This window comes from Ursus maritimus, unplaced genomic scaffold, assembly GCF_017311325.1.
Source record: "Ursus maritimus isolate PB19 unplaced genomic scaffold, ASM1731132v1 scaffold_22, whole genome shotgun sequence".
NCBI classification, from domain to species: Eukaryota; Metazoa; Chordata; class Mammalia; order Carnivora; family Ursidae; genus Ursus; species Ursus maritimus.
Window position 1 is genome coordinate 41,473,764 of NW_024424675.1, and position 72,089 is coordinate 41,545,852.

Here is a 72,089-nt window from a genome sequence, read left to right on the forward strand (position 1 = left end):
ACAAGCCTGCACGTCAGTGAATGCGTGCTGCGTGCTGAACGACGGTTTGTGGGTACTTAGTGCTCAAGGTGCTGTATTATCTGACATGCTCTATGAACGCCACATTCCATCTGATCCCCTCCACAACTCTCTAAAATGGATATAAAGTTAACAGACTGAGAAACTGATAGTCAGCGGTTCGATACATTTATCGAAGTCATGTTGCTCATACGTGGCTAGGCTGGAATTCAAAGCAAGTGTGTGACTCCAAATCCCATGTTCTCGGCCATTTCACCAGGGACTCATGACACAAGAACAGGAGGACGCACCACATTTTGCTTTAAGAAAAACTTTTTTTTCTGTTTTTAACCACATTGAACTCTTTCAGCCTATGGTGCTTTCCTTCCCCGGCACAGAACAAAACTGAAAGGGAAGCCAGATACCACGCCATGGTGTTTTCTTAAGACTGAATTCTACCTGCCCTCACAGAGAAGGGTATTTGCAGTTACTGATGTGAAACCCGGGTTGAGTGGGTCATCGAAGCCCTCCCTGACCAGCTACACGGAACGGTGACGCAGGAAGGGAAGACGCTGGGGCTGGGCGAGTGCGGCGGGTCCAGCCCCTGGGTGGCACTCGCCCTCAGGCTCAGCAGGGACAGGGGCAGCTCTGGGAGCCGCAGCCGCCTCCTGTGTGCGCCCCAGACACCTGGCCATGAGCTGAGGCTCCAACCAGTCCTCACAGAGGCGGGATCTTGATCTTTCCTGTGGATCAGAAAGGGGGTGGCACCAGGAGAGAGAGGCTGAAAGAGGATGCAGGGGAAACCAGCATGCCTCCTCCAAGGGTTGAGCAGCCACCAGGAAGCGCCTGAGAGGCTGCTGCACAGTGGCCACAGCGATGGGTGGTGGCCAGCCAGCCAGCCCACAAAAGGCACCTTCTCAGCAGCACGCCGTCAGAGGGTCCCCGCTGACCATCCAGGCCGCAGCCAGGACACACCTTGCTCCCACTGCCGGAAGTACTCTGAGCAGCTGGCCTTCCAGCACGGCACTTCCAGACGCACAGTGAGGGCCCACCACCCCCTGGGGTCCCACGGTGCCCCATCCCAGTGACACTCTCAGTTCAGCTGTAAGACCAAAGGAACTACTTGATGGCTAGATGGATGGGGGAGTCGTGTGCGGGGAGGAGGAGGCCAGGTTTACATGGTGCCCTTTGTAGCTGATGCTGGGACCATCAATAGGCATTGGTCCACCCAACCCTAGTCCCATAGGATGCTGAAGAGATGCAGTGGGGGCTACGGTTTAAATGTTTAGGAGATGCACAGGGCACTGGGGTGGCTCGGTCGGTGAAGCGTATACCTTCGGCTCAGATCATGATCCTGAGGTCCTGAGATCAAGCCCCATGTCCAGCTCCCTGCTCAGCAGGGAGCCTGCTTCTCCCTCTCCCTCTGCCCCTCCCCTGCTCATGCTCTCTCTTGCACTCTCTCTCTTAAATAAAATCTTTTTAAAAATTAAATTTAAGTTAAAAATAAACGTTTAGGAAACACAAAATTACATCAAACTAACGGTGTGTTCATTCCAGGTCATTTCATATGTGAGCAAATTTTATCAATCTGTAAGGGTCGGGGAAGAATGTATTATGTCCCTAATTGATGTGGCTACAGAACGCTAAAAAGTTTCTAGTCCAGACATCTCATAATGGCTGCCCCACAGACGTGTTCAATCTGTCCGCAGGAGTTTTGAAAATGTTTGAATCCAACTCCCCTATTTACAGATCAAGAGGTTTCATCAAAAAATAAACCCAGATGTCTAATATTTCTTGAAAAACATCAGAGGATCTGACAACAGAAATTCCACATTCCTACAAGATGGCGTCCCTTAGACGGCAGGAAGGCTGTTTGCCGGTCCACAGCAGTCCTAACGTCCCCGGCGCCAACCAAGGTCAAAGGTCCACTTCCGTTTGTCAGTCCGCTTGTTCTGCATTCTTCATTACAGTTATTTTTCTCTGTAGCTACGCTTCTAGCAGGAGGCAGAAAATGAAAGAGGCCAAGTAAGCCCTATTTTTATGCCCAGCCTTTTCCTTCCACGTACGTGTTACCCGCCTGGTCCCAAGACCCCAGGTCGGTCTTGGTCTGCTCTGCTGGGATCGGCACCCCAGGAGCCACACCTTGGAAGGGAAGCATTGCTCACTGCTGTAACATCGAGGCCACATAGTGTGACCCTCAACATTTTAACCTATCCCCACTGAGACCAGTCAAGGGGTCTCCACCCAGCATGCCATCTGTTATAGGCTGAATTATGTCCCCCCCCCGAAAATTCATATCCCCAGGATGCCTGTTTGCCTTTAAAGTGGTCACTGAGATCAAAGGAGGTCATAGGCAGGGCTGTAATCCAAAAAGACCGGTGTCCTTCTAAGAACAGGAAGAAGGGTAGGGAAGCCCAGAGAAAAGGCTGTTGTGAGGGCAGAGCCAGAAGGTGGCCCTGTGCAGGTAAGGGGAGAGGCCTCAGGAGGAAACAACCCTGAAATCACCCTCATCATAGACATCCAGCCCCCAGGCTGTGAGAAAACAAGAGTCTATCCCTTAAGCCACCGGATGTGTGATACTTTCTCACGGCAGCCCCAGCACACTAGCAAGCAGCCCTCCTCAGGAGCACATTTCACACGGAAGTCCGTGAGACCACCTCGGCCTTCTTGGGGGCAGCCCCTCTTCACACCCCCAGGGTATGACCCCGGCAGCCCTTCTTGCACCCAGAAGTCACACTGTTCAGGTGCTCCGCTCCTCCCCCTGTGCCCCGCAGACCCTGGAGTTGGGCTCCCGGGAGCCAAACACATTGCAAACCATTTGCAGGACCCCTGCTCCAAGGCAGCACTGGGGAAAACAGCTCCCTAAAACGAAATCTCTGAAGAACGACCTCCTTTTCCTGACTTACCTGCAGGCCCGATGTTTCACAAAGACCTGTCAGTCACTTCCCTGTGCTGTCTCTCTCCGGGGCAGGCTCAGGTCTCCTCCCACCCTTGCTCTTGCCCTCCCGTGCCCTGCTCCCTGGACCCCGAGTGGGTGGATCGGCGCTTACACACAAGCAGGGGCCAATCAGTGGATGAGATCATGCCCATCCTTCTCACTGTTGTGTTCCTGTGCCCAGCATGGACTTTGGTATCTAGTGCAACTTCATAAATGTATGTTCAATTAATAAATGTTGCTCATTCAACAGAAACAACTAAAAGCTACTTATAAGACAGTAGAGCGGCAGCTGAGAGTAGCTGGATCCCAAGCCCTACTACTTACTAGCTGGGTAAACCTGGACCAAGTCACTTACACTCTGTGAGCCTCAGTCTCCTCATTTGAGAAACGGGCATAGTAACAGTGGCCACCCCACAGGGCATGTGATGACTCAAGAGAGTACGCAGAAGTGCCCAGCACAGGTCTGATTTATAGCAAGCACATACATGGTATTTATGACATGATCATTACTTTCTTCCCCAGGCGCCAAGTTTGAGCTATTCTTTCCCCCTTCCTCCCTTCCCTCTGTGCCTGATCCTGGGCTCAGCCCAAAAGGAGAACACTGGATATGTGGGTGCACAGTCTGTATTCACTAAATGTGTATTCCATTATCAAATAAATAATTGAGGGAGTAAAAACATCAGTTTCACAAGTAGTGTGTTGTATTGCTCGTATGGACACAGGAAGTGACCTATGGAAAGCTTTCAGTCACTGAATAAATGAAAACAGCAAAGAGTAAGGAGAGGAAGAGATGATGACATTTCAGTCCCAGAGTTTATTTCAGCCTCTGAAATTGACAGCTATTGTTTTTGTCCCCCTTTTATGGGTAGTCCCTCCCCTTTTCCCTGGGGAGCCGCCCCTACTCCACTCAGCCCCTGGAGCCTGGCAAGGCTGACCCAATCGGCATAATCCCATCCCACTGGCCATAATGATTTGTTCAGGCTGTATTCCTGAGCTCAGCTGACCCAACTGAAGTGAATTCTAAAGCTGAAGGATGTTCCTTAAAAGAGAAACTCTCTTTCCCGGCTGGAGATGAGCCACAGATGGCGTGAAGCTAGAATATACACCCTGAAATTGGGGCCACCACAAGAGACAGCCTTACTAGGCTAAAACCAATAATATGCAACTGGAACCAAGAGGTGGAGAAAGAATCCAATTGCTATCGTTTAAGAGCCTGGATGCAGCCATACCTGAGGCCATCATTCCATAAGCTTTTGAGTTTCATGAGCCAGCTTTTTTTAATTAAACCAGTTTGATTTGGATTTCTATCACCAGCAATTGAAATTATCCTAATAGAGTAGTCTTAAATGACCTTTGGTCCAAGGCAGGACACAAAACAAAAGTCAAAACCATGGATGTAATCCTTAATTACACAAAACAGCAACCATTGCGAACACCTACTACGTGGCAGCCTCCAGGCCAGGCCCTTCACACACATTGGCATTAGCTCTTGAAATAGCTTCACAATACCCGTATCATAAAATCTTCTAGCTATCCGATAAACCCTATGACCCTTCTTTTTTTAAGTAAAATAAATAAAACACCCAAATCCCCAATACCCAACTCCTTCTCCTGGTCTTTTAAAATGAATCTTGCGTCTCGGTTACCGTGCTTTGTGTCAGGGGGAAGAAAAACACACATACAAGAGAACCTCCACATAAATCAATCTTTATTCCATTTCAAAGCCTGCAAGATTTTCCAGATATTCCAAAGGTCTCCTTCCCTGAGTGAAATATTACATTTATTTAATAAAGCAGGTAGAATTTACTATCTGGGCTCGGGTAAGCACTTTTTACTTTTCACAAGATAGATGACAGCTGCTGGCAGGCTTTTTTCTCCCTCCTTTTCGCTTTTTTTTTTTCTTCCCTCCTCCTTGCTTTTGCTATGGCTGCACTACTTTACCTATCACAACTGAATTACCAAACCGAGCCCAAGAAAGATCGTCCCTATGGGGGTGCTGTGTAGGCTGCGGCCTTTGTTTTCCTTTAAAGACGACTTTGAAGAATTAGAAATAAATGTTAGCAAGTGTGGTTTTCAATGACTCTGACTTATTGCTTCGGGGGAGGCTGAACACCCCCCCAACACACACACACACACACACACACACACACACACACACACACACCATCACCACCACCAGCCCCCCTGTAACCTGAATCTGCCAGGGACAGGAGGTGGGACATGGGATGGGGACAGGGGAAGAAGACAGTGAATACCAAAAGCATTGCCAGCCTAAATTCGCCAGAGAAAGACAAAGACTAAGCCAGTAGATTCCTATCCCTTGGCTTAAAACTGGGAAAGAGTCAGCACTTTAAATAGAGTCTTGCCTGTGGAGGAGAGAAAGCAGCTGGGAAAGAGAGGAAAGTGCTTTGTTTCCATTTGCTGCCAGCAGGACAGAAGGTGAGGGTTTCTCTCTCGACATCTTCACCCATCAGTTGGGCAGCAAGCCAGTTTGCTCTTTGGCTGAAAAACTCCAATTAAAAATGCATGACTTTGGTCTTCTGGAAAGGAGGGGCAAAAAGTCAATGCTGGGTTGTACAAACACTCGAGGCAGCAGAAGTGAACTGAGGAATCTCATTACCTTACTAACCACGGTTTGGGAAAGAACACCCACGAATTCTGGCAGAGAAAGGGGCAGATCCGGAGTCGGCTTCCACAGGCCTTACGACTCAGACGATTTCATCTTGGGCCCCCAAGCGACAATTTCAGAAAAGGCCATTTTGGGTGCTTGATGAGACATTTTCCGGCCCAAATAACTCTTGCGGGTACTTATTTGCACACACACATACACACATGTGCAAATGTGCACGCAAGCGCACACACATACACAGCATCTTGCCCCTGGTCACGACTTGGAATATCTGCGGAGGCATTTGCTTCAACTCAAATCTATTCACACTGTTACCAATTCTGGGTAGCAACTGCATTGGTCTTTGTTCATCTCTGTAGCCCCAGCACCCAGTGGTCTGGCCAATAATTTTCTATTTGTTGAATTACAGGATAGATGAATAAAGAGGAGGCAAACACTCAATTTCCTCTACTTTTCATCTTCTGAATATCTGACATTCCTCAGAGGCAACCCCTTGTCCTCCTCTTTATGTCCCCATAAGATTCCTTCCACAAAGCCATAGCGATCACTGGAGACTTCCTGATGATTTTATAAAAGGAAGTGGATATTTGAAATGAATCTCCTCCCCGATCCCCCTCCGCACAGCACAGCCCTCTCGAGCTAGCTGTCCCTCCCAGCAAGCAACTATGCTGACTTCCCTCTGTGTTCTTATCCTGAACAGTTCCACTCCACACCCAAACTTGCATTTCTGTTTTCATCCAAACAAAATCACCTGGACCCAGAGGTAATTTATGAACCACTGACAACCCTGAGTCCAATTTCTTACGCCAATGGCTTTTCAAAGTATTTCTCCCCAATATCTAGAGTTCTGTCCCTGAGTGATGATCTCATAAATGAAATTTTATCAGTTGGTAACTTTTAAGTTGTACTGTTCAAACTCAACACCCCCCGAGTGTAAGGATGCTTTCCATTACCTTTGTTGCCGTGGGGTCTCAGATCCAGTTAAACCCGAGAACCAGCTTTATTATGCCAGTTACCCTATCCTTGAATCCATCAGAATTCCCTTTTGATGGTGTACCTTGGATGTAGACAGTTTCCTAAAATCTCTGCTTATCTTTCTTAGTTCAATTTCTTTATGAATCAATTCTTCTTCCTTATTAATATCTCCCAAAATCCCCTGGTATTCTCTCATATAATCCCATCTCTTGAGGGAGGGCTGGATCGATCGCTTGCTTTTATTCTATTCACTTTGAATAGAACATGGCAAAATGATGGGGTGTCATTTCTGAGATCAGACTGCAAAACATGTGCCCCTCCCTGATCGTACACTTTGACGAAGCTGCCACGTCGGCAAGGTCCACGTGGCAGAGAAAGGAAGGCAGCCTTCAGCCACCCACCAGTAAGGAACGGGGGCTTTTAATCCACCAGCCCTCCAGGAAAGGAATCCTTCCAACAGCCGTGTGAATGAGTTCAGACGTGGTTTCCTCCACAGCGAAGCCTTCAGATGTGACCGTGGGCCCCGGAGGCAGCTGTGTGCAGCCTTCTGAGATTCTCCGAGCCACAGGCGCTTAGGGAAGCTGTGCTCAGACTCCCAACCCGCAGAAACTGTCGCATAAAATACGTGTTGTTTCAAACCACTGTTGGTGATTCGGAACCACAGACACTTGGAGGTGGGGTCCCATAAAATCAATCACTGGTAACTACTCACCAGGCTACACTACCTTCTCAAAATTCTAAGGACCCGAAACAACCAAGATGAATAATCTCTGGATTATCGTTCTCTGAACGCCTTATGGACATCCTTATTCTTCTGGATTTTATTTAAGCTGCTAGCCGTCCGTAGCTATGGCCCTGCAGCCATGACAATGGCCACTGCTCCCCCTACCAGACTGACCCCCATAGGGGAGCTCTCACCTCCAAGCGGCCCACCTGCCTGGATCGGTCCTCTACTTCCTACAAATAAGTGGAGGCCTTCATCCCCCAAGAGGTCTGCATGACTAAGGTTTTGAGCGGCCACGTCTTGTGGGAAAACTCCACTCCGGAAACTCATTTCTCAGTCGCTGGAGTGACCAGCTCCACAGCAGCCGTACAAAGCTAGCCCCTCCATAGTTCAGCTTCTAATCACAAGAGAGGAGTTCAGCCTGAGCTCTCGAGAAACCACCATGGTGGATACAGAAATGCAGCACTTGGACCCCTCCTTCCGGGAAGGACTTGCTTCAGGGGACGCACGGGCAGCAGACCTCCCCTGTCAACCCCTCAGGCCTGGCCTGAAGCCACGCCCCTCCTCGCATCCAAGCACCGTGGTGTGGGCGCGTGGCGGGCCCGGCCGGTTGGCCCAGTGCAGGGCTCCGATCAGCAGTATTTGCTCCAGGGCTCCTTCCTGGCGTCCCTGAAGCTTTGAGGCCAGGCCTGCACCTCAGTTTGACTTCTTTCTGCTCATTCCTCCTTCGTCCCTTCCTTTCCATATGTCGATCTCTCCTAAGGATTTTCTGCGCCCAACTCCGTCTCAACGTCCACTTCCTGAGAACCCCGGCTGTGACATCGCTGTTAGAGACCCTCCAGAAAACCTGACTCCTCAGGAGAGTGTGTCAACAAGCCCAGTATAGCACCTGCTTCCATGTCTGCTTCCATGTGCGTGGTTCTGTCCCTATTTTCTGGCTTTCCTTCGTCTTCTCAAGATGGCGAACTCCACCAGAACAGGAACGGTCTCCCCTCTTTCCTTATACTCAAAGTTCAGTCGAGGACCAGCGACATCAGTGTCAGCTAGCGGATGCTACTCGTAGTGTGGAGTCTGGGCCTCCCCCCTAGACTGACGGGGTAGGAAATGAACTGTTAAGAAGACCACATCGAAGGTGCTAAGTGCTATTCTAGTCATCGCTACCGCCTGCCAGTGGCTGCCTGAGCGTACGGGAAGTGTGAAGACCTGGTCAGGCTGTCTGAGTTTACTTTAGGTGTGGGATGAGAAAGGTTGAGGAAGGGAAGAGAGACTTTGGGTTCTGACCCTATCAGCTAGGAAGTTGGAATCTTCCATTTTGGAGAAAAGGCACAACACTCAAAAGCTGAAAACGACAGAACCACCCAGCTGTCAGGGGGGCCCTAGAGCAGTTTTTCATTCAACTGTGACCTTCTCACCACCACACCTAAAAGGGGCGTTTCTACCATCGGACAGGCCTCTCCACATTCCTCTGTCCCCCTCTCCAGGCCCTTTACATGTCAGGTATGTAACTAAGTGAATAAATTCAAGACACCTGAGAAGACTCAAAGTTAGACAGTTGGTCAAATGGGCCACTTTTGTGAGGTGTGACCATGTGGCCTCTGAGCCAAGTCATGCGAAGGATGATTTAGGCATTTATCACTTAGACACAGCATGGAAACAGAGATGTGCGAGGAGCCTCAGGTCAGCCTTCAAAGAGCGATTTTAATGAACTGGTTGCACTTCATCATGTTGATAATCACAGAAATTAGAGGAGGAAACGAGAGGCTTGGCAGGTCATCAGCCCATCACCCGCCTGCACCGAACGTATCTCCAGTGTATATCTTGTAGGTTTTATGGCACTGCTAGCTGAAACGCTTTGCCGGTCTAGAGAAAATTGGGGGTCAGTTCACACTTGCTCCTTCGCTTCTCCCTCCTACAAAGGTCATAGTCCAAATTCTGTTCTGCTCATTTGCAAACTATTTCTTGCAAGCAGAAAGTGTTATTATGAAGTAAAATGTCATTTTTTGTTTGTTTTAAACAGTGCCTCACTGGCACGGTCTACGCGTGCAACAGCAATACCTCTCAAACAAATAAACATCAGGTGTTTTTGTGGCTCACACTACATGCCCAACGCAGGTCAGCAGGGGACCTGTTTCTCATGACTGAGGCCCTGGACTGATACAGTTCAACATGCTCTTCCACAGTCACAATAAGACAGAGATGGGGACAAAGCAAATTGCTCGTGGGCTTTGAAAGTGTCGTCATGGAAGTGACACACGTCACTTTTGCTCTCATTTTATTGGCGTATCACTTAACCATATACTTATCATACAGCCCACCCATGTGCCTGGAAGCGAGCAGAACCAGAAATATTTTGTGGGCAGCGAGAACGATTACCACAAGGAAGAACTCTACTGCAATGCCAAATGGCCAACCTCAATCTCAAAGAACACCTGACAGTTAGAACAGGACCCTGTGAAAGTGGACAAATACGTTAGCATACCGTCGTCAGTCAGGGGTTATCTACTGACTCCCGACTATGTCAAGACTTGCAGTGACAAGAGAAACAAAATCACTTAATGATGGTAGTTACATTCCAAAGAGGGAGACAGGCAAAAGAAAAAAACAAGTCAGAAAATAAACCATAACAAAAGTGTTGTGAAGCACATATACAAGACAGGTTGTAGGCGTGTAATGGGCCAATGCATTATTGATGCCTAAGCAGGGTGAAAAAGGCATCCACAGGGACAGGTGACCTGCCTTGAGATGATGAAAGCCCAAGTGGATGAGGAGGGAATTCACACAGGGGAAGCAACCCTATGCCAGGTGTGGAGTGCGGGTGGGGTCAGGAAGGCTTCCACTTTGGTTCGAGGAGGTGAGCCCTGAGATGCTGGATCCTAAGTGAGGTAGGGAGAGCATCCATGCATGGGGAGGAACAATGGTAGAGAACAGAGATTAGTTCCACATTGTGGAACCTCAAATTTCTAAATGAAAATGAAACCTGTGCTGTTGGACTGGAATTAGAGATGATCAGGATAAACTCAGCTTTGACAGATAAACGAATGGACAGATGTTGGATAAATAGATCTGTGTTTGTATGTTACACAGATATTCCCTAGCTTGTCCACTGAGAACGGGTAGGAGCAGAAGGACCCACAGCGAGCACACCTAGTGACCAGATCTTGGTTTCTAAGTACCAATATCCACTAAAGGGAGCCAGAGCCTTGGAGGAAGAACTGTTTCCTGTGCTGGGGAAGAAAAAGTACAGGAGTCTGGAAACATCTTTTTGTGCAAGACCGTGCTCAAAGAATGATAGAAACAGGTTTTTTAAAAAATCTGAAACCAAACCAAAGGAGTTCCCTCTGACCAAACCGAGGACAATTTGAGCATTTAAGTAAATAACGATAGTAATGGATTATAACTCAATGAATTAAGTAGGAAACCAGGAGTCCATACAAGTGCAGACAGTTCAGTGATAAATGGGATATTTACAAGGTCTCAAAGCTCTTCTCCATCAAATCCCTCTTAATTCCAAAGGCGAAAAGAGTTACTACAACAGACGAGCCTCATAGATACCACCATAATCTGACAATCAGAAGGAACATTATCAAGGAGGACACAAAGGTAAATTGTGTGTCACCTGCTAGGATGCAGGGTGGCATCACTTCTGCAATAACCCTGGCGAAGATGTGTGACCTGAATCCAATCATGAGGAGGCATCAAAGAAACGCAAAATGAGGGACATGTGACAAAATAAAGCATTGGCCTGTCAACCTCGAAAGTGGGCAGGTTGAAGGAGCACCTGGTGGCTCAGTTGGTTAAGTGTCCAACTCATGAGCTCAGCTCAGTTCTTCACTTCAGGGTCATGAGTTCAAGTCCCGCATAGGGTGCGGAGCCTATTTAAAAAAAAAAAAAGAAAGAAAGAAAGAAAGAAAGAAAGAAAGAAAGAAAGAAAGAAAGAAAGAAAGAAAGAAAGAAAAGGAAAAGGCAGGCAGGTCGCAAGAGTCAGCCACAGACTGATGAGACATCCTGGAGTAATGGCATCTGAAGGGACGTGGTGACAGAAGCAACATAGGATTTTGACCTGGAACCTTTTGCTATAAAGGACATCATTGGGACAACTGGTGAAACTTGAACAGAATCTGAGGATGGCAGTAATGCAGCAGGATTTATTTCCTGATTTGTGTGGTTGTATAACGGCCATGTATTAGAATTTCCATATTTATAAGAAAGACACACTAATGCATTCAGGGGCGAGGGCACACAGCCTGCAGCGGCTCGGGAAGAAAAGGATTCGGCGTCGTACGTACACATTTTATAAGAGTTTTATTGCTTCAACATAACAAAAAAACCTCAAAGTTATACTAAAATGAAATTAATGACACATTAAGAGAACAAGAAACTTACAGAGCTGAACAGTAGGACCCCAATTTTTTTTTTTTAAAAAAAGGAATACGCAGGGGCGCCTGGGTGGCACAGTGGTTAAGCGTCTGCCTTCAGCTCAGGGCGTGATCCCGGCGTTACGGGATCGAGCCCCACATCAGGCTCCTCTGCAATGAGCCTGCTTCTTCCTCTCCCACTCCCCCTGCTTGTGTTCCCTCTCTCGCTGGCTGTCTCTATCTCTGTCGAATAAATAAATAAAATCTTTAAAAAAAAAAAAAGGAATACACACATCTGCAACGTTAGCGGTCATCCTCTCTGGGTGGTAAGATTAGGTCTAGCATTTCTGTTGTTGTTTCTCCAAATCACCCGCAATTCACTGCCGTGAGCAGGTGCCCCCTCTTGACGAGTAAGTGTCCAGTGTCGCTGGGCGTGGCTGTTCTCAGTGCTTGTTCGGGTTCTCCCAGCGCGTGGATCCGTCGGCCACGGCCTCCCGGAGCTCATGGCTTCACGCCAGCAGCGGAATCAGGGCACAGTCACCTACAGGAGACAGCGGGACTCTGCACACGCGGAGCTCTGCCTGGTGCACACGAGGTATCTCCAGAATCTCTCCAGGAGAAGCCCTGAGCCCTTGAGCTCACCACGAGTAGAACCCTGTCTACACCGCCAGCACCAGTCACTGGCAGCCCGGAGCGCCAATCCTGGCTGTCGTCAGAGCAATGTGAGGCTTGTCCGTGTTCCACAAGAGTTTCCGGTGCCGAGGAAGCCAGGTGGTTGGGTGCTGTCTCAGGGCCTCCCCTCAGCCTGTTCCCCAGGGCTGAAGGCGGGGACCCACTAACAAGCTTCCCCTCACCTCCTCCCGCTCGCCCCGAGAGGCTCAGGGAGAAGGACGTCCGGCTGCTCCCCCATCCCTCACTCTGCCCCCCACACATCCCAACTCCATCAGCACCAAGAGGCTCCTGGTGACGGCACCGTGGCAAGTTTGTCATGATTCCGACCTACAACTTGGAGCAGATATTTTTACAAATTTGAAGTCAAAAGGTGGGTTAACGTTGAGCTCTTGTTTGGGACTGAAGGATGGCAACATCTGAAAAGTCACTCCGGAGCATCTTCAAAACCTCGCTGATCACTGAGTCACCTGGAGAAGCTGAGAACCAGGACCCATCTGTGGGCTTCAACCCCCGAGCCATTGAGCCCAGTAAGCCAGCAGCGAGACCTAGAACGATCTTTCTGATTTTACCCCACACGCGCAGCATCGTCCGCAACGTTTTTAGGCAAACATGCCTTCATTTGATCATTCAGAAGACATGAGGGAAAATTGAACTGCCATGAAAATGAGAGCGGACTCTGTAGGTTGGGAATTTAAAAAGCAACTTCCCACTTTCAGACTCATGGGTTTGGCGTAGACTTAGCGGCTGCATTCAAAAGACAACGAGCAATGATCTGTCGGACGTTCCACGTCACAGGAGCAAGGACAGTCTGCACACGGTGTGGCGCTTTATGGTTTGTAAAACCCCAGGACGTATTTTCACATAACTATTCAAAAGGTCAGAGAGAAACAACTAGCATCAGAATCCCCTATGGTGTTGGGCAAAATGCAGATTTCCAGGGCGCCACCCCAGGCTTACTGGATCAGAACTTTCGAGGATAGGGGAAGACATTACAGTATTGTTAACAAGCGTCCCAGGGGAATCTTATGGCTAAGTTCAAAAACAACTGAAGAGCATTCTAGCCCTCTTATGTAGGCAAGGCAGATCGGACTGGTACTTGCCCAAGGTCACTGCACCCCCCCTTTCCATGAACATGCAAAGCCACAGGGAAGAATTCCTCTGAACATGCTGGAAGCAGGTCCCAGACCCCGCAGTTTTATCCGTGACAGAAGTAACAGAAGACCAAACACTGAGGGAGGTAAGGAAGCGGATTCCCTCTAACCCAGCAGGAGCCAGGTTCTTCTAGAAGTTATGTTCCCCTGGAATCATGAGAGAAAGCCTTTTAGTGGCACCATGGGAACGGTTTGTGAAGGGAGGGCTCTCCACAGTGACTAACATTTCATCACTTCTGTGCTGTGAGCCCAGACTCCAGCAGTTAAGAAGAGACACACGTGCACGTAGTAGGGAGCACAGCGGCGAGTACCAGAGCTCGAACGGGGTCAGGAAGTCGGAGAGATGGGTGCACAGTCCTGTATCACCCGTACCCCCAGGCGAACTCCCTGGGCGGGGCGCATGGTGGTGGCGGGGGGTGGAGGGGACTATTTGGACAAAGTGAATACATGCCTTTTCTCCTCTTCTCTTTCCCTCCTACACCTTTCAAGCATGTAACTCCCTGTTTATTCATTCCCTCAAAAGAAACATGTGGCACGAGACTGTAAGACTTTGGGCCATAATCTCCCTGGCCTCGGACCAAGTAGGCCTCTCCCCACCCACAATCCATAAGGCCCCAAATCACTGCCTAAATCCACGGCCAACTGGGCAGAGCAAGAGAAACAGAAATTTCCTACCAGCCAGCCTAAATTTGGAGGTTGGTCTTAAAAGCAGAAATAAAGTTGAGTTATAGAAGATTTTTGAGGGGCGCCTGGGTGGCTCAGTCATTAAGCATCTGCCTTCGGCTCAGGGCATAATTCCAGAGTCCTGGGATCGAGTCCCACATCAGGCTCCTCTGCTGGGAGCCTGCTTCTTCCTCTCCCATTCCCCCTGCCTATGTTCCCTCTCTCACTGGCTGTCTCTCTGCCAAATAAATAAATAAAATCTTAAAAAAAAAAAAAAGATTTTTGAAGATTTTTGTTTTCCTCACAAACCTAAATTTATAGATTTATATTTAATGTGCTACACTTTTGAGGAAGTTGTGTTTCTTGGCTCATAAGAAGGCCGGCTCTCCTGGAGAGAGTCCCCTTCACCTTCCAGCTCTAGGTGTCAATAGGGACTTCCCATGGACTGCATCGGACTGGAGACCTGAGCTCCAAACTGACTCAGGTAAGCCTGGATGGGTACTGGGTCATCTAACACAGACACAGTGGTATGCAGGCCTGCTGTCCTGACTTCTCATGACCAAAGACATTCTTTAGGAATAAGGTATGAAGAGCAACATTTAGGAAAGCAGGTCACACTTCCTTCTCTCCAGGCTACCACTAACCTCTGAGGTACTTTCATGCAAATTCAGAAAAGGACCTTCTCACTAAAGATACTCTCATCTGTCAGAAGATTGTTGTAATATTCTTATTTTGTTAGAATAGGACATTCCCTACTTTCTGCTAGAAACAGTTCCATGATGTCTAGGATAGAAGCAGCACACCCCTGAAATAGTGCAGTGTACAACCCCCACAACTATACATGGCACCCCTATATCATTCTTCATTTTAAGCAAGGCTGGACTCTGAAAGATAATTATGGTGAAAGAGTGATAAGGTCACCCAGATCAGGTTGCCATTTCAAAACACTTATCATTAGTGTTTATGGAAACTAACACTATGCTCTGCTTTCCAGATTGCAGAATTTCCACCCAGAAAGTGAAGAAGCACTTGCAGAGGTTTGGAACTTGTAGGAAATATGAAAGAGCAGATTCTGAGTCTACAGAATGTGGGGCACACAGTAGGTACACATTAAGTATGTGATTGTTTAGTCAGTTAAAAAAAAAATGGAAGCGTCCCAACTCCAAGAGAAGGTTCTTGCTTACTTCCTTCCTAACAAACTGGGTCTCTAACTCTCAGAAAATCATGGATAACTGTGTGATTCTCGCCAACTTCAACTCATGACTTTGCACCAATCTCTAACAATAAAGGAGTACTTGATATTTTTTTTCTTTAATCTCTAGCTACCAAGTCTGACAACGAAAAAAAAATCTTGCAAAATAGGACTTTTTTAAATGGCTTTTGGGCTCCATCGTTCCCTTTACAGATGCTTATAAAATATTGTCTTATCTTCTCACTAGAGGGAAAGGGGGCAAAGTCCTATCTCCCCGGAGACCAGCCCCAGGCACTTCTGGTGCCGCTCTTAAATCTTGCAGCCTCCTGCGCTGAGCGGCTCTCCCCAGGCACAGCGCTGGACGTGGCTTCCTTCCAAGCTCAGAAACAGCTTCCCTGAATTACTGAAATGTGGGGCGTTCCTCTCCCTGGAGAGAAGTTACCAGACTCCTTCAGCAGCATTTCTCCTTCCAATCAGGCTAGCCAAGAAATGGAAGGGCAGAATCAGGTACACTTTCTGAGCCCCTGGTTCACAATGTCACCCTAATGAAGAGAAGCTGGAATCTTTGCTGGTGAGACAGCATCCTTTTACCTGCCGAGAGCTGACCTTAGCACTCAGAGAGAAAGGAAAAGGAAAAAAACAAAACTTGAACAGAAACCAGAATCAATTTTACTCCTTTTCATTCAATTGTCATTCATGTCAGATATCAATGAAATTTTATCATTCTTTTTTCCTAGTTTTTGGTTGAATCTGTTTTTATCCCTGTGCATTTACCTCTTTGAATGCTTCTTATGCTAGTAGTTGCCCCTTTTTTTACATGGGGGGAGGGGGGCATGATGCTTTTTCCACTGTGGTGTTAAAAATGCTAACACTCAAAGAAAAAGCAAAGCTATTTTAGAAGAAACACTCATGACTGCTTATTTCTAAATAGCTAAGGAACTTGGAAGACAAACAGCCCCACACGACTTACAAAGGGAACTGGGTCCATTTCGTGTAAACAGAAAAGGATCAAAGCCCGGGAGCCCCAACCGGAACGCTGAATCAGGCAGACGGGCGTCATCTTGGGTCAAACAGGATAATTGCCCAGTCACAACAGGGGGCTACAGACTGTAGAATAAAGAAGGATTTTGCTGTGTCACTCGGGGCCTAGAGAGTTTTCTGACATAAGTAGGCAGGGTGGAAGCATTCGGCCTGTTCCGCGTCCAATGCAGCAGCCTCATGGGGTCCGGTGCCACCCTAACCACACACTACGGTCTTGTCCCTTGTCATCACACAGCCATCTCCAGACCCACCAGAACTTGTTTCCGGCTTAATGATCTTCCGCCGCTTCGACCGTTCGGAGCACCGTATTCCCACCCTGAAATGGGCCCGGACCTGCTCCTGCTTCTCCACACGTCCCTTCTCTCTGGAACCCTCTGAAAGAAAACCACTGGGTGGAAAAGTCCTTTTAAGCCATGTCGTCCTATCCCAAAGGGGGAGAAAAAGTAATGTGAAAATAGCCACTTGACCTGCATTAATGTCCCTACATTTTCTTCCTCTTACTGATCATACCTTGGCAGTGAAGCCGAAACATGACCGACGGCATAAATAAATAAACAATAACAGCAGCCTCTCTCCAGCCCTAACCTGCGAGCGCAGAGCGGATTTCTGGGAGCCCCTCAGCTTCCCGGGAACGGCCGGACCGAAGCCCTCTAGGGTTTCCTGGAAAGTCAGAGGGTCAAAATTTATGTTCTCAAGGTGACCCAGGGGAAATAAAGGCTTCCTTAGCTCAGTACAATGTGGTTCTCATTGTAAATATCACCAACGGGTCCTAAAAATTGTTAAGAAAGACTTCTGCCCTTGGATGAATTTTAAACGTACTGAATGACCTGCTAGAAAATGTTGTTGTTGATCCTTCTGAGCACACACACGCACGCGTGCACGTGTGCAAACACACACCCTCTACTCGACGGAGCAGTGTCTTCTGAAGCCGAACACCACCTGTGCTTACACTTGCAAAGAAAAAACGCAACGTAACTACATCTTTATTTCAGAACAAACGCTGACAGAATGAGGAGGGCCACTAAGGGTTTTCTCTCTTCACCAGAAAGCCACTTTCCGTGGGTGACTTACCTTCGTTTTCACGCAAGCGTCTCCCACACCTTTGCTCTAGGCAAAGTCTTCCTGGAGTCCTTCCTCTGCACACACTGGCAGCAGTCCCTGGAGCCTCTTCCCATCGCAAAGTAAGAGTCCCACGTTCACCCGCACGAAAGCTCCGGGCGCGTTGCCTTCAGCCCGCGGCGTTATCAATAGGGAGGCTAACAGGAGCATCGGTAGTTCTGCGTCACTGCAAAGAAATGCCCTGCACCTGGATGGATTGAGGTTAAAAGAATCACCTGGGGACTTGGTGAAACGGCGGCTGCCTGAAGCCCAGCCCGAGAGAGTCTGATGCTGGCGGTCTCGGGTTTTACTTAAAGACAGTAACTCTGTCTTCATAAACTCACAAACTCTCCTGTGCCTAAAAACCATGGAGCAGGCCAAAAGGACCTTTGGAAAAATGCAGATTCCACGTCAGCAAGTCTGGGGGGAGTCTAGACCCCACCTGGGATTTCTGATAAGCCCCCAGGTGATGTGGACGCTACTAGTCCACAGACCACGTTTTGAGTAACAAGCCTTTAACAAACAACTACGTCCAGTCTCGCCATTCAGCGTGGGGTACCCGGGCCAGGACCATGAGCCTCATCCGGGAGCTTTTTAGAAAGGCAGGTTCAGGGCCCACCGCAGACCCACTATATTGGAATCTACATTTTTATCAAGATTCCCAGATGGTTCTTATGCACATTCGTTTGAGAAGCTGACTTAACTTCAGAATCAAATTCCCAAAGGAGTTGTTTTCCTTAAAAAGGTCGGGGGGGGGGCAAAAAATTGCATCTTTTTTATATTCTAAGGCATTTGAAATCCATATTAAAGGTAGGCCTGCAAGTAACCTATTTAAAAAACCAACATCTTAAATCCCACCCTCTCCCTACCAAAGGGAACCACTTAGCACAAGAATTCTATTGTAGCTGCAGGGCTCTGAATGCCAACTATCATCAGCTGTCACCTTCCTGTGCTCATCACTTCTCTGTGGGCATTAGGTCAACCAACTTAGGGACCTTGCTATAACCAGTGGATTACCACTGTCCTGGGGACAAGCGGTTTACACTAAAGGGGGATTGATAAAGCCCAGTACGCCCGGTCGGAAGGCAAGTTGGAACCGCACGTTTAGACCTTTGTTGCTCCTTGCAGAGATTCTAACTGTGTCTGATGTTTAGGGAGGTCTGAAAAGGGCAGATGTCACCACTTGTATGAACTCAGCTCCTTAACAAAGCGTGTGACCCATTAGAAGGATAATTTCATCGATGCTGGCTGAAGAGATTTATTTCAAGATTTAAATCAGTGGTTTGCTAAAAAGTAGAAGCCAAAAGAAGACATGAGGCTATAGAGCTCCAGAAACCAAAAAGAAAGGGGAAAACAGACTTAATACAAAAAAAAAAATTAAAACAAAATTTTAATTAAATAATCACATTCTAAGAGAATCTGGGGTCATGGGGAGCACCCCAAAAGCAGTTGGAATCAGTGAGATCCTATGCACAACCTCTTTATTTCCTTCAGTTGTGTTTTTCTTGGGATTCTGCTCGCTACAGACAATTGCTTGCATTTGTCGATCAATAGATCAAGGAACAGTCAAAGGAGATGGGGAACATCTAGGAAGGGATGGTGCTGGCATTGATGAATGTGGACAGGGCCAATGCAAATACTGTGCTCAATTAGCATTTTTGTGGACCGAGCAATTTCTGGAAACTATTTTCAAGTCATAGAATACACAGGGAGCATCTGGCTCCATTTCTGGAAGCACTTCTGATACCCCTGCCTCCAGCTCTTCCACCAGTCCCCCTCAAACTCAATTCTTGACCCTTTGTCGGGCCAGTCTTAACATCCTCCTTTTGCCCTACTTGCTTCTTCGCTGTGCTGGGGCTCAGGTGTTAGTAATAACAGCCAACCCTTCGTTGAGCTTCCTTACGGAGTGAGGCACTTCACGTGCTTACTAAATTCTCACAATTTCTTGTTTACAAAGGAAGTGACTAGAGCTCAGAGAGGTGAGGAAACCTGCCCAAGGTCATAGAGCTGGTAAGTGAAGGTTGCAGAATTCCATCCTATGTCTGTCCCAAATCCGGACTCCCCTGACTAAATCATTCTGTCCCTTTTGTTCCCTGCCTTCAACCTTACCTTTCCAGCCACTGTGTCTGTTGTAGCTCGTACCTCCTAGACCCGGTCTGGAATAAGAACCCGAGGCTTTCATCGGACCTCATGAATGAGATGTCTCATCTCTCGACTGGGGGTCCTCCCTGCTGCCAGTGTCCTGCCACATCTGATAGCCACAGCTTCGGCGCCTTTTCATATTGAATTTTTCAGGGAGGTTTTGAATGGATTTTGCATTCCAAAATATATACACTGGAGCTTACGGATTACAGTCAAGCCCTTTGCCAACGTTTTTTTTTATGTTCGGAAAAAATCAAGACAAATAAGGGCAAGCCCCAACGGATGGCCACAAGCATGTTTATATAAGACACTTCTACACTGGTCTATTTGGTTAAGCCCCACATTTTCTCTGTTCCATCATAGGTGTCTATTAATAATTCCAATACCCTTGAGCCTCTTTGCCAAAACAATGACTAATGGTGTATTTATTCAAGTACAATCCAGTCTGCTGCAAGGCAGAGACGCAACCCTGACTACAGAGAGCCAGGGCGCAGGTTACGTGAGAACAGGTACGTTTGCGGAGGATGCCGCTCATATTTAGATGAAAGTCCCCTGTGCAGTATTGTTTTCTCACATTATGCAATCACCAAGGAGGAAAGTTTCTGACCGAAAGCCAGCTGGAGAATGAATAACTTGCCAAGCAAAACACTGAGGATCCAATGCCAACATCTCCAGATCATTTTCCTTGGGGCGGGAGGAGCGTGTTCCTGTGATGAATGAATATTCTGAGTTGGTGATTAATCACAATTATGCTAGAAGCCCTGCCTACATGTATTCTCCTACAGGGTCCACTAACACCTTCCCTGCCGCCACCGTCTACAGAAGGGGCTCTCCAAATTTGCTTTAATTGACAACAGACCAGGAAACGGAGCCAAAGCTCCAGATGAGACATCATAATAGTTCCTCCTCAAAAGAAACCTGTGATCTTCTATTTGTCTTTTAGTGTTGTGAAGGGGGTGGAACTTTTCCCCGAAGTCTTCACGTTGAGAACAGCGGTCTTTACACTCACGGCCACGCACTCATTCACTGAGCACCCTTAGGAGATTTTATCCAATTTTTTCAACTTAACTACCTAAGAGTGAGTCCCTTCTGAAAGAAAAGTTTACCAAGTCCATCGATTCTCTTTTGGCAGGCTGACAACTCCCGGGTTTGAACAGATTAAACACAGGGAAGACTTCCTACACCAATTCAGAGAACGTTCCCCCCAGATTCAGAGAGCTTTTCTTAAAATCCAGGAAAAGGCAACAAGAAAGGGGAGGAAAAGAAGGTTTGGTGAAAAGGAGCAAATAAACCACAGAGAATACATATTTCCCAAACCGAAAGGACAAAACAATTCAGCTAACATATATTAACCTTTATTCTATGACAGAGACATAAATAATTTTATGATTCATATGACCTGTACAAAAGACAAAATAAGATATTGCACTAAGTTTAGATGTGGGATATTTGGATTTAATATTAGCTAAACAGATAAATATATACAATTTAAGGAATTAAGGCAAAACCAGATGATACTTTCAAACACAACAGAAGGCTTGAAAAATAGGTATAATTAAAAACAAGGGCATCCCATCTCCAGTTAATAAAGTGGTCATGTCTAAGGGAAAAAAATCCCTTAGCTTTTTAATAAAGTGGTTATTATCCATCATGTTAATTCAAGCTGAGCAAGAAAGTACAGGGTTTCCAGTGGAGGAGGGCGGTTTGGTGGAGGTTTGGGGGCTGAGCACTTAGAACTCGGGTAAGCAACTTTTTCCTTGTCGGATTTATGATCTATTCTTCCTATTAGAAAATATAATTTGGAAAATATGACTCTTTCACATATATAATTAAAATACAACTATGAAGCATTCTGTTTCGTTAAGGGAAGTCATGTTGGTGACCTCGTAGGGTAACTTTGAGGGCAAGCCATTCATTACCCTACCTGTAGAGAAGACACAAAGCCAGTCACTGAAAAACAATCCCCAGTTACCGTCAGAGAACAAAACAAACTAATTCCAAAGGAATAAAAACGAGTGTAATCAATATATCAGCACAGCACACAGTTCTTTGGCAGTATCGCACTAACCGTTGATTGAAGTCAGAACTTGAGAGTTTTCTAATTCTTTGACCCGGTTGCCAGTCTTTTAAAAACAAATAAATAAAATTCCACATCTGCAACGAATTCAGCAATTCCGGGAAATTAAATTCAGAATAAACCTTGCAGACAGCTTTTAACTGTGACACTTGAGCACATGTACGTGTTACGTCTGCTGGGGGTCCCCATCCGAGTATACTGAAACGCACACACACACAAAATAACCTGTGAGACCGTGTATCGGTTCGGACAGGCCTAGAATCCTTAAAGAGAATCCATATTCACCCATGAGAAACTGATACAGGACATCAATCCAATGATGAGAAAATGATCTTCCAGTAACTCAGGGGTGGGCCACCCCTCCCCTGGATCGACATCACGGAGAAATCAAATCCTATAAGGGAAACACCAGAAAGCCAGAGAACGTGGAATACTGCCAGCCTCCAACCAAGTTACCTTTCTCCAGTTTTAGGTAGACTTTATCCTCCTTATCCAGGTAGAGGAGCACGCCATTAGTGGCAGCTTCGCGAGTAACATCTTTGTCCCCGGCAAAGGCGGATATTACTGGCTTTCCGTTTAACATCAGGTTAACCTATGAGGGAAAAAAAAAATCACTGAAGACATCTACCAGGGCTAATGAATAACGTCTGAGATGACAGACCTGGTAAAATATCTGACGTTCAGCAAATTCATCCCAAAGGTGGTGGCTGCACTTAGTAGGTCCACTGCCAACCACAGTGGCTACACTTAGTAGGTCCACTGAGCTGGTTTTTTTTTTTTTTATCGAAATAGGTTTTTTTAAATATCTCCTACAGAAATTTCCCGAAATGCCTACAAAAGGATACCATCGGTGAAGAGCAACTTAGCCTTGGGAAAACTGGCCTCTCTTCAACACGTAAATTAAGCTTGCTGTTTTATTTACTTCTTACATTCAATAGCAATCTTTTAGTAATGAAGCAAGCCTGAGGCTTCCCAGTATATTAGTAAAAAGAAGCCCAGTGCCCTTTGCTCTGATAAACCCAGACACAGCAAGATTCTACCAACAACTTTTTCAGGTTAGTAGTTGACTGCAACCGGCATTAGTGCTGAAGTTTTGAAATTATGGAATGTGGGGGGGGGTTGTGATTTCTTTTTCTGTTTTCCCTGATAATGTGTATTAAAAATAATAAATGTGCATTAAATATGTATTAAAAAATAATAATCACCACTACTAGTGAAGATTTTAATGATGGGTAATTAGCAAAGAATCCATAATTTAAAAACTCAAAATTATTAACAAATAATAAACTCAAATTTTTCGCCCAATTTTGATTATACTGTGTTAAACATCACATAAATTTGTAAATATCAGAGTGTGGGAAAAGCTTTTCCATGCTAGTAAATTTGTTTAGTAGATATTCATTCCTTTTATGTCAAAAAAAAAAAAAAGTACTGCATAAATTAAATCTGAGGATGATCAATTTACCCATTCACGGGGATCTGTGAAAGTGGCAGAAGAGTAATCCACCTTTCCTGTGGCCGTACTATATAACACATTCACTGAGCATAAGACAAAAAGAATGCTAGAATTCCACAGACATGCATTGGCATTATTGGGTGTTAGCATATTTGAATATTACAGGAACTAGTCTTTGAGTGTAAGGTGAAGCCTATTACCTGAGAAAGGACAATACAAAATATGTTGTTAACTGTGCAACTGAAATTTCTAAGAATTCACTAGGGTCAGAGTAACTGAGGATAGACTATTTAAAGCATGTGCAGAGGAACACCCTTTCGTAAAAAGTATAGTGAGTCGTTATTCCTTCATAAATTCGTTTCTAATGGTTAACTGTAGCTCATACTTTTTAACAATGATAGCAAATTCGCTTTATTTAATATGTACTCGTAAAGTTCTGCTAGTCTTACAAGCTTCTTCCTTACAAGTTCAAAGAATTTTTGCACAGGCATTAAATGAAATCAAGATCTTATAAAGAGATTTGTGCCACTGAGTTTTTACTAAGCCATGTTTTTTAAATCGTTGGTGGTTATTAAGGTAATACATTCAACTGTTTATTTTTCTATATGTTTCCTGTCATAGCCTTAATGGATGTAATAAAGAAGAAAATTGGAAATTAAGTGTTTTAAAAATAAACTATAAAGATGGTTGTTTATTTTTATAATGAAAACACATCTTTGGAGAAATACTTAAATACATAACCCACTGCCAATAAACACTGCCGTTTGGGGGTAGAGAGGGAGCAGGTCAAAACACATACCTGGATTGTTTGGCTCTGGTAGACTTTAATTACATGAAAGCTGAAACTGTAAATTCCTTTTCTTGGTGCTACAAAGACAGACTCCAGGGTGAAAAAATTACCCACGTTTACTAGGATCTACAAATAAAAATAATAAGTAACAGTAAATTGTTACAATAGTCTCTTCTGTAAGTAAAAGAAGTTCCTTCCTTCCTCCCTTCCTTCTTCCTTCCTTCCTTCTTCCCCTCCCTCCGTCCCTCTCTCTTTCTCTATCTCTCTCTCTTTCTGTCTCTTTCTCTCTGTGTCTCTTTCTCTCTCTCTCTTTTTCTCTTTAACTCCCTATCTCTCTTCCTTTCTCACTTTATTTCTTTCATAAGTAGCTTAAGAAACCATAGAGAATAAAACATTGAGTTCTACTCTTTTCCTCTTTAGTGACTTGGAAAATAGATTTGTGTAATGGAAGGTTTTTCTGTCTTTTAAATGGTACAGGAAAAAAATAAAATAACTGCTTTGTATTCATGCCTCAATTTCCAGCAAGGCCTGATGGCTCTGGAAACATCTAGGTAACACGGAGGGCTTATAAATATTAGCTTTACCTTGAGAGTCAGATAAAAGGCATCTGCCCTGTATTTATATTCCCATCCTCTACAAGCCTTTGCAATGTCCAGAGATGACGTTTCCAAGACAGCCAATCGGCATCCGTGGGCTCTCTGCAATCATTCCTGGACACATCACACAGAGGCCTGGGCACCCCCTCCACCCTGTGACATAATCCATGACACTGAATAGTGCACAGACTGATCTGAATGCCTGGCCCTCCCCTGAGTCTCCGCCAAACCTCTCCTAAGATCCATGGCCATTTTTTTCAGTCCTATGCCATCTAGGCCTTAATTATAATATTTTGGCAATGACTCAGCCTTTGCAGGCTGCCAAAAAGTAGAGCATGAATAAGGACAGACTGCGAAATTGGTGGCCTTCTTGTGTTCCTGCCAGTGTTATCCATTATCTTCTTATCAATCACCTGCTCTTTATTTAAACTTCAAGGGTCAAAAATGAAAAGTAAAATAAGGCACTATTTCTTCAGAAAGCAGCAATGCATTTTGTATTCCAAGATGTGCAGCCTGTTTCTACTGCTTATGAAATTAACTCTGAATTTCAATAAGTGACCTCTTACACCAAATTTGCAAATGTCACATAAGTAAGTTTCTTCCTATGAGAAGGAGGGTGAGAATGTTTGGGGGTGGGAAGTTGTAAAATAACTGGGGTTTATTCCATTTCTCTCCAAGAAATAAATCTATAACTGGCATTCAAAAAAGCAGATGTCCCTATAAGGATACATTTCCACCGTATCAATGGCAATCTGCCACTATCTCTTGTAAATGCTGCATTTGTGCCAATATTAGGCCTTTTGCATAGTTTCCTAAAAACATATCACCTCTGAGCAATGCACCAGAATATAGTAGCGGGTCAAGTTGATGTACCAGGTCCAAGCCTCGACTTAAAATACATGTATGTGTATAATTTTATTCTGAGATTTCACCTTCTTCCAAATAATCCTCAGATTTCTTTCTCCGACCTGATGATCAACGATCTTTCAACAACCAATCACCAGCTATGCAATAATCCCCAGCAGAGACGTTACAAAGATTTTTTTCAAGCACATTTAAAATAATTTGAGGTACTTAGCAGGGACTTCCTGACTCAGATACAAGTAGCATAATTCATTAGCAATAATGGAAATGTCTGATTAGTGTTGACTGCACACAAGGCTGGGTGTTGACTCCACACTGTAATTAGAGCATCCAGACACATAGAGATTTGTAACTAAATGTGTCTTGTGGTCTCTGAGATGCATGGCTCCCCAAACAGGAGAACAAATCCTCTCCTCTTCTAATTGATGGAAAGGTCATGGAAAAGACGGCACAGTACAGAGCAAAATCCACAACGGTCCAACATTTAATTAATACACTGAAATATAAACCAGGGGTGGTGCTAGACTTTATTTCCATCAGGATGGAAAATACTGCACCCAAACCCCAAAGGGGCTGCTTAATTCTTTAAAAATTATAGCTATCTGATAGTAAGCCCCGGAAAAACACTCTCTGCCTGGCCAGCTGGAGAGTGCATTACTTAGGAACAATTAAGTAAGGGATGGAAATGTCACCTCTTCCCTTCCCTGGCACACACTGCAGTACCACTTAACCTGTGTTCCTACACATGTGGCTTTGCATACAACCGTGAACTACACAAGTGACTTTGGAATTGAAAAGACTCTGGGTGCTGTTAGGGTTGAAATTACAAACCCCGGAGTCAGTTTCCAGTTTTAAGACTCCTTGCTAAAGCTAAGCTGATACCCCTGGGGTTTCTCATCAGCCAAACCCCAGAGCTCCAGGTCGCTAAAAAGAAGGCACAGATTTCATCATTTCCTCCCCACCACCTACCCTCAACCCCAAAGTCTGTCTTTCCCCGGTAATTTTCAATTATCTGAAAGGACGGGAGCAGGGGCAGGGAGCACCAGCTCCCCAGGTCTTCCCAACGGGAGGTCCCTGCAGCCGCCCTTCCTTTCCCTCCACAACTTTTCTCCAAGTACCACAGAAACGCTTTCCGCTGCAGCGGTGCATGCAACGTGCGTGGGGATCCTGGCAGCAGAAAGGTGGGAGAGACCTGACCCACGCCATCGCTGCCCACCCTCTGCCTCCAACTGCGAGAGCTCCGCAGAGAATGTGGACCCCCGAAGCTCTCTTTGGGGAGAAGCTTCTCCACCTGGGGGAAACAAATCATTTATCCAGGGACTGCGAGGGTACCAGGCGGGGACTGCAAGGGTACCGGGCGGGAACCACCTGGGCAGCACCCGCAGAAGAGTCTGAGCCGGGGAGCCAAGCTCTGGCCAAGAGATTTCGAGGTCCAGGGACCACACTCCCGCCAGCTCCTATGGACCTGTTGCTGTGAAACTAGTCCTGAGCTCTTGTGGCTGGGCTCTGCAATCCCAGCCTCTCTCCCTCCTCTCTGCGGAGGCCAGGAGGGAATGTGGGCAGAGGCGGTGGTGGGAGAGACAGAAGTTTCAGACCCAGACATATTTGGGAAGGCGAGTACTGAAATGATCCCCCACATCCCAGTCAGACCAACTTAGCCTGGGCAGGCAGCCTGGCTCTGGGCTGCCGGGAGATCGACCCTCCACCCCCCCACCACCATTCATACACACACCGGGTGCCCTGCGTCCCTCAGGGTCTGACCTGATCGAAGTAAATGATGCGCGTCTTGTTGCTCATCTCGGACGGCTCATGGTTGGTGCTCCGCACCGCCGAGAAGGCGACCTTGGAGTTGGCCGCCCGGACCGAGATCCCCAGAGGGGAGGAAGAGGAGCCCTTGGAGTCGGTGGCGGGGTTGGAGTCGCATACCACCAGACACTTGCCCTCCAGCACAATGGGCTCCGTGTCGTTCTGTGCCCAGACGGGCAGCCCCGGCAGGGTGAGGGCCAGCAGCACGGCCGGCACCACGGACAGCGCCCGGCTCGCAGAGCCCATGGTGAGCCGTGTGGGGCAGCCGCAGCCGGCTGGCGCTTCTGCTCGCCGGCTTCGCCTCCAACCCCGGGACCCCGGCGCTCGGGAAGATGCCTGTGGCTAGATCGACAGCGCTGCAGGAACGGCGGCGGCGGCGGCGGCGCGCACACTTCCCCCAATTCTGTGGTTTGAAGTCAAAGTCTCCGCTCGCGCTCTCTCGCTGGCTCTGTTACCTCTGTCCTTTAAGGAGCTCATGCAGAACCCCCTACCCCACCCTCCTCCGCCCAAGAATCAGCCCTGCCTGGGGCCCCTGCACCCAACCTTGTTCCTGGACATCTAAAAGTCACCAAACCCTCACATTCACACCTCAAAGAGGAAAACGGTAATAAATTCTCACCCCAAACCCAAGCACACCCAGGTGGACGACGGAGCAGGAAAAACAAAGGAGACTCAAAGAAAAGCCTCGGGGGTAGGTGGGTGCCCAGCGGTGCGGATGTCGGTCCGGTATGCGTCCGGCTTGCGGCAGGGACGAATTACAGAGGCAGAAGGTGTTTCCCGGACTGAGAAGAACGTGAGGCTGTGTTCATGGCCAGGACTCTAGCGACTCCCACTTTCGCCTCGTCAAAAATTCCCCACACCTCGGCGCCTCTTGGACGTCGGCAGGTAGGCAGCAGCCAGCCAGGTCCCGGGCACGGAGAGCACCGGTTCGCGGGATCAGTTCCAGGGCGCAGGGCGGCTCGGCGGCGGCGGGGTCCTCTCCAGCCGCTGCCGCGCTCCCCGAGTCCCTGCGCACAACTTTGTCTGTCCTCGCGCAGCCGGGAGGGCGCCAGGCGGGCACACGCTCGCTATTTATAGGAGCGCGGCGTCCGGCCGGGTCGGCCTCCAGCTCACCCCGCTGGCTCCCGGGAGAGGGGGAGAAGGAGTCGAGTGACCCCAGCGAGCGGCTCCCGCCCGGCGTTGAACGCACCCCGGTGCAAGCGCGGCGCACACCGCTGCTGTCTGCCGAGGTCCGAGGCCACCCAGCCCGGGGAGCGCGCTGCGCGGAGAGTGTGTGCCCAGAGAGACGCGCGCACAACCCCGCGGTCGCCAAGCTCCGCGCCTGCTCGCCCCTCCTCGGTCTGGGCGGGCAGAGGGGGCTGCAGCTCTCCTCGCCCCTCCCCAGCGCGGGACTCCGCCGCCGAGCGCTCTCCGAGCCGAGCGCGGGGCTGCCCGCCCGGGCCGTGGGGCCAGGCGGGCGGCGGCGCTCTGCCCGGAACCTGGGGATCCACCGGCGTCCTGACCGCGGCTGGCCCAGAGCCGGCCCCAAGGAGCCCTGGCGCCTAGCGAGCTCTGAGGAGCCTCGGGGCAGACCAAAGCCGGCGGGGGCCGCTGGGAGGAGGTGCCTGATGCCTTCCGCTCGGGGAAGATGAGACTTAGAAGCTGCAGGGGCGCGCGCCTTCCCACCCACACCGCGAATCTACCCCAAGCCAAGCCAGAGGAAGAGTGAGAGAGAGTTAACACGACAATAAGAAGTCCTCCGAAACCGTACCCCTAAAAAAAAAAAAAAAAAAAAAAGCCAACTCCACTGCTGAGAACGCAGCACCCTCTTGTGCCACCCTCCCCCTGAGCCACACCACTGCCATCTTGGCCTCGACTGGCAAGATTTATCGTCCTCTTTCGCAGCCACCACTGGGAGAGAAGGGCTTGTCTCTGGCTGCGTGAACTTGGCCAAGTCACTTACCCTATCTGTGAGGTCAGGACTCTACTATCAAGGTCCTGTCAGCCCTCCAGTTCTATCATGCTTTGGGGTCCTGTCACTCTCTTCCCAAATGCCTTTTAGAACCCCAGCTGACCAAGGACAGGCACCGCATCTTTTATCAAAACAGCATCCCAATCAGCCATTCCTAATTTTTACTCGAGGGGATGTTTGTTGAACACTGTCCCCCAGAGAGATGGCTCCCCTGTTCCTTCCTAAGTGAAGGGCATCCTCATTAACATGGATTCAAGCCCCTCGACAGCAGAAGCCAGACCTGTATGTCCAGTCTTGTCTCCTCAGAAGGTCCCTCAGAAGGGCTGAGTGTTGAGCCATACACACCACACTGCGCGTGCAGTTGTTAAAACTGGAAGTGCCTCCTACGGGTTGGTATTTCCCTGGACGCCGCTCCCCTATAATCTTGCAACTAAAGAGTCAGTGCCTGGAACCAGAGGGGCCCCCAGAAGCCTCTCCAGTGGGACCAGTATCCGCTCTGATTGGCAAGTGCTCTTGGTCGTAATGCTGACTATCACCAATCTAAGGTACAGCCGAAAAGGCTGTTCGAAGATGGCCACCATTTCCCCCAAGCACTCATGTCCCACCCTAAGCGTAGCATGGCTTTTCACATAAACCCTTCCTACCCTGAGTAACTCTCCAGGCTCTTAAGCAGTCAGTCTGGATAGCAGCTGCAATTTCCTCTCATTCGATGCTGTCTTTTGAGAGCAGAGGCTGGATCTAATTTGGTTGCTCTTTCTCTCCTTTAGGGGTAAGCACCCTGTCTTCCTTTGCCAGGACAGATGCTTAGTAACTGAGACCCGGTTTGTTCAATTTCAGGCTGGAAAGAGGAAAAGCTCTGTTGCTGACAGAACTGTTAAATACCCCATAAGCTATCTTCCCCACCAACGCCAATATACTCTCTGCATCTTTTTCTTCTCTGGGCATCTTCCTTCCTGCAAGAACTCAGATTTAAAGAAAAACTTTTGCCCTCCCTCCTCTTTCCTCACCAAAGTATTTATTTTGCAACCCCCAAATCTAGCACACTGACCATATTAAGGGCTCAATAATCAATTATGGAATGACTGGATGCTTCCAGATAGAATGGAACATTCATTTACCTAATAGTATAAGCAGGTATAAAGGAATCTCTCTCAGTAAAATTCAAATTCTAAGCCTCCTAGATAACCAGAGATGAAAATCTTGGTTTTCTATAAAAGATGTTCCCTATTCAGGATGTTGCGAAGAGGAGGAACACTGCATTTCCTGTTGACTCTTACTAAGAGAAGTGATCTGATGTTGTGAATCATAGGGTCCTGTTTCCCACCACAGCTGATCTGATGTTGTGAATCATAGGGTCCTGTTCCCCACCACAGCTGACTGAACAGGGGTAGCCTGTGGATTCTAGGGCTGTCAAGCCATTTGATACCAGAAGCCCATGACTTGTACAGCCTGACTGAGCAGATGAGCTGGGGCTGCCAGATTTTCTCTCTTTGGGATCTGATGAGAAACTGAGATGGCTTCCAGTAACCACTGGGTCCTGCAGAGGAGAGGTCTGTAGTCTCCTAAACTAACCACAGAAGGGCCACATGCAGCTGACCCAGGGGAGCATGTTGGAAGAAACAGAAGAACTGACCACACTTACAGACAGAAGCCAGTTCTGGAGACTGCGCCCTTCTGAGACACGGGGGAGAGTGAACGGCAAATCTCCAGTCCTGATTCCGACTCACAAGAAGCCCAGCAACACTTTCATCTAACTATGGGCTCCTTGAGAACCACCCGTGTCCTTGCAATAAAACCCATTTCACTTGAGCTCAGTTTAATAGCCTACTCCTGTTTCTTGCTACCCCAAATCCTCATTAGAACAACATCCCAGAAATCATTCCACAACTGGCCACGCATCTCCTGCCAAAAGACATGACCAAATACAATTCCCTGCCTATGGGAAATGTTGTCCTGACATTTGGGGAAAGGAAGCATCACCTGCTCCTCACCCTCGCCTCCAGCCCCAGCATCCCCAGGAGAAAAGAAGCAGAATCCAGTTCAGACCCGCAGCACAGATCTGTTTCTTTCTTTTCCTTTTCTTTCAGTTGAAAATGTACTATTAGAAAACCTAGTTGTGTTTTGAATGTTTCCCTATTCTGAGATTTCCCAACTGTACTTGATGTCCAGAAATTTTGTTCCTAGACCTTTAATGATTTCATTGTTCTGCAGTTGGGCTCAACTTGAAGTAAATTGGTAAAGTACATTAGAATCTGAACTCGTCTTGCATAAGAAAGACTACTCCCGAGGTCAGTAAATTCCATGACGGGTTGTCTAACCATCCCCTAGAGAAACCGAGTTCCAAGCAAGCCCACGATAGTAAGGATCCTGAGCGGCTTTCTGTTTCTGAAGAACACGTCTCAGAGAGGGCAAAGGCAGACACCTCGAAGGGCCTCATCTGACAAATACCAGAATGGTTGAATGCAAGAAAACTGTGTGTGTCACGCACACAGTACCCCAGTTTAGTCACGCCAAAGGTGGAAAACCGAGAGAGAGATAGAGAGAGAGAGAGAGAGAGAGAGCAGTGGGAAAGACTCATATCATCACCAGACTAAGGTCCACTGGGACACTTAATTGCCCTTTGCTCTCCACAGTGAAAATTATCAGCCCAAGCAAACATGATCCTTCAAGGGAGAATAAGTATCTTGAGGATAAAAAGGCTCTGTGAATAACCTATACTACCTGAATCCTGAAAGTTCCAGAGCATTGTTGAGTAAATCCTCAGGACTCCCTCTGGAGACGGCCAGACTACTGACTTGCTTTGTATGAAGAGGGTATTCTGGGGGAGAGTAGATGGGTGATTTAAAAATCATTTCTAATTGATTTTATGACTTAGACATTGTTTGAGACACTTCATCTCTGCAGTCCCCTCCAGTCGCCACACTGGACAATAAGGTCCGAGTCTAAGGTGGCAGCAAGCAGGCAGGCTTCTGGGTTCTAGTCACAGACAGACGCCCATGTCTCTCTTCAGCCTTCCCATAAGACCTTGTGCTAGTGCCATTCATTATATTTTTCACAGTTTTCTGAAGTTGTTGATTTATTTGTTGTGTTTTCCATGCAGAATCAACTCTTCGGGAGCCCAGGATTTAGCAGAGAACCAGTAAACAGGGGTGAAAAAAAATGTTACTGAAAAAAGTAACATGTCGTTGCCCTTATTTCTCATAGAGGAAATAATATATCATTAGTAAATGATAGGGAAAGTAAAATTCTTCCTAAAATTTTGAGGGGCTTGAACTGCTTAACCCCCCTGAGTTACTAAGAATGGAGAAGAATGGAGAGCCGTGAGGAACCACAAAGGGGATTTACTGGAAAGACCCTCACAGAGTCCAAGGGCAGAACTGAGCTTTGGGAATGGAATGAAGCCTTTAGATAACCCAAAACATTGCCTCTCTCTCCCCCTCTTTCTGCCCTCTCTCTCTCCCCCTCCCTCTCCCTCTCTCTTTATCCCCTTCCTCTCCATCTCTCTTTTCCTATCTTTCTCTCTCTCTCCTCGGCACGTCTGGGTTATTCTTTTGCTCACTGCAGTCTAGCTTCCTCTGAAGCCTCCGTGATGGACAATGACAACAAACTCCCAACCTTACACACAGCGGATGCATCCACCCAGAGGACACCCCAGAATCCACCCACTGCCCCAGCTGATATCAAATGCCCACCCCTTGGCCAGAGAGGCAGAATTTGGGTGCACACCATTGATTCCCAGCAAGCACGTGTGCTGCCGGAGCGGGGTCAAGGGGAGAGGACAAGCCCTACGGGAGAGGTGCAAGCATATGCAATGGCATGGGAAAGAAAAGATACGGATTCACCTGTACGGTGCGACCCCACATTAACGGTCTGTAAGTCCATACAGACACAGATATGCTTAAATAAGCATAGAGGCAGCTAACTGTTGACTTTCGAGGAACGGACAGAAGGAAAGAAAACCCCCTATCAATGTGGTTCAGAAGTTTATTACTGGAATGGCCACAGAACACATACAGGGTACTGTGGTTTGCATTTAAAATATATATATTTTTTAATTTAATTCAAGTTTGGGGAGAAAAGGAACTAACATGCTTTCTCATACGCGGGCCTGGCTGAACAGCAATTTTCTTTATTTTGTTATATCGATCCAACTCTAAGAAATCATTCACTCAAAGTCTAGGAAGACGCCCAGACATAGAAAGCCTCACAGTAGACATTCAAGAAAAATAATTACATTGCAACAAACAAAGAAAGCTCTGATTACATTTTAGATTCAACTTGGCTCTTTACAGAACATGTAGGGGAAGCCCTGGCTCAGCCCACGATGTGTGGCCGGCTGCACACATAAGGAGGGTTTGAATGTGGAGTCCAAACCAACGGGCCCTACTTGTAAGCATCTGCCCGGACGCTTATCATCAAGGCAGACTCTCTGTCCCTACTCTGAGATGATGGTTTTTTGCCCATGAACTGGGAATATGTTTATTAACTAGCACCCGGTGACCGTGAACCAGATGGTGCTTTGACTTCGTAGATGCCGCTGGTGGGGGTGCGTCCACCAAGGGTCCATCTGCAGTCAGGCTGATTAGCCTTTTGGCTGTAAACAGGGTATTCAGAATTATCCTCATCTCCTACTAGTTCGATGTCCATGGGGAAAGTTAGAAACCTTCCTTTAGCCAGGAAAAATGCAATCATAAAAATAACATCCAGTTGCTAGCTCCCTGTGGGGACTGAACAGGGAAATGTATGCAGGGCACCTAGCAGAGTACTGGGAACGCGGGAGGTGCTTAATGAAATGTAGAGATTATTACCATTAATTTATGGAATCTATTAATGACTAGGGCCGAGTGATGCGCCACACACCCTGGACCAAGGCCCATCAACTGCATTGCGAGCACTGGCCACAAGTCAACCTCACAGACATTATCACAGGGAAGGACATAGCATGCCCACATGTGAGACAGACTCGAGGATCAGACACCCAGTGCAGAGACAGGAAGCAGAGCTGCACTGTGGGGGCAAGCACCGCCACGGGATGGGTGCCCGGGTGCGATGAGGCCAAACTGCAGGGCTCAAGGCAACAGGCAGGTTTGTGAGTCCCCGGCAAGGGACAAAAAGCTCGATTTTCTTTTTCTTTCTTTCTTCCTCATTCTCTTAAGCATTGGGTCTCATCACTCAGAGTATCTGAAAGAAGCATTTAGCAGAAATAGATTCTCCAAAGTGAAAATTACACAGAAAGTCCAGAACAGCTGGCCAGAAACAGTCATCACAGCAACAGAGGACTCAGAGAAACAATGTAGTTGTCAAATGCCTCGGTGTCCTCAGAGCCAGACAGAGGTATCTTAAGGAGCTGGAGGTCCAACTAGTTACTTGGCAGTTGGAGGCTGCTAGACACTTTGAATTGCCCTGGGTTTAACAGTAGGCATTTCAGGGAGAAAAGAGGGAAAGAGTTTCATTCCAAAAGGTGACTCTCCTCACCACTGACTGCCCTCCGTGAGCACCTGTCGGAGCGAGTGTGAGGCGGGACACGCGTATGTGCGGCTATGGCTTCCTCTCTGAGATGCATCACTGAGCATGGTTCCAGTGTTCATGGAGAAGTCTCTTCTCCCACCACGGCCACTAAAAGCCAGCCACCCACCTTACCTGGTGCTCAGCTAAAGGAGCAGCGACCCGTTTGTACTCTGAAGGGAGAGCTGCCTGGGGTCGCTCCCTGAGAGCAGGTGCTCAGACCCCACAGTGAGAAGTCCAATGATCCTCAAGGACAAGTCTGACTTGAGCAGTCCCTCTCCCTTGTGCCCTAACTTTAAAATCTAATCCTTGAATATAATGCAACTCTATTAGTTTTCTTCTTTTGTTTGGGGAAACCTCAAAAAAATTGCTGATAATGTCTCCCAGTTAATTGCCACGACTCATAGTGGCATAAGAGATAGACCTTATGGGGGCGCCTGGGTGGCACAGCGGTTGAGCGGCTGCCTTCGGCTCAGGGCGTGATCCCGGCATTCTGGGATCGAACCCCACATCAGGCTCCTCCGCTATGAGCCTGCTTCTTCCTCTCCCACTCCCCCTGCTTGTGTTCCCTCTCTCACTGGCTGTCTCTATCTCTGTCGAATGAATAAATAAAATCTTTAAAAAAAAAAAAAAAGAGAGATAGACCTTATGACCCCCATTTCACAGATGGGGAAATAGAGGGTCTGAGTGGCTGCTGCCAGAGGGTGCTCTGCTAGTAAGTGGCAGGGCTGGATTTGACTGCAGGACACCTGTCTTCACGCCCAAAGCTCTTTCCCCGACAGCCTACGAGAAAGGTTGAAACAAAAATGCAAGGGGCTTCTAGTAGGTTCAGAACTATTTTTTGCCAGTTGAATGACACCAAATTCAGAAGAGAAATTGCTTGTGTTCCTGGAATTATTAATATCAGTAGAGGGCATGTGGGAATGAAACTTACGGCAGAGGAAAAGATAGGCTTCAAGTCACAGAATGTTTAATAAAAGCTATCGAGCATAAACACAAGGTGGAAGAGCATACGTGCACACACACACGCACGTACATATTAAATATATTAAATAAATACATATTAAATATTATGTCTATAACTAAGTAACTGCTTAGGTCATCTTATGGCCTTCTCCTAGCGTTCTGTGCTTTCATGTACAGTGCTTACCAGAATGGCAGTTTCACGTTCCGTGGTCTTGTAACGTGGCTCGGAGTATCTACCGGAAGTTCCATGAGGGCACAGGTGGGCTGCCTTTTCCTTACCATAACCGACGCCCCCCGAACAGTTCCCAGCACATAGCACAGGCACGTTAGATGTCGGTGGAGGTTCGTGAATGAGGTGGCGCGGCACAGTGTGACTTTGGGTACCTTCTCTGAGCATACTTCCGATGATAACAGCAGATAGTCGCAAAAATCAACTTCTGTTTTTCCTCTAATTCTCACTAATTATTTATGATGTGTAAGAAGCCATCCTTCCGTACTTGGCATTTAATGTGTTTTTGGAAAAAGTACTGTTAAGTTGCCCTTCCTTTCCTGGACACCTGTTTCCACAGCTGTTCCCTGTTTTCCACTCCTCCAGCTGGGGTATGAGTATCTAACTTCTGGCCACGCTACCGGCTCAGCCTCTTTCTTATCTATCACGGGGGTTGTGAAAATGCCTCCTTTGCTAGGCTGTGGCCTCAGTGAAGCAAAATCTCTCCTGCTCTGTCCTTTGCCTGCTAATTGGGTACCTGCAGGATTCTAGGAACAAGTCCAAGGTGATGGGCTACGGCTCCTGAATCCGTTGGCCTCTGGCTATTTCAGCTGGCCGCGAGCATCCCGAATGACAAACGGTACCCCAACTAACTTGACTTTCTTGGCCATCTGTCTGTTGGCTAAATAACTACTTCTTGGACAGACCAACTCATCGCTTAGGCAGCTGGTGTTTTGGCGATTGACTGAGCTGGGGCCAATATTTCCTGACCACAAAAAAAAGAAAAAAAAAAAAAGAATTTTGCAGAGCTTTACATGGGCTTTGTAGAGTCTTTATAAAGCAAAAATAGATAAGAAAAGCCAAATGAGTAAGGAAATAGATGGGCTGTGCTTTAGAGCAAAGCTTTTGAAGGCATGAGTCACTTTAAATTTTGCCCCTTTGTGGCTGTATTTTATTCTCTCTCCCTTTGCCTTTCCATGTTTCCTTTGCCTTTTTTCTTTTCTAACCATCTTCCTATCATTTTTTTCCCTGAACTTCCTAGTTTTATACTCCCTTGAACCAATATTGAATTAGGGCTTGGTGTGTACTAGGTGAGAGTAGCAAACTGAAGTGTCTTCCGGGGCTGTGGCGGGTACACGCTGTTCTTCTTGGTTGCTCGATATCAGAAACCCCTCCCCACATCCTCCTCCTTTATGAAACAGAGCCCGTCTCCCACCAAAGAACCTGAACGTGCCAGCTACTCATTTTTCAGCTTCTTTTGCAGCTAGGGTGCAAGTGTGCGACCCACGCGCTGCGAATCAGACATGCCTGCCCCGGGCACTGAATTACAAGTGTGTGAGACGGAGCAGGGACCTCCCAGAACCCCTTCTAGGGAAAACACCAGCAGGGCAGGGGCTCTGAGGCGGAAACCGGCATCACGTGTCCACAGCAGGTGATCACGTGAGCAGCAGGCTATGGGGTCTACGGTCAGGAGCCCCCATCCTGTCTGGGTGGTCACAGTTCTGCAGCAGGACTCAGGCCAAGGTGTCACTCCCACCCGCATCACCTCCAACCCGCGTCTCCCGTCCTCTACTGAAGGAGCCACTGAATATATTCGAATAAATCCCTTTTCTACTGAAATTAGAGTCAGCTTTGGTGGCTTGAAAATAAGAGTCCAGCTGGATACCGGACACTGAGGCTAATCAGGGAGCATAAACGGGTGACCCCAGCAGGAAATAACTGTAAAACCCAGGGCTCCTATGCCTCCTCTCCAGCAGGCAGCCGTTAGTAAACCTCGTACCAGATGAACTTGGCAATGATCTTCCAACAGAAAGATAAATTCAGACATTTTGGTGAAACCTTCACTTTTAAATGTTAGTGACTAGTTCACAAATGTTAGTGAGCTACCCAAAACATGGCTGTGAGCTACGGAGAGCTCAAGGATGGCCAGTGTGTAACCTCTTTACTTTTAACTTTTGACTTCTAAGAAGTATTCAGAATACCTGCAATAGAAAAGCTTCCTGTTTCCCCTCTGAGCTCTACATGTTACAGGAACTCAGTTAAGTCACAGATTTAAATAGAACATTGTTTGAGGACTGGGGTGGTGGGAATGGGAACAGTATGTACTAATGTCAAATGACCACAAATGCTCACGCCATCCCGATCTGAAGCCATCAGCCAAGCAAAATGTTTGAACCATGTAAAATCTGCAGCCTCAGATACTGCCCTCTGTCTCAGAGAAGCATCCAAATTATCTCCTGATGTCCCTGCTGCCGCTGTAACCGGGTGCCTTGTTTCCAGCTTAGCCACAGGCTCTGTTTAGTACCCCAATCCCACAAGCCAAGGTCTTAGGGTGGTGCATCTCATTGGTGGCACGTATATCTAAGCACAGCCGCAAGGGAGGCTGGACACATATGTTCCTGGCATTTTCAGCTTCTACGGCGGGAAGTGATCCTTCCTCTCGCCAAGATTCATAAGATGTGCGATTCCCCAAACATAGGGGTTTAGATGCTGGTGGCCAAAACTATCCCCCAAACCTGACTCCCCTCCTGCCCCTGCCATCAGCAGAGGAAGAATCAGACAACAGCCACCACAAATGGACTGTAGTTCTTGAAGAATTAAAGTGAAATTCTAAATTACATTCTGAAAGTACACTTGGCTCGATTTACTCTTTCCTTTAAGATTCTCCACTTTGTCTCCCTACTGCACTTGTACTCACTAGTGTTCCCCAAAGTAGGAACGTTTTCAGAATAACCAAGAAAGCATTAAAAATGCTACAGACTCAGGGACTGGCTCAGTCCCTGGCTCAGTCGGTAGAGTGTATGAGTCCTGATCTCTGGGTTGTAAGTTCAAACGCCACACCATTGTGGGTGTGGAGATGACTTAAAAATAAAATCTTTAAAAAAAAGTTATAGACTCAGAGGGTAAGTCCAGACCCACCGAATCAAATACTCTAAGGATGGGGTCCTGGGAGTCCATATTTTAAAGCTTCCTTGGTGATTTTAATGTGATAATTAGTGAATAATTAGTAATTAATGTGATTAATGTTCTACGATTTTAATGTTTAATGTTGTATCCACCTGGTGCAGGTATCTTTCAAATTTGAAGATGGAGGAAGTATCCTTGGAATAAACTGAGGTCACTTGTTAGCAAGGTGTGTGGGCATCTTGTTTTTACACACAAGCATATGCCTTTCCACTGGAAATCTGCTCTCCTCCACGCCAATGCAGCAACTGACGGGGCAATGCTGCTCTTTGCCAGGAATGTTCCCAGGAGTGGGCTGGTGACCCTGGCCTAGACAATCACCCTAGCCCACGCTCTCAGCCAGAGTGGCTGATCCAGAGATGAACATGCCACCCAAGCAAAACAAGCAGAGTTGTCCCACGAGGATTTTATATATGGAAGCAGAAGAGAAGGGACACTGCCTTTGCCTTCAGAGCTGGGCATCTGGGTGGCCAGGAATCACAGCCAGCTGGTGGCAGCTGTCTTTGACAGCAATGTTTAAGAATGATGCCAAGAGAAGGAGGCTTAGACAAAAACAGAGAGATGGAGATGCTTATGATGTCTTTGCCCACCCATACATGAGCCGCTCCATATCAGGACGTGGCCAAATGGAGCCCATTGGGAACGGCAGTCTCATGAGTGTGGTCTTTCAACCCCTCAGCCTCACAAGGACCCGCCATGGGTCCAGAACACTTCCTTCCCAAGACGTAGAGTTCTCACAGCCTGTGCTGGGCTTATCTCCTTGAGCAGGAATACCTTCCCGTTTCAAACTCAATGTATCATATGGCACCTGCCCCCCACCACCACTGCTCTATCTGTCCCCTGAGAGGAGAGGACAGGGTCCTTCTGCTGAACACGAGAGGCGTGTGTGCAGGCCAACAGCCCCGTGCTGGCCTCGGGGAGGGACCCAACCAAAGCTGATCCTGCTATCTCTTCTCTATGTAAGGAAAGCGTGCTCCATCCAGTCCTTGACCGCACTGTGTTTTTCTTAGCAACTCTGATTACCAAGATGCAGTGAGACAGGAAACAGATGCCATTTGCCCGACATCCCCTACACATTCCCTACGTCCTATTTATATTTAAAGTGGCTCAAGCTGAATGTCTAGCCCTGGCAACCAAAATCTCTAGAGTAACAGGGTTATATTTTGCTTTCAGTAGAAAAGAGTAAAAGGATACACGGGCAAATAAATCACCCTGAAATGAACATCTGCCTACTCATTTTTTCGTCTTCTTAGCTCTTACCTTGATTGCGTTTAAAAGAAAGTGTTGATAAAGAAGCCGGTCTGGATACAGTGACGAGGAAGGGCCGCGTGGCTCAAAATGACCTTTTGAGGGCAATTAAGTGAGGACTTCGGCCCCAGTGAGCTGGGGGGGAAATGCCTTTAACAAAAACAATGACGTCATCAATAACACGCGCCCGAGTCTTGGACTAAAGCAGCCAAGGCTGGCTGCCTGCACCTGGTTGTTCTGTGGCTTGGCACCGGACGTGCCCGGCGACGGAGCCGCGGCGCGGAGAGTGAAGGGAAAGACGAGTGTTGTTTCCCGCACAGATGGACGCGGGACCTAAAGATGTCATTCCAAAGCCCCCAATTCAGTCTCCCCAGAGCTTCCTTTATAACAAGCTGGTGCCAAAGAAGCGCAATTAATGATTTTCCGTGGTTTGCCAAAGCTCCATCAAAACAGCCTCTTGAAAACTCTAAGTTCACATTGCTATGGAAACGCTGTCATGTCAAACAGAAAACGCGCGCGCACACACAAACACATGCGGGAGCAATTCTCAAGTTCTAGAACTCTCGAATGTGTGTGTGCGCGCGTGCGTGCACACAAGTATGCGCGTGCGCGCGCCCCACAAACAGCCTGGAAGAAGTCTGCAGATGCTCAGTGTTCGGACTGCAGGTGGATTTACACGGGGTAGCTTCTTTCCAAAAGGAAACGGTCGAAAATCTCTTCACCAAGAGAATCTACGGAAATCGTTTGGCTTTGGTCAGGGGTGGGGGGGTCCTGTTTGATCCATGCGATGTGGAAGATAAAGTGTCATAAAAACTCCTGTCACTCCTCCAAATGCCCCTCCTCGTTCCCTTCCCGGGTTTTCAGTACTGCTTCACTACCTTGCACTCCCCTTTTCTCTCAAGTCCTTGACGCCCCCTCTCAGTCAGAAAGTTCTGAAATTGTAACTTTCTTGAGAATAAATAAGGCATCCGCATCACAGTTCTACAACACGGCATCTAATTCTTCAATGAAAAGTCGGCAGGAACAAAGAACATTCGCCTGAAAGTGGGAGTGGGCACTTCTCCAATGATCCCCTAGAATTTCTTCTGGAAGATGGGCTCCACTTCCACTGCACTGTCACCAGCATCACTTGAGTTAAGCCACCACCATCTGCCCCCCCCCGGGGGGGCCTGAAGAGCTTTCCAGCTGATCACCCTGATTCCAGAGGGATTCCCCTCCTCCGTTCTCCTCACTGATGCCGCAGGGATTTTAAAAACACAACTTCGACCATAGCATTCCCCCAGTGAAAATGTTTCATTAGTTCCCCAGGACCTACAGATAAAATCCAAAGTCCTCACCTGTCCTATGACATCCACTCGCCTCCACCAGCCTTGGCACAGTCTCTCCTCTGCTCTCCACCCTCCAAGTACAGCCACAGAAGCAGAGTTGCCCTTCACTTTCGACTTTGACTCCTTCCGTCTGGGGCCCATATGCACACAGGTCCTTCTGCAGAGACAATTCCTCCTCCTGCCTCTGCCCCTTCACCGAGTCACTACTGCATTTTCTCAAGACTGCGTAAACGTCACTTCCTCGTGGAACCCCACCCCCGTCCCAGATTCACTCAGCTCCTACAACCACTAGGTTTGGTTTTCTGGGTAACTGTCACAATTACCATTAATCAGTATATATTTTTTTCTGAAAGTTTATAAACTCCACGAGACCTGTGATCACCTCTGTCTTGTTCAGAATCACAATCCCTATACCCCACACAGTGCTTAGCACACAGTAGGAATTCAATACTTTTTTACTGAATAAACGAGTGAATTAATAGATTCTGGAAATTGGCACCTGTGCGATAAATCCCTTAAGGGCTAACACCTTAGTTTCATCCTGCTGTGCTGTATAGTACAATGTGCAAGTATAAATCTGCATGACGGCAAGTGTCCTGAGCCAGATCTCTACTTGTCCAAAACACATCTGTTAAGTCCCAACTTAAATATTGTCCAGACTTCTGCTGTCAAGATGAAGGCAAGGAAGAGTGGGCACAGGGAACAAGCAAGGAGGAAAAATTATCTTTGCAGATGGATTTAGGAGCTGAGGGTGTAAGATGCCAGAAGCCACACCAAGACACATCAAGAGAAGGTGGTGGCCAAGCAAGCTTGAAGAATCCCACTGGAGTTAGAAAGCAGACTTGACCTTGGCAAAGGCAGTCAAGGTCATAGCAGAAGGTCACAGCAGAAGGATCACAGCACAACTCCAACATGAGGTCAGGGATTATAAGGGAGAACAGATGGTACATTTAGTCCAATAGCGGGCGGAGAAGAGCTTGTGACAAGCGATTCAGAACTGAATCCAGAAATGGAGAGTTTTCAAACTGGGCCAGTGCTCACTTAATTCCCAAACGTGCTTTGGGGCCGCGTGCGCTCTGAGGAGCCAAGTCGGGCTGGACTTCATTTCCTGTGGTTTGCTTGATTCCTTCATCCCTCCTCCTCCAAAACTGAAGCCCAGCCTGCATGCACCGCCTTCATTGCACTTGGCACACGCTGGCTCGGGTCAGAGCCGCCCCTCGGGTGTTCCGGCTAGCCCAGGAGCGCTCGGAGGTCTCCTGTCCCCATCTGAATCTCCTCCCGATCACAAAGAGAAGCACAGTGTCTGACAAATGGAAAATGGAATCCTGATCTCTCCCACTTTAGAGCATCATGGGGTTAACTTAATGTGTCAACTCGACTGGACTGTGGGGTGCCCACATAGCTAGCAAAACGTTATTTCTTTTGGTTCTGTTTCTTAGCAGAACCCAGACTAGTAGAGATTTGGGTACCAGGAGTTGTTCTAGAGGAATGGAATTTTAAAGATGAGTTTTCTAAGTTAGTGTCAGCGTTTCTGGGATTGGCTATTATGACTAGATCTAAAGACTCTATCTCTAGTAGTGAAGAGAATGATAGTCCATGGCGTGAACTGGTCATAGAGACATGCAAAATATCTGCACTGGATATGCTCAATCAACCCTCTATAAGAAGCAAGGAGCCAAGTGATTCTGTATATGACGCTTCCTAACATTTCTGGAAAACCAGGAATATATGACATTGGTTGGCTTTTCCTAATGTTTCTGGACAAAGTAATGAAAGGGTGAGTTCTGGGATTCAGTCATTGGATCCAACTGATAATGCTGATTATTCTGATAATAATGACCTAATTATTATAATTAATACTGATCATAATTAAATCTGATTGATAGTGCTGATTAAAACGTTGATGTGAATGGTTTGGGTCCCACATAATTCATTTTAGAAGAGCCATTCATTCAGTGACATCTAGTCAACATTCGCCCATGATTTACATTCAACAATCAGGTACCACAGGTGCTCCACACTCTTACTGCCTCTGATCCATCCTCTTTGCTGCCACAAAAAAAAAAAAAAAAAAAGTGATTGTTCAAAAAGCCAAATACTCCCATGCTTAAAATAAGAAAGATTAAGTCTTAATTCCGCCACTACAAGGCTTTGCAGGTTCTGTCACCCGCCTTCCATCCTTATGCTGAAATACCACAGCTTTCCCTCAAGTACCCACGTGAACCACACTCCTTCTCACCTCTGGAACCTTGCATGAAAGTTCACTTGTTTAAATCACATTCATTTTCCCAAGCACCGCTGTCCAGCAGAACTTTCTATGATCATGGGGATGTTCTAGATCAGCACTGTCCAATATGGCAGCTGGTAGCAACAGGTAGGCATGGAGCTCTTGAAATATGGACAACGCAACTGAGGAACTGAATTTTACATTTTATTTCACTTTAATTTAAATGTAAATAGACACATGTGGCTAGTGGCTACCATACTGGACAGTGCAGCTCTAGAATTCAGTTCAGGTGCCTTTCCTCACCCTCCAATTTTAGCAAGATATATATGTTAACTGTACTTTTTAATCACAGGATTTATCACACAAATTCCATACGTTATTAGTATGATTATTTGTTTATCTTCAATTTCCCCTGCTATTCAGCAATTTCCATGAAGTCAAGAGGCAGGTCTGTCTTGTTGATAGTGGTCCCTAAGGCCTAGTTCAAGTACCTGGTATAGAGTAAACAACAATATTTGTGAGTGAATGAATGAATGAATCAATGAATGAATGAGATTCTGTGATGGTATGACTTCAGAAAATCATTGCATGTTTCTAAGACTCGATTACTTCACATATAAAGTCTATGGGTCCCGTCAAGCTTATGCACTGTGTAGAAAATATGTAAATGGGGCAGTAGGTAGAAAGTTCTAGATATTACTTAACACCATTTTGCCACCACAATGACTTTCTATAAAGAATTTCAGAAAATGACCAGAATTTATAGTTCAAAAACCAAATATGTTGGGGTGCCTGGGAGGCTCAGTCAGTTAAGCCATCTGACTCCGGCTCAGGTTGTGATCTCAGGGTCCTGGGATGGCGCCCCACATTAGGCTCCACACTCAGCGGGGAGTCTTCTTGTCCCTATCCCTCTGCCCCTCCCCCTGTTTGTGCTCTGTCTATCAAATAAATAAATAAATAAATAAATAAATAAATAAATAAAATCTTTAAAAAACAAAAAAACAAAACCAAATATGTTCTGAAATTTTATCAAAGCATATTTCTGCCACTTCGTTAAGGCACACAATATCTATACAATCCATATTTGACCACTGAAACAATTCAGTGAGGTGACCGTTTATATTTTGCCAGAATTAGAAAGCTTTTCAGACTGTAAGTTAAAATCTGGGGCCTCAAAATGGGAGAGACACTCCTGGTAATCACCGCACCTCTACTTTATGCAACCTAGCAACTAATAAAATATGGATCAGAGAGATTTAATATCAATTTATAATTATCTTTTACTTCTATTTACTTTTGGTAATAACTTTCATAGGCTTTAGTATCACACACTCTTCTTTCAGAACAAAATAAACCACCCCAAAAGTGCAGAAGGGTTCATCTGGCCAAGCTGTTAAATAAATTATATAAAGAGTAGAAAGATGGGGGTTCTACATTGAACCTGAAAAGTTTACAATGACTTTAAACTTGGCAAGGGTCTTGTATACAACACTAAGTTAAATGCCTATTGTTAAGATTCAGGATTTAGATAAATCATAGTCCTCCTCTAGAACTCGTTTAAAATCCATCCTTCTTTCCATATTGCCCTAGCCAAGCTAAGGCCCTCTCTCCTCTTTGCCTGAGGCAAATGCCTAATGAATGATAATGGGGACATCAAAGACAGCATAGCACAGTGGTCAAATGCATAGGCTTGGATGAAGACTGCTTATATGTTAACCTTGACCTCAGTTTCCTGATCTATAAAATGGGGATAATCAGAGTACCCACCTCTAGAGCTGGCTTGAGGATTTAATGAGGTAATACATGTGAAGCTTAACACAGCTTATATGTCAAAGAATATCAACTATCATGACAATAATGACAGAAGAACAGGAGCAGATCTGTCTGTGAAGTTCTCATACTCAGCAACTTTGTAAAATAGTGTTAAAAAATAAATAAAATAAAATAAAATAAAATAAAATAAAAGCGTTGTCAATAAGCCTAATGGGCCACACTTTCTAATGGCATTTATGTTTAATTTAGTAACTACCATTTATCAAGCATGCACTGTGTACCAGGTATACATAAATCTTATTAAATCATCCCAATAACCCTGAGAAGTAATAGCAGTTGTATTAGTAGTAGGAGCAATAATTGTTGTAGTGATAATCAGAATGAAATAATACCTAGCAGTTGTTATGTACTTACTGCGCCTGGCGCTGTGATGAGCCCGTTACATGCATGACCTCATTTAACTCCCCCCCTTCGCAAACCTAGAAGATTAGAATGATAGCTACTGTCATTCTAGAGAACAAGGGCTATAGTCCAGAGGGTTAAGTAATAAGTCCAAGATTAGACAGATGGTCTATGTGCAGGAGACCTGAGACAGGAACCAGGTTGGGCTACTTCCTGATAGCTCAATTCTACTGTCTTGGTAATTTGGAATTTGAAAACAGAGTGTTTTCATAGTCACATACTGCTATTTTTCATTAACAGTAAAAATATGAACCAGGTGATGATGTGAATGAGGGCTGGGATGAGGAAAACAAGGTGTCTAGGATGCAAAATCCAGTGAGGTACTCGGTCTCAGGAAGAACCCAGAGCAGCTGGGATGGCATTAGCAATCTCTTGTGTGTGTCACTGAGAATCGTGCCAAGTGGAGTCACTCATCCTTCTACTCCTTGGTTTCAAAACCTATGTTTTCTGACTGTAGGGGACAGAGCATCATATAATGGACCTGATTTAGGGTGTCTGTTGAACCCCAGATGATGACACCCCATCATCCCAAGATGTCATCTCAAGCATCTTGAGTTGCATTTTCACCAGCCCGTTCTTTACTCTATCTGACTGGCAGCTTCAGGGGCTGTTGAAAGCATTAGGTCCTGAGCCACACCTCTGTTACTGTAAAGTGGTCCATCACCATATTATACCAGATCCCGTGCTCATGGATCAAATATTGTAAAGCCTTGGGACATGGTGCTGGTAGAGACCCTGGGAACAAGGACAAGAAAAGCCATCCTAGAATCGACACTGAAATCAATCAAGATGAAATGTTGTGCCTTCCATGTAGGAAGGGGACTAATATAATCATTTTACCACCAAGTGGCTGGTTGGACTTCTCATGGCATGGTACTTTATCAGGGGCTCAGCGTGCACTGATGGGGGCAGATTAGACATTCAGCAGTAACAATAGCTGGGTCAGCCTCATTGATCAAAGGGTCCTGCTTGTTGGGCCCATGCATAGTTCCCATCCCTGCCACCATAGCTATGTCATCATGCACTTATGCCAGCACAGGGTGGCCAATGACAGATACTGGCTGACATCCTCTAGCTGAGTTATTCTATCTCCTTGATTATTTAGTGCTTCCTCCCTGGTGGTTGCCCTCTGGTGGCAGTAACATGCGATACAAGGATTTTCATACTTTGTACCTACTCCCATAACTCATCCATATGCCATATCCCCAAATCATCTCGATCCCGTTCTTCCAATCTTTCTCCTTCCAGGCCCTCACCCAACCATCCAAACCAATCTTCACCATCCAAGAGTCCCTAATTCTATCCTTTCAACACAAAGTGGATAATGGAGTGCACTGTCCAAAGCTCTACCATTAGGAGGATTTCTCTTCACTACTGTTTTCTGGAACATCCAAGAGCATACGACAGCTTGCTCCCATAAAAATGGGCTAACTCATCCATGAAACAAATTTGGTCCCTTTAGTTCTTTATCAGCTGGTCATAAGAGAAGCTCCGAGTAGCCACAGGTGTGAACTGATGGACGATCAATGGCATAACCCCGGTGAATGACATGGGGGACTGGGCCACCTGTTCATGGCGTTTACTTGTACTCTCTGGCATTGCTCCTCCCAATCCTAGATATTCCATGCACATCTTACAGTGCATTGTTACTGAGCCTGATAGATCTTAGGTCATGATGGGTAGCCTTGACCACATGGTCACTTGATATCCCAGGATCAGGACCTCATCTGGACCAGTGTCAGTAGCATGCCAGAAGCTGGTTTTTTTTTTTTTTATGGTGTATAATTCTCTGCTGAAGATAGCCTGGCTGTCCTACAGAAACCTAGGGCTCTGCATTATTATTTTTCTACTAGAATTTGCCATAAATTCCATTTTGCATCCTTCCCCACAGCAAATACTTCCAATGCCATATGGACTGTCAGGTCATATAACCCAAACAGCAGGACAACCGCACTGAAGTCTGGATCTCTGCAGGGCCTTTTTCTGCTCTGGGCCCTACTTACTTATGGAAGCTCTGAAATTATTATGCCCATTCAGTTTCGCACCTTGAGAAAAGGAAGCCAAGCCTTCATACCTCCCTGACAACAAGTATATGGAATCAGGCTCCCTCCAGGGCAAAGAATCTCTCTTAAGCTAAAGGAAACCCAGAGAGCAGCTCAACTGAGAGCCACTGATCACCAACACTTCCACCTGCTGAAGAAAAAAATGCCTCAGTCCCAAAAGGGGGACCTAGGTGACAAACCACCCCATCCACTACAGGATTTGTTTGAAATGCATAAAGGATGTTGGCACAGTCAGAAAAATTAACCAGAGCATGGCTAAGGTAGAAGACCACGTACTCAAGTGAGAGAGAGAATCAGAAACAGAGTGACAGACACACTGCCTGTTTCTCAGTTCTTCCCTAACATTGTTTTCTGTAAGTATCCCATGTCTTTAAAATAACATTTTTGCAACTAACCTCATTGGGTTTCTGTTCCTTGCCACTGAACATTCTACAAGTGTCTGTGGAATTTTCTACCTATTGGCTGTAAGTAATTTGGATGAAATAATAAGAATTCAAACTTTCATGGTTTGGGAATGCAGTTCAAAAATGAGCATAATATATTCGTTGTTCTTTTAAAGGGTTCTTTTAGTTTTAGTTCAGTATAACATAAGATAGAAACTGAAAAAGGCATATGAAAAACCAAGGTTCTGACTAAATATTAAGATAACCCTCAAAACTAACTCAAGTAATTTAAGGGCTTTATTTCATCAAGAGCATGGCTCTAATAGCATACATACAATTTATTTCCTAAAGACTATATAACACAAGATTTGTGCATTGTAAAAAATTTTAAGCACAAATCAGGGATATGGTCACTTATAGGATCATCTACCTGTGACGATTTATGAAAATATCTTGAAAACAAGATCTGTTTCACCTTTACTCCCCATTAATAACACTATTATTACTGTTATTGATATTGTTGTATCAGTTAGCTATTGCTGTGTAACAAACCACTCCAAATCTTAGTGACTTAACAGAATAAGCATTATTATTGCTCATGCATCTAAGGATCAGCTCAGAAGTTTGTCTGGTCTCTACTGTGCTTACTCATACTTCTAAGATCAACTGACCCTCAGGTGGGTGGTGCTGCTTGCTGGGCTCTCTTACACATTTCTAATCTAGGATGACCTTAACTGAAACCATTGGACTCTTTTCTATATGGATATTTATCTTCTAGGAGGCTAGCCTGGGCTTGTTCTCATGTAAGAGGCATGGATCCAAGAGACTGAGTTGGAAGTATTTAATGCCTTCTGCATCCTAAGCTTGAACTGGCATATAGTCATGTCCATCATATTCTATTAGCCAAAGCAAATCACTGAACAAATCCTGATTCAGAGTGGAAAAAGAGACTCCTCTCCATGATGGGAGGAGCTTCAAAGTCACAATGCAAGGCACATGGGTACAGAAAGGAGAATGTTTATGGAGTCATTCTTATAGTCTATCACAGCTATAAAGATTAATATCCTATTTAACCACTTGTTAACTGTGTGACCATAAATAATTTAATTACCCTGTCTGGTCCTTATTTTCTCAAGGTATAAAATAGATAATAATATAAACCCTATCTCAATGTTGTTGTAACTATTTAATGAGACAATACATAAAGTGCATATCACAATGTCTGGAACATATTCAACAAATACTAGCTATTATTTCTTATTGACATTATTTATAAGCTTCCTCGTGCATATCTTAAAACTTTCTTTATAGATCCATAAGTGGGGAATGGGCATAAATGAAGGGGAGATGGCAGTGTGCTTGGAAGTGAGGAATAAATGCCTTAACATTATATTCCACCAAGCCAAATTCTCTCTGGCCGAAGCTATTTCTTGATGAGTAGATAATTTCATAAGTTATTTTATGCCAAAATAAAAACTTCACAAATGGTTATCCAAGATGGGGAAGACAGAGTTCAAAGTGCAGCTACAAAGATGTCAAAAACAAAAGCTGGATGGATTTGCAAATAAATACACTGCTTTTGCATTTGGCTTTATTTGCATTTTTCATTGGTATTCTGTATTAGTACAGAACAGTAGCTAACCTAACCTAAATTTACAGCTTGTAGAACAACTGGGTTACTAACAGGGCACAGGCACTTCCAACAATATTCTAAATGAAGGGAAATTCTTCTATCCTAATTGAGAACAGAGTCAGAGAAGATTATGGACAAAGACAGACTAATTTCCAAATACAGTTTTATCCCCATAGAGATCCCCTTTAGCGAGCTCATACCACTTTGGACTTTGAATTCTTTGCTGAGTAGTTTCTTTGGCCTCCACTATTGTATCAGTGTTTATTCAAGTTCTCTTCTTTTTCATGATGACTAATTGAAGTACAAATTTAAAAACAAAACTTTACATGTATATTAGAAACTGTTTGAACATCAACCTAAAGTTAAATATGGTAAAAATATGATTTCCTATTATGAACAGCTAGTTGCCCATGAATTTGATGATTTACATGAAATGGACCAAATCCTTGAAAGGTGGAAACTTCCAAAACTCATATAAGGAGAAACTGATAAACTGGATAGGCCTACATCTATTAACTGAATCAAAAACCAATAGCCTTCTAAGAAAGAAAGCACCAGGTCCAGAGGGTTTCACTGGTGAATTCTACCAAAGATGGAAGAAGAAATGACACCAAGCTTCCACAATCTACTCAAGAAAAGAGAGGCAGAAAGAATATTCTCCAACCCATTCTATGAAAACAGAATTACCCTAATACAAAAACTAGGTGAAGAAATTATAAGAAAAGAAAACTACAGACCAATATCTCTCATGCACATGGATGTAAAAATCCTCAACAAATATCAGCAAATCAAATTCAATGTATAAAAAGAATCCCACAGGGCACCTGGATGGCTCAGTTGGTTGAATATCTGACTCTTGATCTCTGCTCAGGTCTTGATCTCACGGTTCAAACCCTACATTGGGCTCTACACTGGGCTTGAGCCTACTTAAAAAAAAAGAAGAAGAAAAAGAATCCCACTACTAAGTGAGATTTGTTCCAGATACAGAAGTCTGGTTTAACATTTAAAAATCAGTGTAATTCACCATATCAACAAGCTAAAGAAGAAAACTCACATAATCATATCAATCGATAAACATAAAGCACTTGGGGGCACCTGGGTGGCTCAGTGGGTTAAGCATCTGCCTTCAGCTCAGGTCATGATCCCAGAGCCCTGGTATAGAGCCTGGTATTGGGGAGTCTGCTTCTCCCTCTCACTCTGCCCCTCCCCCGACCTGTTGTGCTCTGTCAAATAAATAAAATTTTTTAAAAAAGACAAAGCACTTGACAAAATCCAACACCCATTCATATAAAAACTTTCAGCAAACTAGGGATAGAGAGGAATTTCTCAAATTAAAGAACATCCACCCAAAAATTCTACTGCTAACATCATACTTAATGGTGAAAAAGTAGATATTCCCCCTAAATTTGAGAACAAAGCAATACTGTCCTCTCTTACCACTCCTATTCAATATCATATTACAGTCCTAGCTAGTGCAATAAGACAAGAAAACGTAGAAGGGAAATAAATGGTAAATAGATTGGAAAGAGAGAAAATTGTCTTTATTCATAAATGACAGGACTATCTATGTAGAAAATCTAAAAGGATTGACAAAACAAACAAAAAACCATCCTGGAACTAATAAGCAAGTATTGAAATAGAAAGTCTTTGAGATACAAGGTTAATATGCAAAAGCCAATTTCATTCTTATATATCAGCAATTGGAATTTAAAATTACAAAATAATACCATTTATAAAAGTACCCAAAATAAGTGAAATACTTTAGGATAAATGTAACCAAATATAAACAGGATACATATACAAAGAACAAAATCTCTAATGAAAGAAATCAAGAAAAAAATAAATAAATGGCAACATATTCCATATTCATGGATTGGAAGATTAAATATTGTTAAGATGCTACTTCTCTACAATCTGATCTATAGTCAATTTAATTCAATCAATATTCCAGCAAGCTATTCTATAAATAATGACAAACTGATTCTAAAGTTTATATGGAAAGACAAAAGTCTAGTCAATACAATACTGAAGATGAAGAATAAATTTGGAATAATCACTCTACCCAATTTCAAGACTTACTATAAAGCTATAGTAATCAAGACAGTGTGATACTGGTGAATGAACAGACACATAGATCAATGAAACAGAATAGAATACCCAGAAATAGACCCACATACACTGAATGAACCAATATTTAATAAAAGAGCAACAGAAATTCTTAGCATGACTAATAAGGTACCAATCAAATGTAGGTTGGATGGTCCATCTTACTACAGAAGTCATGGTATGTACTTAGACACAACCCACAGTCTGAAACACAATCTTTAGTCACAGCCCTCCGTAAATCAAACACAGAAACAAGACTCCGGAGAACCTCTTGAGGTGCTGTTTGGCCTAACATGCTTTTTCTATAACCAGAGTACTATGTTGAGGCTTCCTTGACTATGACACCCGTTCCACTTAGACAAAAATAATATATTCACTCTCTCTTTTGATAAGGGAACTCTAGCAATGGAAAGTTTCAGAATCAAAAGAGATCTTTTCTTTGTTGTCTTTTTTCTTGTGGCCATTTGAGTTTTTAAATTCAAATAGCCAAATGAGAAATCAAGCTATATCCAGATCACAATGATACCAGGTACATAAAAGAATATTAAAAGAAATGCTTCAGAACCCAGGGATCCTTTGGACCAAAGGCATGAACACAGATGTGGTCACTTGGAGATTCTTATGATGACCCCTATTCTCTGACAAAGTTAAAGGGACCAATGTATAACTAGGTATATCTGATTTAGTCTTAGCCTTCCTTTTTCCTTTTTTGGAAGCAATGACACAATCTGCTTACACCGTCATTACATGGGCATCAATGATGTGTCATTCCAAAAGCAGAAGAAAGAAAGTTTGAAAGAGAAAAATCAAAGGATGTTTATAATGAGAAAATTATATGTTAAAGAGGAAGGCAGCAATTCTTGACAATATTATAAGAAAATTCTTAAAATAGCAGCAATTTTTTCTTGTTAACAGCATTGGAAATAAGAGAGCAGCAGTATTTTGGTGAGCATGATATTTTTATGTTAGTAATAAGTTGCCAGGAAGATAACTAGGAAATAGCAGACTTTAGGAATTAGGTTCATTGGTCACATGTACCATCCTTCCCAGGAAGAAAGATTTGTCTGAACTTTTCAAAAAAGTGAAAGGAGCCGAGATAATCCATGCTTATTATTTGTTCAGATTCTGAAACTTAATTGATGTAAATGTCTTTATAGGAAGTGAAGTCTCCATGGGGACTTCCAGTCTCATTCTGGCTCTACCCCTTATAAGCTCTGAGACTTTAGGGGCGCCTGGGAGGCTCAGCTGGTTAAGCACCCAGCTAGTGATTTCAGCTCAGGTCTTGATCTCATGGGTCGTGAGATGGAGCCCCATGTCGGGCTCTGGGCTCAGCAGGTAGTCTGCTTGGGATTCTCCCTCTTCCTCTTCCTCTCCCTCTGCGCCTCCCCCCATGCTCACTCGCACTACCCTCCCCACCCAGAATAAATAAATCTTTCAAAAAAATAATTTCTGGGAATTTAGACTAAGTCTTTAAGCTCTCTGAACCTCAGCATCCTCATCTATAAAATGGAGAAAATAGTACAACTTATTTTCCAGGGGTGGCGGAAACATTAGCTAAAGCACCTGACACAGTGCCCACCGCACACACAGCCAGCATTCAAAACCCTGCGTGTTATTCTGACTGTAGCAGCAGCTCACCGTGCCTCATGGACCCTCTCCTGTTCCACCATGTGTCCCACCTCAGGTTTCCTGCTTCACAACCGTTTGTAAATGATGGATGTTGGAACTACAAAGATGTGGAAATGAATTTTTAACACACACCAAAACCTAACTACCCACTAGCATGTCTGTTACTTTTTTCTTCCATGCAGTCACACACGAAGGCTGTGCACTTCCTCCAAATGGTGGGACCATTTGTCAAATCAGTCTTGGAACTTTACTCGGGATTGACTTCAGTTCAGCTCAAATCTTCACCCAGGCAAACCTCTCGTTGTGTTATAGGAACCCCTTGTTTTTGACCAATATGGCCACATACAGTTTGTTAAATCCCTTCTTTTACTGGGTGTGAAGAGCTAAGTTCAACTGAGTATGTTTTCAAATAAAACAGATATGGTCCCTGATACTTTGCCACTTACAACACAGTAGAGAGACAATAAATAAGTGTCAAGTGAATAAAATAAATATATGTAACATTCCTCCCTTGTCCGTGGGGGATGGGTTCCAAGACCCCCCCCCCGATGTCTAAAACTGCAGACACTACCAAACTCTATATATACTGTATTTTTCTTATATATACATATCTGTGATAAAGTTTAATTTATAAATTAGGCACAGTAAGAGATTAATAATTAATAATCAGCTAGAAGAGCTGTAACAATATATTGTAGTACAAGTTATGTGAACATGATCTCTTTCTCTCAAAATATCTTATCGCACTAGACTCATCCTTCTTGTGATGATGTGAAACGATAAAATGCCTACGTGATGAGATGAAGTGAGGTGCGTGACACAGACATTGTGACAGAATATTAGGCAACTACGGACATATCTGACATATCATCAGAAGCAGGACAATCCGCTTCCAGACAATGGATGACCACCCATACCTGAAACCATAGAAAGCAAGACCTCAGATGGGGGGTGGGGGAGATGGCTACTGTAATTCTACATCGTGACAAATGCTACAAAGAAAAGGGCTATGACCCAGTAGTAGAGAGTAACTAGAGAGGATGCCCCTATTGAGACCACATGGATGGTAATCTCTAGGGAAATCACTACACTGTTTTAAGATGGGGAGTGACAAACCTGGATTTACATTTTCCAACAGGTACTCAGGCTGCTCTGTAGAAAAATGAACCAAGTGCCAAAGTATGTGTGAGGAAACCAGGAAGGAATCCATTACAGATATCCGGGCAAGAAATGATCATAGCTTGAACAAGAAGAACTCCACTAGGAGCTATAGAGAGAAGATACACATTTGAAAGATATTTTTGAAATAGAAAAGGCAGAATTGCATGTCGACTGTGTGGAGTGGAAAAGAGAGAATCCAGGCTAACTGCCAGGCAGAGGTGGACTTGTCATAAGGGAGCTTAAGCTTCAGGTCCCTTTTTATAGAAAGACCCCTATCCAAGGCTTTGGTGAGGGTTCTAGCAGTAAGTTCACATGGTCATAATGTTGTTAATATTTGCAAAACTAAGATATCTGTGCATACTTTTTTAAAATGAAGTGTCTTCAGATTACATAAGCCTTAAAACCTCTCTCTACCTATTTCCAAATTTGAACTTTAACCACCAGGTGGATGGGGCTCCCTCTTTATGGAGATAAGGCACAAGTTGGTTGGGAAGGTTAGAGCTCCATGCGCATGTGAGAGTGGAGACATCTACCAGGCATTCAGGTCATCAGACACTGGGATGGAAGTTATCCTAAATGGCTTCCAGATCTTTCCAAACATCAAATCCACTTTCAAGGAAAAAAATCCTACCTTTGACAATATTTAGCTTCTAACTTAGTGGTTCTTGATAATTCAAAAATATCCTTGGGCTGCCTGGGTGGCTCAGCTGGTTAAGCATCCGACTCTTGATTTCAGCTCAGGTCATTATCTCAGAGTGGTGAGATCGAGCCCCGCACAGAGCCCCGCGCTGGGCATGGAGCCTGCTTGGGATTCTCTCCCTCTCCCTTTGCCCCTCCCCCGCTGCTCACTTGCTCTCTCTCTCTCTAAAAAATAAATAATTAAAAAATAAAAGTATCCTTAATAATTTAAAAAACCTATAGATTTATCCTCTCAGAAAATGCATGTACACCTAACAGTTTAATTCACCCTGAGACAAGAGCCATCTCTTCTCTAAACGTAGGCACCACTCCATGCGAGAGGCAAAGTGCAGATGTACCATTTTCTCAAGATTATTCTGATGGGTGCAACATTTTTTTAAGTATGAATTTTAGAACATTTGTTACCAATCAGCCTATTGCCTCACAGTCCCATCTTATTCCCACGATGGCAGTACATTTGAGGACGTTGGAGATGACAGGGTTTCAGTGCTCCAACCTTCCGAGAATGTTTATTTTCAAAGCACATTTCTCGTCTTTTGCGTGTTCCCAGGCAATGCTATTTTAAAGAATTGCATGTATTTCCTACGCTCAATAGTGTTTGCCATTTTTGAAGAGCATGAGCCGATCACTGGAGAAATTCATGAATACTAACTATTGCTCTGCAGAACGCCTTTTGCCGGCTCCCTCCTCTGGTGTCATTCACTGGCCCTTTTGTTTATTCACTGGGTAGTATTACAATGCCTCTGTGTTTTCTACATAATTCCGGGATAAACCTGGGACTGGGAAGTCCTGGTAGATGCTCCTGCCCCACTTTGCTGATGGGAAAATGAAAGTGTCATTTAGCAAATCATCAAACCGTCAATACAAATTCCGTGAGGACGTAAATTCAGTGTCCTCTGATGACAGTAGCTTCTGCAAGATTTGCCTGTGGAACTCCATCCTGTTTTCCTAGGCCAGCTTCCCGTCCATCTGTCACCTCCACTGCATAGAGCGCTTCTTGAGGACAAAGGCATCCATGAGCCTACCTTTGTGACCTGCACTTTGCACATGGCAAATACGGAAACTGACACAAAGGAACTGAAAATGGCAAAATTGATTTGGCTATTCGGCCTCATGAATTGCTAAATCTGTGGTTTTTCAATTTTGTTTTGCTTCTCAGCTACAATTTTTTAGGCACCTGTTACCCGGCAGGAACTTTACCAGGCACGTCTCATTCACTGATTGTTCATGAGAGTCATGCTGGTGACACTGTCCCCATTTTGCTGATAAGAAAACAGAGGTTTTGAGGAACTCTGTAACTTGCCCAGTTTACTCAGCATCCAAGAAGGCTTGTCTGACTGTCAAGCTTGTGCTCTTTCCACTCTCCATCCACACTCACTCCACCGCTCTCTCTGCTGCTGCTAACCTGGCCTCTTGAATGTCTGCCAGACACTCCAAGCTTCGTCCTACCTCAGGGCCTTTGCACTTGTTCTTGTTCCTACAAGGCTGTTCTCCCCCAGCGATCTATACACTTACATCTTCATCCACGTCTCAATATCATTTCTTCATAGAGGCCATTCCTGACCACTCTATCCCAAACTGCTTTTTTCCGCTGGCCACTTCTTATTCCTCTGCCCTATTTTATGGTTGGTTACAGCACTCACCTCTGCATATCAGTATGTTACATTATACAATACGTCTGGAGTTCAATTATTTCCTAAACTTTTGGAATTCAAGACATTTGTTGACTAGCTTCAGATGACTTAATTTTGTAGCAATTGGGTTTTTTCTCCCATTTGTTTTGTGTTTGTAAGTGACAGTTTCCCATTTACCAGTTGATATGGCTTAAGCAGATAATAGAAGATGCCAGTACGAAGGCGTGCGAGCAGCATCGCCACCCTTGTGGAACATTTTATTGCATCCTTTTTGATTGGTGGGCATTTATTGTTTTGTTTCTTCTTTTATTGCTATCGGCACCATTTTCCACCCCAATGTTAACTAAAAATTAATCCACAAAAATATTAAAATGTGATATGTTCCCTAAGCCTTGTTTTCATTTATCATCTTTATGTCCTTGCCAGTAAATTTTGTTGGCACTTGTTTTAACTTTGCATTCAATGAGAATTGATGGAGTGTAGGAGCATGAATCTGGCTGTAATCAAAATTTCACAAAGGGACGTAATTAATACCAAAAGCAGCAATAAGGACGCTAGCTGGCATTTAATGGGTCTGCGCTACATGCAAGGCAGTGTGACATGTGCTTTATGGGTGTCCGCAAACAATCCTTACAGCAGGCCTATCGTGTAACTGCTGTTATTCCCCCATACAGATGAAGATCCTGAAGCCCAAGAGTTGGAAAAACTTGGTTAAGTGGTGGAGGCAGAATTTGAATCCAGGCAGTCGGGCCTCATGTGCACTCACCTGTTCTGTCACCACACGGCTGCGCTGGGGAGCTGCTGCTAGTCTTCCGCCCCTTGGATGCTTCCTCCAGGAATTCAGAAATGCAGGCAGAGAGCTGAGCAGACAGACCCAGGGGCCTGATGCACAGTGAATCGATGTTAGATGGGTCCTGGAGTTTCATATTTATTTGGTGCTTCTCTAAATGCTTACATGTTCCATAAAGTCTTTTGATGTCCCCATCAACCGGAACAGGCAGGTGCTATTAGTACGCTCATTTTAATTTTAAACAGACAGAGGCAAGGGAAGGATAAATCATGTGTTACATTTGCCCAGCTGGTGAGAAGGGGAGTGAGGAGTCAACCCCTGGAAGCTCGCTCCACACCCACTGCCTCGTCTCGGTCCTTCACAGACGGAAGTGTCTTGTTAAGATGCAACACTTCGTGGTGACTTTTTATTTATCTTTTTCCTTTTTTCATCTAGGAAGCTCAAGGGACAGACTGTGCAAGGAGCCTTTAAGCCATGAATACTCTTTAAAACTTACAACAGTAAAAAATAATAGGAGAGTAGGAAAGAGAAACAGTTCTCATAAATCAAGGTGGTTTTGTTTTGTTTTGTTTTTTTCCCTTCATCTGAGCGTTTCCAATTGGCAGGGAGTTTCAAGAACAACAAGTTTTTATATTTGTGGGGGATTTAGATTCAATCAATAGCCTCAATTTTCACATTATTAAAGTAATTCTGAACCTGTCAAGAATTCTGACCCATAAACCACGTCTATATGTTAGAACTGGATCAGCCACAGAACAGTCAAAAATCTCATTTTTCAATCCACTTCATCAACTGGATAGTAATTGACAAGTGCCTGCCAGAATAACTCAGCTCATTTGTAAAAACAATTAGAAGAGAAGCCTTTTGGGAATCAAGAAATGTTGGCCCCAGGGCATGAACCTTCAAAGCCATGTCTTTTAACATATTTCTAAACGCAGTCCCGTTGCCATTTGAAAATAGCTGGGACTTGTCAACAAACTCTCATGTCACAGTGAAAGAGAAAACTAAAATGCTCCACAGTTTGTAGGTATGCTGACACAGAATTGAAAGGTCGGTAGCAAAGCGCTTCACAAAATTAATGTGCACAGGAACAGAAGGTGCAAATTCTAATGCAAATTCATGTTAAAATGCAAATTCTAATTCCGTAGGTCTGGGTTAGAGCCTAAGATTTTATATCCCTAGCAATCGCCCAGGTGATGGGTCACGTTTTGAGTACAAAGCTCACCTGGTGGGAAATTACAGGCTCTGAAATCAGACAGACATGGTTTGAACCCCATCTCTGCTGCTGCTTGTACACACGACCTTGAGCAAACCTTCCCCCTCTCTGAGCCTCCATCTCATTGGTCAAATTTCTACCTGACAAGATAGAAGCTTCGACTGCTGTGCCGTGTCTGGAAAAGACCAGGATTTGAATAAATAGAAGCCATCCCCATAGTAATGCACATTATTATGCACATATTAATAGTTCTTGTTACCTACAAAGATTGGGGCAAAATGGGAAAAGATGTTAGAAATGAGGATGTGAATGGGACCCCCAAATCCATTAAATAAAGTTCTTCTCTTCATTTACTAAGCATCCTTCTGTGCCAGTCATGGTTTGAGTACTTTCCATGTGTAATTCTTAATTCTTATGACTGAAAGAGTAAATCACTTCATTTCATTATCACCAGGACCCATGAAGTAGGTGCTAATACCACCTGCATTTCACAGAGAAGGAAAACTGAGGCTCAGAGTTAGTAACGTACCTAAGACTGCCCACGAGTTGACAAAAGAGGGACATGAATTTGGTTCTTATAGCTCCCAAGCTCTTGCTCTTAAACACTAATAAATGGTCTTGAGTATACAGCTGGTAGTAAGTGGAGTGAGGTTGGCCCCCTACGTGAGAGGGGCTCCTGTTCCCCTGTGTGAGGCTAGCTGGGGACAATTTGAGATGCACCTCCAATCGTCAAAACCATTTCAGTTACTCTAAAAGAATTGGAAAGCCCCTCAGGGAAACATCCACTTACACAGATTGGCAATGAAAGTCCGAGCATTAGGGTGTCTTTGGGAAGAGTCTGGGTATATGCTGAGCTCCCCAGTTACTTTATAGAATCCTAGTTGTTCTGGAAGTAAGCAATTCATAGCACTCTGCCTTCATTCCCTTACCTATTAAATGGAGCCAACTTCATGGAATTACTCCACTCCTTTTGTGGTAAATTGCTTTTCACATTTCCTCTAGTTCCTGCCTATGTAATCCTGAGTATTTCACTTGCTGACTTATTGATGTTGGACACAGGTGAGAGACCCTAGCAAATAAAGCTCAGTTCTCTGATTGTTTGTATAACTCAGCGCTCTTTTTGCCACAAGTGACAGAAATTCAATTCAGACTAGTTTAGGGGAGGGGGGAAGCTATTTATTGACTCACCTACCTGAAAAATCTAGGGTGATGTGCTGGCTTCAGGAACAGCTAGACCCAGGGGCACAAACAATGTCATGAAGACCTAGTTCCTCCATCTGTCAGTTCAGCTTTTCTTTGCATTGGCTTAGTTGTCAGATGTCTTCTGATGGTGACAAAACAGGGCAGGAACTCTGTGCTTACTTTCTTATCACAGTGTATGTTTCCTTCCCCGTGGTTTCAGGAGACATCTAGATTTACTCCAATGGACTAATTTGCGACACTACTTTGTGTCTCTCCTTGAACGGATCACCGTGGCCAAGGGAATGAGACATGCTGACTGGCCAGGACTTGAGCATGTGACCACCACTAAGGCGTGGGGCAGGGTCACCCGATGACCATGCGGATGAGGTGTGGGGAAGAGCTGGTCTACAAAAATGCTGTTGTCAAAACAAGAGAAAACAAATGTTCGGCAGATGAAAACATCAGAAAGCCTCCATGGTGCTTACGGACAGGATCTCACTAGACACGAGGAAACCCTAAGAGGATTGGAAGGAGCTGCAGAGTTAACACTGTTAGAGACGCACTGGTAAGAGGATTTATCCCATCTGTCCTGATGACCGTTTCCAATCACATAATACGGGTATTGCTGTGGGATACATGAAGGAGACTTACACTGCTAGGACGTGGGCTTGTGCTAGGGGCTGGGGCTTTTTTATGACAGCTACAACTCTTGATCTAAAACAATACAGCTTGTACAGCCAACTCTGGGCGTGGTTCTACCCAGCTCCCTGTGGCCCGCGGGGTGCTGGGAGATGATAAAATTTCCCAACTTCGTACCAAAGTGATTCATCTTTATCATCTATCTTTTCAGGTTTCTCCAAGACCCCAAACAGCAATGACTTCTGTGAAAGAGGTACCTCTTTGAGCAAGCTAGTGGAATATCGATGCAGACTCTGCTGCTGACCATTCTTGGTGGCAGAACCCTTGCTGACTGCCACCAAGTCAGTCTGAAATGGGGGGGAAAAAAAGGAACACAAAGTATTTGGGTGTTTGCATGCACATGTACACAGTTTTATAGAAATCATTTAGTTAAATGCAGTGGACCACCCAATGCTAAATAGTAAAGCCACAGGTAGAAACAGAAAAATTATGATGACCAGCACAAATTCTGCTCAGGGCCTCAGGGATCTGGGTACCATGGAAATGGCAATTGTATTCAAGGCTATTTTACATGATCCACATATCAATGAAGAAGCTTCATATTTGGGGAATTTAATGATCCACAGAAAACTGCCAGCAAGTTAAAAAACTATATAGTGTTGATTACTGTATTGGATTTCCACATCTTTTCCGGTTTGATCTCTTCACAAGGGACACTGAAGGACTGATGAACTTAACAGAAATACTCTGGAAATTCAGCGGAGTGCAGATTGAAGGTGAATGATACCGGAATTATTTCCCAGGATCATGACTTCTACAAAGTTGGCCCTCTTTGCTTAGAGAACTCAGCACCACTATTAATTGTAACAGAAACCCCAATCAGACTGGCTTCAGGAGAAAAAGACCATGTACGGCATCACTGAAGAATCCAAGGAAGCCTCTGGCTATGTCAGGGACTCATACGATGTCGTCAGGAGTTGGTCTCTCTCTCCCTTTCAGCCCTCTCTCCTTCCACGTTGGTCTCATCCTCAAGTACATACTGCAGTCCCCAGGGACTCCAGACTTACATCATCCCAGGTTAAGGACGGTAGGAAATAGACTCCATTACTAGTACTTCCCTCACAGGTCCTATGATAGCCCCTGAATAGGCCAACATGGATCTGGGTCTCTCCTGGACCACGCACCATGACCAGGGGAGCTTCAGTCCCTGATTGGCCAGCTCTGCTTCACTGGATCCCCCCTTGGAGTGAAGAACACAGCTCCTTTTAATGGAGGAGGGGCTGTTTCCTCAAAGGAAATGCAGGATACCATCAGCAGAAGAAAAGAAAATGCTTTCTTCTCAGCCAAAAGCAATCATCTCTTTTAAAAAGGGTTCGGGGCAATGAAATCATCCACGAAGGCCAAGGGCAAATAGCTGGACAAGGAGAGAAACTTTCTTACTTTTCCAGACTCCTGTTCTTTTGTGTCATTTTTCCACTTGTGACCCAGTCCCCTTCACTCCTGTCTGAAAATCAAACCATAGACTCCTCAGTCCAGAGCCCACCATTAGATGGACTTCTTTTCTTCAGAAAAAATAAGCGATTCTGAATTTTGTGAATGATTTCTCCTCTCTGTCCTAGGCAACTAAACCAACTCCTTTGAGGTCATTTCAATTAACTAGAAGTCATGCAGATACTCAACGGCAGATCGAATAATAAGACTTCTGGAAGGCACAGTAAAGAAAGCACGAATGGCAAATCGCCAGCACACCGAGCTGTAGGTTTTATAAGGAGCGTAGGAAAGGAACGTGAGAAGAATGGGATAAAATCCAAATAAGTAAGAAATAAATTTTGTGCCCTTCTGACACAAAATGGAGAAATTAATTTTTTTTCAGTAGGACACAGGCTACCATATTTTTTTCAACACACATTCCCTTTCCTTAATCAAATATGAGTGAACAAGTTGGCCATTAGCACGCCTCACAGTAAAACTTCAAAGACCTTTCATATCTCTTACAAATCAAGGCTCTTTCAGTACTGGCCTTAAGGTTCCCGACTTCTCCCACTACTCTTGCCATGAAAAATAAAAATAACAAAGAAATAAATAAAAATTTTAAAAGATCAAGAATATACAGTTAATTATTTCCAAATGGATAGAAAATGTACTAAAGGAATTCCTTTCTTGGGGTAAGATGCTTCTCTAAAAAAGAAGAATCAGTTGGTAATGTGAGTGACCACTCCCCAAAATCCAGAGATAATAAATGGATATATCCCCACTCTTCCTGATTCAGTGGTCACCCAGAGCAGGGGTCAGCAAACTTGTTCTGTGAACACCTAGGGAGTATTTATTTTGGTTTTGTGGTCAATTCTGCCTTTGCAGTACAAAAGCAGCCATCGACAATATATAAACTAATGAATGGGGCCGTGTTCCAATAAAACTTTATCTATAAAAATAGGCACTGGGCCGAAGATAGCCCCACAGGTCATAATTTACTGACCTCTGATCTAGAACACTGTGTTGAGAAGGATTCTGGGGTTCTGTCTAAACTCAGGAGGATCAGTCAGTGCTATCAAAGGTTCGGGAAAGAAGGGCTAAGGCGCATGCTGCACGTCTGCCACCCCTGCAAGCCCACCGGTTTGTCATCCACATGCCCAACAGGTCCCCTGGGTCAGGAATTGTGAACTGGCAGCTCAGGGTGAAAGATGTAGTCTGGGTTTTCTCTAGAGGTTAACTAACTGCCCCCAGTAGGGATCAAGCTCATGACCTTGGCCTCATTAGCACCAGCCTTAACCAGCTGAAATAATCTTGCTATAGATCGGGCTCCTGGAAAAGCAGGAAAAAATAATGTCCTTGTTCTTTTGAAATGGTAGCAATTCACACTGGGAAAATGATCATTAGGGGAACGAAGAGTTAGCGTCTGTCCCAATTTAACCTCTTGTGATTAGATATCCTTAGCTCTTCTACTTCAGGGGTTGTGGATTAGCGAAACTTATAATAAGCGTGATGGACCTTCAACAAACATAGGCTGCTGTTCCCTCTTCTGCGAGGCACATAATGCACTCTTTAGGAAGAAAACTGGAAATCGTTTCCAAACTATGTAATATGGGGGAAATGAAAAGAAAGCACAGGAATTCATAACATTGTGGATTTTTCTTTTCTCTCTGACTATGTCATCTATGGAGATAAAAAAAAAAAAAACAAACATTTTTTGGAAGAGATCTAACATGAAAACAGAAAACCAAGCATTTCAAATATTTTTATTATACCTGTAGCTTTGGGGGGATCTCTACACAGATTACAAAGGACTTTAGGAACCATTGGTAGAGTGGAAGAACCAATGAATCATACTTCTGGAACAGAAAGCAGGGCTGGCTTCACTGGCATGTGGCCCACGCATCACCCAGGACCCAGTGTGCATTAGGGCCCCTGTGTTCAGAAACGCCCTGTGCTTGGCTCAATGCTCACTTGTCACCATCCGGAAATTCTTAATAATTTTTTAACACAGAACTCCACATTTTCATTTTGTACTGGGCCCCAAAATTATGTAGCCAATACCAATGCACGAGTTACTAAATATAATTTAGTTCTAGTCTCTTCCATGCAATTTGGTGAAAGGTATCCAGAGATCACTTTACTCTTTCATTCATTCCTTATTTTTTTCATTTTTTATCATTTATTCACTCAACAGTAAATCTTTGAAGCCTTCCTCTATTTCACTATTCCTCTATTCCCACTATTTCAAGTTCTTTCTGTAATCTGATCATTACCACAGCTCTGTACAAAGGAGAAACAAAGACTCAGGACGTATATAAGGCCACATGGCTGCAAATGTCAGATCCAGCACATAGCCCTTAGCCTGTGGGATTCTGGAGTCTGATCTTTTAATGACTTTTCAAATCTTATCCTAGAGAAATCTCGGGCTGCTTGGGTGGCTTAGTCAGTCAAGCATCTGACTCTTGGTTTAGGCTCAGGTCATGATCTCATGGGTCGTGAAATCGAGGCCCGCACTGGGCTCTGTGCTCAGCGGGGAGTATGCTTCAGATTCTCTTCCTCTACTTCATCAAGATAAAAACCTTCTGCACAGCAAAGGAAATAGTCAACAAAACTAAGAGGCAGCCCATGGAATGGGAGAATATATTTGCAAATCACATTACTCATAAAGGGCTGCTATCCAAGATCTATAAAGAACTCTCAAACTCAAAACTCAAAAAACAAATAACCCAGTCAAAAAAAAGGGCAGAAGACATGAACAGACACTGCTCCAGGGAAGACATACAAATGGCCAACAGACAGATGAAAAAGCGCTCAACATCACTAGCCATCAGGGAAATACAAATCAAAACCACAATGAGATACCACCTTACCCCAATTAGAATGGCAAAAATTAACAAAACAGGAAACAACAAATGTTGGCAAGGATGTGGAGAAAAGGGGAACCCTCTTACACTGTCGGTGGGAATGCAAGTTGGTACAGCCACTCTAGAAAACAGTATGAAGTTTCCTCAAGATGTTAAAAAGAGAGCTACCCTATGACCCAGCAATTGCACTACTACTTATTTACCCCAAAGATACAGATGTAGTGAAAAGAAGGGCCATATGCACCCCAGTGTTCATAGCAGCATTGTCCACAATAGCCAAACTGTGGAAGGAGCTGAGATGCCCTTCAACAGATGAATGGATGAAGAAGATGTGGTCCATATATACAACAGAATATTACTCAGCCATCAGAAAGGATGAATACCCACCATTTGCATCGACATGGATGGAACTGGAGGGGATTATGCTAAGTGAAGTAAGTCAAGCAGAGAAAGACAATCATCATATGGTTTCACTCATATGTGGAACATAAGCAGTAGCACGGAGGACCATAGGGGAAGGGAGGGAAATGTGAACGGGGAGAAATCAGAGAGGGAGACGAACCATGAGAGACTATGGACCCCGGGAAACAAACTGAAGGTTTCAGAGGGGAAGGGGGTGGAGGAGGGGGTAACAGGGTAATGGGTATTAAGGAGGGCATGTGCTGTGATGAGCACTGGGTGTTATACGTAACTAATGAATCACTGAACACCACATCAAAAACTAATGGTGTACTATATAGTGGCTAACTGAACATAATAAAAAAAATAAGATAAAATGTAAAACAAAAAAAAAAAAATTCTCTCCCTCTGCCCCTTCCCCCACTCTCTCTTTCTCTCTCTAAAATAAATAAATCTTTTTAAAAAGAAGTCTCAAATGTAGTTATATTTTTTTCTTCCCATCCAGTGTTATTCAGATTCTTCAAAGTACGCCCCAAAGAGTGACCTTTGACCTCTGTGCAGCCACCTCTGTGACTCAAGGTAAGGGAGAACGACATCACCGGTGATCATCCAGCACCGTTTCAAAAGCTCACGTAAATAGATCGAGATTGCACAAACGTACAAGTGGACGGTAAGCCAAGTTAAGTTACCAGAAACCAGGAACCAGAGGTGACTGGAACACGGCATTGCTTGCCCGGCTTCCCCACTCACAGAGAAAAGCTGAAATCCAGCCAGACAGCCCTTGGGACTCCCTGTCAGGCTATTCCCCAAATTGTTCCTGAGAATGCAAACCAAAAACCAAAACAAAGCAAAACAAAAAGCCCATTTTCCTGTTTTACTGTGGTAGATATTTTCAAGCGTGTAGATTTTTGAAGTGCAAAGCAAATTCTGTTGAGAGTTTGAGACACTTATGGTATCAACACAACAACAGAATAAAATGGCCTCTTCAGAAATCTCCACTGAGAAATCCGAGGCGCTGGGACAAGTCTGCCCCACACCAGTGCAACCATTAGACTCCACCCCTCCTGGCGGGAGCCACACCTTTTAACAGGGCTGCGTTTCCAAGAGCACTTCTTCGAACACACAAGAGAAATAGGAGTTTGGGTCTCCCACGCTGGTATACTGGCAGCTTTCACCATCGAAGAGTTAATACTGAACACATTTCCCGCTGTAGCTGTGTCACACTCATGCTTAATCTGGTCAAAAGTTATGTGCTGGTCAGAGATATTCTGAATAACTCCAAGCGTCCCCTTGGCCCCAGTGGGTCCCTGAAGTTACCCACCCAGGGCTGTCTGGAGTCACCACACCCAACCCCGAGCAACACACCAACGTGCATTCAGCCGAATGAGTCAGAGCGTGTCACATTGCTCCAAATCAAGATACCTTGGTGCTTGTGCAGGGACGCTGTGCTTTCTCCTGCAGCCCCAGACACAGTGGCATGTCCAGCATGGAAGAGCCTCAATAAATACATAGTGAATCAATGGTTGAATATATTAATTAATTAATTAAACCACTTTTTTTTTTCCTTAGCTAAAAGTGATAATGTCCAGAACCCTGGGAAGCTCTTCCTAGAAACTTGGCCGAGCTTGGCCAGATATGAAGAAGTTGTCTTACCATGAACAACTGGTGACAATGACCATTTCTTGAATGCCTGCTATCTCCTAAATGCTTTCCAGGTACCATCATATTTCATGTTTATGGCAGCCTGTGACATAGGTCCTATTTTTACCCCCAATTTACAGGTGAGGCAAATAAGACTGGTTATGCCAATTAGACATAACCAGACTCCAGGAGAGGATACAAATCTTGCAGAAAATGTATTAAATTGGGACACCTTTTTACAAGAAAGAAAGAAAGAAAGAAAGAAAGAAAGAAAGAAAGAAAGAAAGAGGGAGGGAGGGAGGGAGGGAGGGAGGAAGGAAGGAAGAAAGAGAAAGAAAGAAAGAAAGAAAGAAAGAAAGAAAGAAAGAAAGAAAGAAAGAAAGAAAGAAAGAAAGAAAAGACAAAACTGCAAGTACCAACTTGGAGACTAAAGTGAATATTCAATCTTGATAAAGAAAAATAATCACAATTTTCTGGAGACTTAGAGATTCATGACCCTTTCTTCTAAGATCTCTTTTAGCAATATCAGGACTGCTGCATAGAAACGCTTCCTGATTGCACCACGACTTCCCCTTCTCCCTAGAACATTCCATGAGCTCATAGAATCACAGTGGTCCATGCAAGAGAGGGGCCTGGATGCCTGAGCTTCAGTTGCTTCAGGGTAAATGTGCATCTGTCCAGATCTTATTGCTCTGGACTGTTGTTTCCTTGTCCATAAAATGGGGGTTACAATAGTACCTGCCTTCCACGGTTGTTGGGAGAAATACAGGATCTTAGTATATGTAAAAGCGCTTAGAGTAGTGTTTGACCCTAGAGAGCATTCAGGAAGGAAGGAAGGAAGGAAGGAAGGAAGGAAGGAAGGAAAGAAGGAAGGAAGGGAGGAGGAAGAGAGGGAGGAGGGAAGAAGAGGGGGAGGGAGGGAGGAGAAAATTCCATCTTGACAAATGTGTGACCCTTCAACCTATTCCCGAAATACCTGCTTCACAATGTTCAGTGAAAAGACGCAAGTAAGAAATGGGAATCTGTTTAGAAGAGCCTGCACCTACATCTTGCAGCATGTCAGTGATGGTGAGGATGATGACCATTAGGGATAACTACCATTTGTTGACTGTTTACAATGTCCATTCATAGATTAACTCCCATGATCCTTACACGGGTTCGACCACAGGCATATGACCTGCTTAACACACCATTAGAAAAAACTTTAAGGCAGATGTTCTGCCTCCCTTCTCAACTTCAGAGTTTTGAAAAGATTCCACCACTGGCTCATGAGGACAGATGAGTGAGTGGCTCTTAGAAGGGGAAACTGGTTGGATACTGAGTTAAGCACGCGGACTGTAGCCCTTGTGAACCTCTGCTTAGGTCCCTCTTCCACTCACAGATCATGACCACAGGACATTTACTCTACCCTCGTGACTCAGTTTCATCATCTGTAAAGGAAAGAGCATCATCTGATCTTACCTGTCTTCCCAGTTTGTTGTGAAGATTATATGAGATAATATGTGTAAAGTACCTCCTGGGGTCTGCACACAGTAATGCGTAATTATTAACACTTCTGCAAAGTCATAGAAGTGTACTTTCCGTCTTGCCCAGTAATTGAACTCTAGAGAATTTTCCCTAAGAAAAATTAAGAAAAGAATAAAACTATAGGCACAAAGATATTCCTTGTGGGATCATCTGCCTTTATGTTATTTTTTAGAAAAATATTAAAGATGCTTGTTATCTGTAACAGCAAATAACTGGAGACAACCTAATTGCTCAACAGCAATGTAATATTGAAAATAATTATGGCACATTGATGTGATAGAATATTATGAGGACATTAAAAATGATAATTATGAAAACAGCATAGTGACATGGAAATGTTTTTTGGTACAATGCTATGCAAGAGAAATGGAATGCAAGGTGACATGTCTGCTCTGTGCTAACTGGGACTATATTGGTCCCATTCACCGAAGTACAGCCAGCACCTAGTACGGGGTACACACTAAGTGAACATGGACTGAATGGACTATGAAACCATGGACCTGGACTTGAAAAGTCAGGTGCAAAAAAATTTAAATGGTAATATGGTAGTAAAGGGTGTTTTCATTGTTTCTACAGTTAAAGACAACGGGGTAAAGAGGAAAGGTATAGAGGAAGCAGAGAAAGGAAGGAAGGGGGGAAGAGAGGGAGGCAGGGAGGAAGGAAGGGAGGGATAACTTCAGGCTCTCTGTCTGTGACAGTCAGAGCCACTGTAACATAATATTAAGAGCTGAGCTGAGACCTTGGGGTCACAGGGATTTATATTTGAATCTCAGCCCCACCCCTGACATTTGCCTGCCTGAAAAAGTTGGACAAGTTATATAATTTCTCTTAAATCAAATGCACACAGATATAAAATAGACCAGCAAAAGCATCAATCTCTTGGGAATACCATGACGATTTAAATAAAATAATTTATGCAAAGCACCGAGGATGATACATATTAGGTGCCCAATAATGGTAACTGCTTTTGATATGCCCATCAGCATCACTTTATCATTCTACAAAAAAAAATCTTCTGAGCCTCTAACATACCGCAGAGAAAACAAATAATGATAAAACTCCCCGGGAAAGAGCCATATAATACCACCAGGGGACACTGGTGCACCCCCACTCCCCGTCCAGAGCCCCTTGGTGGTACCAGAGAAAGGAGCACAAACAACCCTTCCAGTTTAAGGAAGTGTCTTCCCACAGACTCGCTAAACCAGTGTGCTTTCTCATCAAACAGTTACTTTCACAGACCAACTGCAATGGCTCCATCCATAGAAATAATTAACATGCCCCTGGCAGCCTTTATTGATATTCGGTTTATAAAGCAGTGACCTAGAGACAGGGCATCTCTTGCAGATTAATGGCTCACAAGGGTCATTACTGGTGCAAAGGCACTTCCAGGGGCTACGGATTCCTTTCCACTGGTTGTTAGCCCACAGTTTCAACTACCAAATGCTCCGTGCACACAAGGGTCTCCATTAGCAGCTGGAATGTGCATGCGGGAACAGGATTTGCTTTCATATGCTCCACTTTGCATTTTTCAAAGCAAGGAGAGAGGGGCTTAATATTGGAATCAAATATTTATTTATGCTGGAAATCTTCACACAAAACCACCCCATTCTGCTGATACCCACCACAACGTCTGCATCGCCACAGCTGAGATGGCTTACCGCTTGGCCCAAATCCACCCTCCTTTCTTCTTTGTAACAGAACACCGATTATATTCTGAGTGAAATCGTGCTCTGCCAAAGGACCACATGCCCCAGCCCTCCCGGCGCCTGGGGTAGCTACTGAGATACAAGCAGAAGTCACTTTGTGGGACATCTGGGGAAACTCTGGTGCCGCCTCTTTCCAGACCCCTACCTGGAGCTCCAGCAGGCAGCTCGTGGCCTCAGGAAATGTGAAAGACAGCGGAGCCAAAAGCTGAAGGAGCCAGGGCGCCTGCGGACCGTCTGCAGCTGCTACCCCAGCCCTCGCGGGCCTCCCTGCAGCCCTCCCCCACCTCCCTGCAGCCCTCCCCCATGTGTGGGAGAAAAAGAAAAAAACTGTCAAGAACTGTGAAGGGTCCAATAGTTCACCCTCCTCACAAGATAACCAGTGAGCCTGCCAGTTTCAAGGATCCTGGCAGATGAAATGAGACTCCTAGGTCAGAGACAAAGGAATTTACTGCTCACAGTATGGCTCGCGGTCACCTCTGTTTCCCTGCGCCCCCCCTTCCACAGATGAGGAGCAGCCCCGGGGCGATTCCAGGCATGCAATAGCTTTGCATCACAGCTGAGGAACCCCAGACTCAGGAAACCTGATTTTTTTTGTTACTGGCTGCGAACAGAACCTGTCCAACGTTTACCTTGTAAAGAGACGTTATCTTTATTATACTGCACAGCAAACACATCTTCCCTGTGTCCCGGAGGGAGGCACTCCATCTTCCAAAGCAGTCTGCAACCAATATCCTGGATAAGACACCCCAGAACAACAGCTGTCAGTGCCTCTGTGCACAAAACGCAAGAAAGACCCACGGAGAACCAGCTCCCCACAATGAGCATTTATTTTGTTTAAGCTCTTGTTATTTCCAGTCTGTGTTACAAGCCACTGAATGGAAACTCTCACCACTTCTTTCAGTGGCTGCACTGTCTTGTCATTTTCTTTTACACACAATACAATGCTGGTCACGTGAATCTCTTCCAGATCCAGAGGCCGTGGAGGGTAGAAGAAAGCATGTGGGCTCACTCTGGAACCAGACCACCTGGGTTCTGATCCCAATGCCACTGTTCGTTAGCTGTGTAACGTAGGCAAGTTACTTAACTTCCCTGTGCTCGGTTTACTCATCTGAAAAGCAGGAATTCTAAAAGCAGCCGCCTCCTAGTCATGCTGAGAATTAAGTATTAACACACAGAAAGCACCAGACAGTGCCTGGCACTGTGAAGTGTGAGCTGTGGAGAAGGACAGAGCAGGCACAACCACAATTTGGGAATCACGCAAATTTGAGAGTGGTGCTGGGGAAGCATCTCAACCACTTCGAAATGTCTTTATCCTGCAAAGCCACACGCTTCCCCTAGGGAGCTCAGGGGACAGAAGAGGAGGAAGCTTACAAGACACACAGCACCATGCTTGGCACTGGTGAGCACTCCTAACAAAACAGCTGTTGTTGCTATTATTATTGTTCATTTCGTGTTAGTCTTCAAATCTGTCCTTAAATCATCTGGAGACATCAGAAGACCTTTGTACTTCTTACTTTATCACATGAATATTTTTAGTCAAACATTA

At 45.0% G+C, this 72,089-nt stretch overlaps 1 protein-coding gene across 1 annotated transcript; it reads right to left on the bottom strand.

Annotated features, from left to right (window-relative positions):
* Positions 1 to 20,936: 20,936 nt before the first annotated feature.
* On the bottom strand, positions 20,937 to 27,412 carry CBLN4 (cerebellin 4 precursor). Its single transcript, XM_008699505.2, has 3 exons — positions 27,122 to 27,412; positions 23,910 to 24,026; positions 20,937 to 22,246 (listed from the first exon to the last, which is right to left on the bottom strand). The coding sequence occupies exons 1-3, from the start codon at positions 27,410 to 27,412 to the stop codon at positions 22,049 to 22,051; spliced, it is 606 nt and encodes a 201-aa protein (XP_008697727.2). The 3' UTR covers positions 20,937 to 22,048.
* Between the last annotated feature and the right edge of the window lie 44,677 nt (positions 27,413 to 72,089).

Coding starts and splice junctions, on each gene's coding strand:
- CBLN4 (XM_008699505.2), bottom strand. CDS start 27,412: ATGGGCTCTGCGAGCCGGGCGCTGTCCGTGGTGCCGGCCGTGCTGCTG. Junction 24,027..27,121: donor GCATCATTTACTTCGATCAG/GTCAGACCCTGA, acceptor TTTTATTTGTAG/ATCCTAGTAAACGTGGGTAA. Junction 22,247..23,909: donor ACCAGAGCCAAACAATCCAG/GTATGTGTTTTG, acceptor TTTCCCTCATAG/GTTAACCTGATGTTAAACGG.